Genomic DNA, 72,089 nt, shown 5'->3' on the forward strand with positions numbered 1-72,089 from the left:
GCCAGACTGAGCACTTCAGAGCCTCGGCCAGACCGAGCACTCAAAGCCTCAGCCAGACTGAGCACTTCAAAGCCTCAGCCAGATTAAGCACTTCAAAGCCTCAGCCAGTCTGAACACTTCAAAGCCTCAGCCAATCCGAGCACTCAGAGCCTCGGCTAGACCAAGCACTCAAAGCCTCAACCAGACTGAGCACTTCAAAGCCCCAGCCAGACTGAGCACTTCGAAGCCTCAGCCAGTCTGAGCACTTCAAAGCCTCGGCCAGACCGAGCACTTCAAAGCCTCAGCCAGACCGAGCACTTCAAAGCCTCAGCCAGACCGAGCACTTCAAAGCCTCAGCCAGTCCGAGCACTTCAAAGCCTCAGCCAGACCGAGCACTTCAAAGCCTCAGCCAGTCTGAGCACTTCGAAGCCTCAGCCAGACCGAGCACTCAAAGCCTCTGCCAGACCGAGCACTTCAAAGCCTCAGCCAGTCTGAGCACTTCAAAGCCTCAGCCAGACCGAGCACTCAAAGCCTCCGCCAGACCGAGCACTTCAAAACCTCAGCCAGACCGAGCACTTCAAAACCTCAGCCCGACTGAGCATTTCAAAGCCTCGGCCGGACCGAGCACTCAAAGCCTCAGCCAGACTGAGCACTTCAAAGCCTCAGCCAGACCGAGCACTTCAAAGCCTCAGCCAGTCTGAGCACTTCAAAGCCTCAGCCAGACTGAGCACTTCAAAGCCTCAGCCAGACCGAGCACTTCAAAGCCTCAGCCAGACTGAGCACTTCAAAGCCTCAGCCAGTCTGAGCACTTCAAAGCCTCGGCCAGACCGAGCACTTCAAAGCCTTAGCCAGACTGAGCACTTCAAAGCCTCGGCCAGACCGAGCACTTCAAAGCCTCAGCCAGACTGAGCACTTCAAAGCCTCAGCCAGTCTGAGCAAGACCGAGCACTCAAAGCCTCAGCCAGACTGAGCACTTCAAAGTCTCAGCCAGACTGAGCACTTCAAAGCCAAGCAGAACCACATTTTTAACACTTAGTCACATTTTGAAACTTATTCACAATTCCAGGACCACGTTTTCACTTAGTTAGATTCCAAAGATGCTCTCATGTATTTCATTTACTAATCAGATTATCCCCCACCCCACCCAGTTTGTTTCTCCAATCTCTTCTCTACAAGTTTACCATTAACTGTTTAAACTGGAAGTACTAACCCCATTCAAATATCATGATCTACAATTTCATAATCCAATTCTTCAATAAACCATTATCATCCTTTCAATTTTCATACAAACCCAACCTCACTCTGCAGGAAGGAACTTTTAACTTAAACTTTGCATGAAATCTTTATTATACAATTTTTACAACCAATTTTTATGACAAGACTTCATTCATTTTAGACAATATAGGCCAACACAGTCAATTGACAACATAAACGAAATTTTATTCATTTACAATGTGTACACAAGTTCATTACAATGAAACAAAAAAAAAAAAAACAAAAAAAAAAAAACGAACAAACAAACAAAAACAAACACAGAGAGGGAGCTCTTCATCTATCTTGGTTATTCCTCCTCGCTGGATACAAGCTCTTCTTCTTCAATGCCCTCGTTCAGGGGGGTCTGGGCCACATCATCTTCACTAATCATTACACTACTTAGGTCCAAGTCTAGGAACAGCTCTTCAGCTCTGCGTTTGAACATCTTCCAACCGCTGTCCCAGAACTCAGCCATTTCATGCTTGTAGAAGTCTGACTGCTGGAAGCTCTCAATAACTTCTGCCTCCGTCCTACCTCCAGCAGTCGTCCTTGATGGGCCCACCCCCCCAGATTCTTGACCAGCCAGATTCCTAACGACTGCGGCATCTACTGCCATCTGAAACTCGGACGACCCTTTGTATTGCTCCACTGCTACGACATACAGATCGGGGTAGGCCGCCCTCTCAGAAGCCGCCTTCGCCCTCTTCTCGTCCAGCTCTCTCTGCAGGGCCCCCCTTTCAGCAACCGCCGTCGCCCTTTCCTCTTCCATCTCCTTCCTCAGACCCTTCATCTCCGCCATCGCCTTCGCCTTCTCTGCTTCCAACTCCCTCACGAGCCTGCCCTTCTCCTCCCCTGCTTTAGAGCGCTCGTCCTCCAACTCATTCAACAGATCCCCAAATCTGGCATCTGCCTCATCTTTTTGCCTGACCAGCTCTTCATTGCTGCTCATGGCCTCTTCGTGCCGCTTGACCGCAACGGCGCAGGCTCTTTCAGACTCCTCCAATTTTTTCTGTTCGCCAGCCAATTAGAACTCGAGCGACATGACCTTACGACGTGTGTCCTCAAGCTCCAACTTGACTGCTTGCAGCTCAGCATGGACAGTCTTCCAGTCGGCACTCTCCTTCTTCAACTTGGCCAACTGGGCCTTGGCCTCTTCAGCTCTCAGCTTGGCAGCCCCTGCATTCCTTAGAAGGGCCCCTGCCAAGGTGGTTACCTCCATTTGGGCGGAGCATAACCCCCTCAGCAGGTCAGCCTCATTAAATCCGGAAGCCGAGCGCAGGGCTGTCTCCTCCACAATCTTCACCAAGCGGTCTGCCCCAGCCCTGGCTGGGCCTTCTTCTCCCTCCAACCTCCCAGCTACCGCGCGAGCGTGATAGATGGCCGTGGCCAGACGGACCCCTCCTTCCTAGGGTGCAGGGCCCCTTTGGGTCCGCTCCCTCCCGCTCGGCTCAGCCTCAGCCAACCCAACTCCTACTTGCACTGTCGCAGCAGTCTCCACAACCTCCAGTGTCGGGGTGACCCCCACCACCTCTGGGGTATCCTTGGCCACGGGGGCCTCCACCTCAATTGGGGCCACCTTTACCCTCTTGGCCCCAGACTCATCTGCAGCCCCCTCTGGGGCACTCATCTTCTTTTTCTTCTTCTTCTTTAGAGTCTCCCCCTCCTTTCTGGCCTGTTCTTTTACAGGATCTACTGGGGGCGGTCGTGGTTCAAAACTACTTAAGTCCTTCTCCCCTAGCGGCCTTGGGCGCGGTTGGATCCTCTCCCGCGCGATCGGCTGAGGCTGTCAGTCTCCTCGCGCTTCCTTCAACTTCGTGGCTTTGGCCAGTATGGCCTGATCCTGCACTTCCTGAACTTCTCTTCTCGCCTCCAACTCTGCCCGGTCAAGGTCCCCACCCCTCGACTGCGGTCCTAATCCTGCCTCAAACAATGCGGACGGCTGAACAAGCTCGTCCCATCTGGCCTTCTCTCTCTCCCTCCACTCCTTCACCCTCTTCACCCCCTCTTCCGCCACTGCCCCCAGTCTTCGCTCCATCGACCTAACGGGCACCTTCCAGATGGTGCGCACTCCCAGTCCCCCACTGACAAACACGTAGAACCATCGTGGCCGCCACCCCTTGATCGATGTCGGCAACCTCGCCACCAATCCCCTCCCCATCACTGCCTGTAGGGTGACCCACGTCTCCTGCTGCCTCGAAGCCTTATAACAAGAAAAAAACTCATCCACCGCCATGGCTTCCCCTCCATTCGCCTTGGGCCACGTGCTAGGCAGGCCAGCAGAATCTTTCATGCATTGGGATCAATTGCCCCGGCGCTACCTCTAGACGGTTCAGCACGTCAACCACCACTTGGGGCAGTGGCAACCTCAGCCCACCTTTTAGCGCCTCCTCGTAAAGGAAAACTCCCCTGGCCTAGCATCAGACGGCCTTTCCCTTGACGTTGGCAGCAATAACTCCACCTCAGTCGGAATCTGGTATTTTTCCCTGATAGCCTCCAAATCCACCGCAGTAATTGTGGATTTGTCAGCCTTAGTGTGCAAATGATCCGGCTCTACCTGGCTTATTGGCCTTGGGGCCACTATCAGGGTCGACGCCTGCGATTGTCCCACCGGTTCCCCCACCCCCACCATCCGTGTCTCCGTCCTATATCGCGCTGCTAGTTCCTCTGCATCATCGTCTCCCAGAGGGTCCACCCTCATATTCACCACTTCTTCTTGTGCCATTTCTAGGGTTTGCTTACGAATCACTTCTGACGCAGGAGCAAGGAAGTTGAGAAAGTGTTGCACAGGTGTGTCGTGCGCAATGAAGGGATTAACACTTGGGTATCTTGAGTTTTTGTCAAAAGGTAGGTGCAATGAATTATACCAAAAACCCACGGTTTACCCGTATTCCATGGATCCACATTAATTTTTGCCCGTTTAAAAACCTTTCAAATCAACCGCCAAAACTGCCTTTTCAAAACCCCCCCTCGTGACCTATCGCTTCATTTCTGCTCCAACGCTTCACTTCCCCCACGATATTGCCACGTGTATGGCCACGATGCACTGTCCCCTCTCCTTACCCTGTCCTTTCCATTTCACATCATCACATGGCACGCCCCCCCTTTTTGAGCCCCGCGCCGTCCTGGTTGGCACTCCTCACGGTCGACCCCCCCCGCTCGGCCACCCTGGCGGTTGACACGCCTAACGATCGACCCCTTCCGCTCGGCCACCCTTGCGGTCGGCACGCCTAACGGTTGACCCCTCCCGCTCGGCCACCCCTGACATGGATAGGCCCATAAGGCTTACAGTCCACAGCAAACAACCCCAAACCCATCACTTGGGACCCATAGCATAACCCGGTTGGCAAAGCCCAGGACAGTTGGAGGCCATCTGGGCATGGAGGGCCAATGATATTCGAGCACATGGCAAGTGAAACACAGGCCACATCAGCAGATAAAGATCTGCAAAGTTATTGCCACAGTACATCACCATTAATGCAGCCCATCACAACATTTATTACGACAACACCTCCCCGTCGGAACAGAGCCCCCTCACCCTGAACAAGGTAAGCTACGGCACAGGCTTTCGGCAGAAGGGGGCACGTCACAAAGGACAGTGAAATGATTACCAAAGGATATAAGTAAGAATCGAAGACAAGAGGAAGGTTAACCTTTTTTATCTCTCTCTCTCTCTCTATACTTTTCTCTCTTCCACTACTGATTTACTCGCCGGAGGGTTCACTGGGGGACTGCCCCGTTCCCCTTTGGACTTGCTTGCAGGCCATCTGGTGGAACCATCCGCCTGGATCGGAACTTGAGGAGCTTGGACCAGCCTGACCCATTCACCTAGGACGAACTGCATCATCAACTCATAACAAAAAGTGTAATGACATAAGATTCTATACAGACAGGATCATCCATTCTAAGTCAACCCATGAAAACTATATACAGACGTATTCAAAACTTCGCCAACCTGACAAAATGTAAATACACAACAAAAGGGCGAAGACGGGTCTCGTGCGTGAGACACAAGGGCTGACTCTCTCAAAACCTTAGTTGTTCCATACAGACTTCACTGAGGCTGGGTCTGGACTTCTCTTGGCTCACCTACAAACACATGAATGAGCGTGAGCGAAAGCCCAGTGAATAATATCAAATCAAATACAGAAGTTACATAACAATGTAGAACAACATGTTCCAAACGGCCTTGGGCCCAATTCATATTTCTATTTAACAGATATATAACTATACGAAATACAAATCAAGTGACTGTAGTTCCAAACATTCTGGCCTTTGGCCCATTTAGATTTTCATTCATGTCAAAACGGCTTTCGGTCCATTCATTTATGTCAAAACGGCCTTAGGCCCATTCATTTCTGTCAGAATGGCCTTCGGCCCATTCATTTATGTCAAAACGGCCTTCGGCCCATACATTCGTGTCAAAACGGCCTTCGGCCCACTCATTCATGTCAAAACGACCTTAGGTCCATTCATACATGTCCAAACGACCTTCGGTCCACTCATTTCTATCAAAACGACCTTCGGTCCATTCATTTCTGTCAAAACGACCTTCGGTCCATTCATTTCTGTCAAAACGACCTTCGGTCCATTCGTTCACGTCAAAACGGACTTCGGCCCATACATTCGTGTCAAAACGGCCTTCGGCCCACTCATTTATGTCAAAACGGCCTTCGGCCCATTCATTTACGTCAAAACGGCTTTCAGTCCATTCATTCATGTCAAAACGACCTTCGGTCCATTCATTTCTATCAAAACGACCTTCGGTCCATTCATTTCTATCAAAACGACCTTCGGTCCATTCATTTCTATCATGTCAAACTTTTGTCCACAATCCCAATTAACAACTCATAAAGCTTATAAGGGAAATAAACAATTGGACTTTGGCAAGCTTTCAAATATCGATATTACTCACAGTGATTGGCTTGTGGATTTGCCCTGGAGCTTGACTCTACACATTTCATAAACACACAATGGGTCACTAACAGTTCAATCCGTTCTTTGATTCACATATTCCTCTTTAGGCTTTATTCTTATCTCATTAACTCATTTACAATGCTTAACATATGCCTAAGAGTGCTTACAAGTGAAAGAGAACGGAAAACGAAACACAGAACGAGCATACAAAATTTTAGAGAATAGGGTCCCCGTTCGAGCGTCCATTACCCCGCTCGAGCGAACCCAAGAGGCCCGCAAAAGTACTGGTTACTTCAAAATTACGCTCGAGCGTGAGTTAGCGAGCTCGAGCGGAAGGCCTGTCTATGTAACTCTCTCGCTCGAGCATGAACTAACCCGCTCGAGCGGACACCAAGTCTGTAAAAAGTACTGGGAGCACGTTTTTCCCACTCGAGCGTCCATTACCCCGCTCGAGCGAACATCAAAATTTTGGGTTTCCCAAATTGTGTTCTTGAGTTCAATTCGACCTTCAAGCTAACATTTCTTGCATGCAATGGCTCAAATCTCAAATATAATTATACTAACATGGCGCCAATGCAAGATTATAACATTATGAAGCTCAATTTCTTGATTTATCTACATGCATGTCCCAAAATATGTCAAACTCAACACAAACATAACAAACTCATGCATTCAAGCTCATATCTTCTCAAATTGTACATGCATGTGATGAATTAGCCACATTCCCAACTTAGATAACACAAATGGTGATCAAAACATGGGTTTCCTTTAACATTTCACATGGATTATACACATTTGTGTTCAAACATGTAATTTCAAAGTAAGTTCTTACATGCATGCACATATTAAGCTCCAATTCAACAAATCCAACACAAATTCGTTTCAATCTTACACTTGATCACCAAATTAGCTTGAACACATAAAATTACAAACTATAATCTAAGAATTACTCACTTAGAAGCTTTGATCTTCTAAGCTCTAGTAAACTCTTGAGCTAAATCTCCAAAATTTCCAAGCTTTAAGTCAAATTATGCAATTCTCTTCCTCTCTCTTCCTAAGGCCGACCCTCTCTTTTCACTCTTGAGTCAGCATCAACCAAAATGATATAAGGAAGGAGAATTGACTATAATAAGGTCCCTATTTAACCCCACTCAACATATTATTTCAATATAAAATAATTGGGCATTTAATTTATCAATTTAATCGATTTAATCTGACCCGAATCAATTTTCAATTAAATTTCACCGTAGGTTCTAAAAATTATGCCAATCACAATGGTGTAATCAATTTTGGATTTTGTGGCCGATAAGGCCTCCAATTTAATTTCCAAAGCATATTATTCAAACATATATTCCTACGGTGAACAGATAGAACTTCGAAATCACATATATTCACAAAATGATACATAAAATCATATTAAACACATTATCATACTCGTATTAAGGACCAATTAGCATACTACAGAACAGGGGTATTACACTAGATCCACTGGACCCAAAACAAAAACCATACGCGCGCGCGCCGTCTGTCCGTCCAGGCGGGTTGGGCTAGATTTGGGCGCAGGTGCATGGTGTGAGGTTAGGTTGGGCTTGTCCGGCCCAATACTAATTTTTTTGGGCCAAAAACATTTATAATTTATTTATTTATTTTGAATTTTGGTTTCAAAATTCAAAATAAATTGGTCCAAAATTTTTTCCTTCAACCAAACAGATCCTAACCCACTCGAATAGGTTTGAACCTATTGAATCCTTTCCTGGACACATCTGTAACAGTCCAAACAGATTTTCTATTTGTTGAAATCTGTTCGAACAGTTGCCTATCTGTTGGCACCTATTCGGAACAACCATATTTCCTCCTATATAAAGCCTGTCATTCCAGCATTTCTTGAAGCGAAAAATTTCTTGACTTCTTCCCTTTCTTCTTTTGTTCGTCCTCCTTTGCTCCTGCATCTGTTTCTGCATTTATTTTTAGGAAAAGAAAGAGAAAGAGTTACAGCATCGTTTGGTTTGTCAGACTTGATTTTATAGTACTGTAAAATCAAGTGTTAGTCATTGCATTCTGAGAAGTAGACGCCGGTTAAAACTCGAAGCACTAGAACGAGAGCGAAATTTATTTTAAGGAGATTGTGTTCAACACAAGTCTCGATATTAATTTCTGTGAACGTTTAATTCGAAAAATAATTTATATAATTATTTTCTAAATTATTTTATTTTATTACTTATTTAATTTATATATTTAATTTATACACACCATTCTGAGTATAACACAAAAATCACCCCCTTTCTTGACAAAGTGAAGAAAGAAAGAAAAAAATTGAAAAATATCTCTACTTCGTGACTAAAAAGTCTGCACTCCTAAATTTCTGTGACATTTCCAAGGCATTGCACAAAAATCAAATAACGTAAATAACGCTCTCAAACCAAAGAGAAGTTACATGGTCTTGCGACATCCGGTATCCGATGAGGTTGTGATGGGTAGATGGAGGAGGTTTACAATTTTATATTAGGACTTAAAGTGATAATAAAAAAGATATGAGAATTGGTGATTGGTTAGTGACGCACAGTACCTAACAGTTTTTTTACACCAAGGGTTTTTGCTAGTGATTGTATAGGACCATTTTGTAGTGTAAAATTATATATTTAATTTTTATGAAGGGAAATTTTATATTTTTTTGTGGTGTTTACTTCTTTCCTCTTATAAGAGTTGTATGTAAATTTATTTATTTATTTATTTATTTATTAGTGATTATTAAGCTTGGGAAATATTGACTTTTTAGACATCAGACATTAATTATTTAATTTGATGTAATATTTTTTGTATTTGCAGTTAATCTCTTGTCAACTAAAAAGAAAAAAATAATATGGTAGTGATAGAGAGTTTTAAGTATAGAGTTCTAAATGGAGCTTTATACAGTTGGCAGTAAAAAAAAAAAAAAAAAAGGCAAAAAGACAAATCATAGTAGGAAAAAAAATAAATTGGAGCTCTTCTTTTAGAGCTCTAAGACAATTTTCAATAACAACAATATGACATTGTTGATTTGATTTATTTAAATAGTTCACAAATGTGACATGCTATGATATGTGCATATAATACTTTTGGACTACACAAAAATAGAAAAAAAAAAATGAATAGATTAACTTTAGCTTCATTTAGCCAATTAAGGATAGATTTAGAGGGGCGCGAATGAGAGCCATCGCACCGGTTAAAAATTTATACCCTAAACATATTTTTGCATTTCCATAATGATGTTTCTAAATGTACCTCTACAACCAATCATAATAGGTTACGTTGGCTTCACTCATATGTAAATGCTGACTCTGAAAAACACCATATTAAGGGTTCGTTTGGAATGTGAATTGACTTTTTAACTTTTTAGTTATTTTAGCTTGAGAGTAAAAAGTCTTGTTTGAAATAGGTTTTTTTTAATTTTTTGAGTTTTGTGAGAGAAAAAATAAAAAGATTATGATTTAGATGTGACATTTTGTCTTATTAGGATAAAAAGTTTATTTTATCTTTTTATAACTATTTTAGCCAAAAAAAATCATTTTAATTTATGCCAAACGAACGCTAAAGCGATGAGTAGTGATGAAATCATTTCAACCCTTTTATATTATTTTATTTAAGTGAGTATGTAGGAAAGAAGGATGACCCTATTTATTTTTTATTTTTTATTTTTTTGAGCACGTAGAAACACAAACAAATAATGGTGACTCCAAATTTTTTAATTATGGTTGAAATTTATATTAAAAAAAAAAAGTTAACACTTATTTATATGTATCCTCCATTTCTCATAAATCTGCTTAAACTTTTCAAACCACAAACAAAATGAATTTTACTATATTGATACTATTGTATCAGTACAAACAAATAATTTAAATATACGTAGTTTTACAATACGTATCGCCAAGTCAACCACTCAATGAAGTCTGAAGCAGGAGAGGGTTGAAAGTTATTTCTTAATTTTTTACTTATTTTTTGGTCATATATTGTCTTCTACATTTTTTATATACTTTTTCAAAAAAATTAAAAAGTAAATTTTTAATCATATTTCCAAAACACTCCTTAGTCTCGATGAAGTCTGAAGGCATTTTTTTTTATTGAATTTAATTACATAATTCAATATAAATTACATTTATTGAGAGAGTTACGTTTTGGGTCTTGCATTTTTTTATTCAATAATAAGATTGGGAGCTTTTCTGATTTGCTTGAATATTTACCAACTGTAAACATGACGGCCCACCTCAAAGTGGAGGCATTTAAAAATAAAAAAAAAATAGCATTTCAATTAATTTAATTATCAATGCAGTTGGTAAATTTCTTGGTAAATTAGAGAGGTTCCCTAAACTTATTATTCTTTATTCGATAGAAACTTTTGTTCTTTGCATTAGTGTCATATTTGTATCAAGAAAAGTACTAAAAAATTAAAACATATGTATTAGATACATTTTAGTCATGTTTATTTAGACAGATATGGCCTTAAAATTAAATTCATAATCTCACAAAATATATAATCTGATGTTTGGCAAAGAAAATAGCGATCCTGACTAATAGTCCATTTGCACATAGTACTAATTAATTAATAAAATCGCGAAGGCTTTTATAAATCCCCCTTATATTTCGAAACTAATTCAAATATGAAATATGATACACAATCTAAATAATTAGTAATCATAGGACTAACTATCCTAGGCATATATGTCTCATTCTAACAAGTATAGCTTCTGAGTGTAACTCACGTTATTTCAATTTTAAATCTATACAATAAAAAAAAATGATAGGAAGAACCGGCCAGACTATACAACTCTTAAACAAACATAGTCAAGCGTTGAAAAACGGAACTTACAAGGTTTGAATTCAAGGTCTCAAGTATGAGATTGTTTCTTCTTTTCACTAAACCAACAATCACCTTGTTAAATAATTGTAGAAATATTTTATTATTGTATTCCATTCATTTTCTTTGATATATTACTATAATTAACATTTTTATAGGCAATATCAATATAAAAAAAAGTTTAAACTTATATATTTGGTAAACATATTAATATAAATATATAATTTATATTTATTTAATTATAATTTGTAATATATTTATTAAGTAATTATGACATTACGGTTTGATCTGATTCAACCCAATGGTTAAACTAGTGATCATTTCACTTTATCATTTTTTCGATTCGCTTACCAGTTCAATTTTTAAAATATTGCCATAAATATCGGCCTGTTTTGGCAAAGAGGTTAAAAGCCACTTTTTGACTTTTAATATTTTTTGGGTCATATCATTTCTCTACTTTTTTATCCTTTTTTTTTATAGAAAAAACCTAAAAAATTCAAAAAATTAGCTTTTAACCTGTTTCTCAAAACAATTCATAACTTGCGTATGGGCCTTGTTTGGCAAAGACTTTTTTTTTTTTGGTTAAAATTTATAAAAAGATAAAATAGACTAAAATAACTAATATGATAAAATATCATATCTAAATCATAATCATTTCATTTTTTCTTTTACAAACATTACATCTAATTACAAAAAAATCTAACATTCTTTCCAAATATAAATATTTCAACCTATTAAAATAACCAAAAACTAAAATATTCTATTAAAAAAGCCGACTCCCTAAACGAGGCCATGATACACATTATTTTGCATTACCCAAAGTTAGATGTTGAGGTTTTAAAAAATGAATTGATTAACATATATATTGAAAAAAAAAAAAAAACAAACAAACAAACAAAATCACTGTTGAATTGAACACCTACGCTAGAACAATAGTGTCGCCGCCCCTCCAAACAAAAGTCTTCTTGAAATAGTAAGGTGTAAATCGCGTAAAAGGCACCTAACTTTTAAAAATATACCAAAAACAGCACCATCGCAAGAATCATCTAAACCCTCTCTCTCTCTCCTCCAATTTGTGATGACACATTGGCCACTCTTAGTGCCAACCCACTTCAGAGAATGCCACTTAGACTTGTTGATGCAACACCACAAATGGGACATTCTTTATACATATGTATGGAATTAATGGAATGGAACGGAAGATTAAAAAAAAAAAAAAAAAAAAGGGTTTAAAATACATATTATTTTTTGTAATTTTAAAAATTATAAATATTCTATTATCAAAATTTATTATTTAAGAGAATTGACAGAAAAAATAAAAATATTAACTATCCTCTTATAAATGATGAAATTATTAGAACAATTAATTAAAATACATTATTGATATCATGAAAAATTATTAATTGACTTAATAATTGATTAAAGAAATGAATTTTTATTATGCGATTAGAAATTTTAAGAGATGAGATGAAATACCCATAACTATAGGGAGTAATCAAATGAATGTGTTAATAATTTATTCAAAAAAATAAAATATAAAAAATGCTAAAAAAATGGATTGTTGTTAGTTTTTAATAAATGTATTACAATGTGTAAAAATATATTAAAATTATAAATATCTTGATATTGTTTTATTAACAATATTTAAAATTGTCATTAACAAAATTTATAAAATATTTGAGGGTTTGTTTGGGAAGTGGGTTGATTTTTTGACTTTTTGACTATTTTAACCTGGGACTAAAGAGCCTCGTTTGGGAAGGATTTTTTGACTTTTTAAACTTTTTGAAGGGAAATAATGTAATGATTATAATTAGATGTGATATTTTGTCTTCTTGAGCTAAAACGCTTATTTTATTTTTTTAAACTATTTTAATAAAAAAAAAAAAAAACCCCAAATCTCAACTTTCCAAACGGAGCTGAGTGACGTATCTTTCTCAATATTCAATAACATAAACAGAGAATATGAAAAGGAAAATCACTAAGGAATCGACCAACACTTGGCTCAAGTTGGCTCCACCACCCCACGATTATATTTGTCACTTTACACACACACACACACACATCATTTGCACCTATTGCCAAATTAAACAATTCTATTTTAACTTATCATATCTTATTAATATTATTATTATTTTTCTCTCTCTCTAAGTGGATAAGCCCAATTAATAATACTCAGAATGGGATGCCACTTGTGACCTCTTGTCTATGTTTAATGTTTTGTTAACGTCCTCTCAGACGTCATGTATTATATATATACATGGTATTGTCACAAGTTGAATTTTAAAGGTTTTTATTTTTTATTTATTTATTTTTTTTATAAACATCTTCACATGACAAATATTAGTTTTGAATCGATGTGGAAGGCCAAAACTTAAAACAATGGGCAAAATTCATTAATTAATTGATATATCATATTATATTTATTTGGGAGATTAGGCAATGACAATCCAAATGTGGGATAGAATATATAATTTTAAGGAAGTGAAAATACAATAGTCTTAATAGTCCAATGTAAATTAATTTAAGGAAACAAACATGATGCCTATACAGACATTTATTTTATATGTATATATATATATATATATATATTTATGTATTAACCGTGTGTATTGTACATTCAAGAAGTTATAAATTTGATATGAGTAGTAACATGAGGTAAAAAGTTACACGAAATTATGTGAGGGTATATTGAAAAACTCAAAAAAAAAAAAAAAAAAAAATAGTCTGCTCTAATTCAATTTTAGACTTTATATAATAGTATAAATTTACATAATTCTGCATGTCTTTATATTTAAATATAATAATTTTGTTTTAGCCAAAAAAGTAAGTGATAAAATTACACTCATAAATGTGAAAGGGGAAGATATTCTCAATGTGGGAGGCAAAATATCAGATACAACAAAACATCACTCTAGAATGTATAAATATATAGTGGTGATTCTTTCCCTAAAAACATGAAATGAAAAGACTAAGATTGCAACAGTAATGGGAGTGTTTGAGGCAAAAGTATACGATGCTATCCTCAGTCACTACCAACATGTATGGATAAAAAGCAAAAGATTTGTTCTTCTCAAGATTCTCTTCTTTGGGAGTATGAATCTACACCAGAGAGAGAGAGAGAGATATCACGATGTGTGCATATAATCAAAGGGCTGAGTTTCCTTCAGTCCGACTGGAAAGTACTGTTGGGCTTGTGAGGGTGTACTATGGATTCCGTTTCGATAATTCGAACTGTTCAATGTCTATAACTCGTCGAGTACTATATGCCTATAAACAATCACGATAATCAGAAAACGATAGCTATCTTATCAGATCAGATTTCTGTCAATCTTTATTTTTTTACCGTCCGTTTTTTTATATACAAAACTGATTTGATCATGTAATTATCAATACCGATCAACGTAATTTTTTATAACCATATAGTACTCGATGAGTTCTATGTATTAAACGGTTTAAATTATCAAGACGAAACCTATAGTGAATTTTCATAAATGTAACAGTATCATTTAATTTGTGATCAGACTGAAGGAAAGCAAACGCGAAACGAAAAGTGTTACGCAAAGGCAACTTGCTCAAATTGTTCATCATCACGACTTTGTTTACTAAATTCAATTGAAAAATCATTATGCCTGTGTTTGGCAAGGGCTTTTTCAGGGTTTTTTGGCTATTTTAGCCACAAAAAACAAAATAGGCTATTTTAGCCATAACAAACAAAACATCACATCCAACCTATAATCATTACATTCTTCTCTCACAAAAAAAGTCAAAAAAGCCAAAAAGCCAAAAAGTCCTTCCCAAACCAAGCTTTTTAGCCCAGGCTAAAATAGTCAAAAAAGCCAAAAAGCCAAAAAGCCAACCCACTTCCCAAACGGAGGCTATGTGGGCCATATTTGTCTAAAATATAAATAACACAATTATACAATGTCACAAGTGTTTAAATAAATCGGTGATTAGTAATTCTATTATATATACAATAAATTTTAAATTAGAATCTCATTACATGATAATTAACATGCATATATTTGGGTGACTTATGACATAGAGTTCTGCCATACATAAACCAAGAATATAAATAATAAAATTATTTAATTTTCTAATAATTTAAACTTTTAAATAAATTAATTGTTTACAATTCAACAATCCTACAAAATTTGTGTCACATGATTAATCCGGGGACCATATCAAGATTATTTGGTATAATTTATCTAAGTTATTTATAATTTTTATTTATTCATTTATTATGAGAAGTTTGTGTCAAATTATTTAATGTAACTTTTATTTACAATTTATTAGGCATAAATTTTTTAAATAAATTAAAAAAATTAGTTATCTAAAAATTAAAAATAATAATACCTTTAATTTCTACTTTTAAATTATCCACTTTTAACATAAAATTGCATCAAATAGAACAAATATGTACACAAAAAGCTACGTGCGGTCAAATCAATTTAAGAAGGTGCCTTGGTCATCATGAAATTATGAAATTATCATTGAGTAAAATATAAATATATCTCTAAAATTTAATTAAAATACGAATTATCTTATATAATTTTAAAAATTATATTTCACATCTTGAAATTGTTAATTTCATAATAAATTATTCATTTTATTAATAAATCATCAAATTAATTAATAATTTTTAATGACGTTATAAATATATTTCAATTAATAATTTAAGTAATTTAATTATTGTATAAGAGAACAATTATGAATTTCATTTTTTTAGTTAATTCTATTAAATAAATTTTTTTAATAAGGAGATATTTGTAATTTTTCAGATCACAGAGAACAATTTGTACTTTAAGCAAATTTCAACGAATATATTTGTAATTTACTCATTATCTTTTAATTTGATTATGTGCTTCAAATACACCCACTGCTTTATTATTATATATATATATATATTCTTTGAATTTTGTTTTTACCTTTTGCATCCTTTATCAAACTCCTCATTGTAGATTGGAAACTATGTTAATAAGGGTAGCAAGGAAACATACTAACCAACATAACCAACTAACTGGTCAAGAGTTTCTGCACTTTATTAGGAAGTTATGATTTCGACTTTCTCATTTATGTGGAAGTGTTTTGCCTTTGTTTTTGTTTAAGATTTTTCTTCTTTTTTTTTTTTGGTTGGGTTTGTTATATGTAAGTTTACTATACAGTTGTCAACTTGAGACTGTGTGTTTAATTTATTGCATAGTTAAATATTTAATTTAATGTAATTCTTGTGATTTTATGTCCAATTGATCTCTCAACCTATTGATAAAAAAGAATATATATTGAGCATGATGATTCACATCTAAGACTCAATGGCTAAACTATTCTTAAAAAAAAAGCTACTTTTAGCCATGTGGTAATCATGGGAACCTAATGCTATTTTGTATGTTCTTTCCCCCAAAATATGAAGAGAGAGAAAGAACTCCTTGTGGCAATTTGACACCTAGGGCTGAGGTTATCCATGTCCCTAGAGGATTCCAAAGGTCAATTTTTTTTTGAAGTAGTTTGGTAGGAAAAGATCATCACCAAACTTCTAACAAAATGACAAAAGACGTGCATTAAGAAATCTCTGATCTCAGCTCTTGCTCGCAGCTTTAGGAGTGGTAACCTAAAAAGAAAATCGAAAAACAATAATATGGGGGGTCTAGTGTTTATTATATGGACTTAAAAACCTTGTTCCTTTGAACAACTTGCATGAGCACTACTCATGAAAGGACTGAAAATAGTAATATCATATTTGGTGATGCTATCATAGTCACCCCTTTTTGGGCTCATTTCATGTATAAATTGTGGTTTTAAATTGATAATAGTTACCAACTGTTGTGATATTTTAATATAAATTGGTAGGGTTAGGAAATTATCAAATCAACTTTGAAAAATTTAAAACTTTTGAGATATTGATTTGTGATTATTTATCAATTTTAACCAGCAAATAGCAATTTCAATTAAACAATCAAAGACAAATTGATACAACAATTTTACGTGAAAAAACCACAATTAGAGCATCTCTAATTGTGATAAAAAAATCACGGGCAAAAGCCACAAAACAATCCACTAACAAGATACAAAGGAATTATACAAGTGTACTCTCAATTACCTAGCAAATTTACGCCCGAATCGAACCGACCCCTATATTGTCTTGCCCAACGTTGAATCCACCACGTCGATGTCGAATCAACGACAATGATCCACTCTAAAATCCACCAAAGCTTCAAGCCCAAAATCCACAGAATTCACAGAAGAACAACTCTCTCTTTTGTGAATAAAACAAACTAAACAAACCCTTTGATGTAATCCACTCAATTCATGATTAAACTCTCACAAATATCAAAGGAAACAAGCAAAGAAGTTTCAGAAGAAAACCCTAATACCAAAAAAGAAGATCTAGAAGTCGTACTCTAAAACTTGACTGAACCGGAGCTTTTATAGCAAATAGATCCGCAATCTCCACTCGAGTGCAGGAATGGGTACTCGAGCGGAAAAAAATAACTCCCAGTACTTTTGCAGGCGAGTGAAACTTTTGAAAGGTCGTGATCTCTGCTCGAGCGCACAATCGACCGCTCGAGCGGACAAACAATTTCTACTGCAATTTTGCTTTTGCTCTAGGGGCGCTACCTCTCGACCCCGCCTGGGCGCTGCCCCGAACCCACCAAGGGGCGTTGCCTCCTCGACCCCCGCAAGCTGACCGGACAGCTCGATCCCCGACATAGTCAGCAAAGTAGCAAACATAATAGAATTAAGATCACAAACTCCTCTGCATAGGCACAATTCAGGTTGGATTTGCATCTAAATACTCACAACCTTACTTAAATAAAAAATTGAATAAAGTTACAACTGAAAGGAGTTTTTTCAAACGGAATTGCCAATAACAAAAACCTAACAAACTTGTATGAGCTAAATTTCATATTTGATCATCAAGGGAAAACAAAACTATCAAGACATCTTTTAGTACACATAGTCTTAATTAAGTTGAGAAGTTATCGTGATTATTGCACATTGAAGTCCTATAACTAGGATGGCAATGAATCAAGTCATTCATCAACAGGTTGAACTTGACTTCTTTAAAACTCATTTGAGCTTTGTTTGTTAAAATGAATATACATGAATCTTTTTTTTTGTTTTAAGTAATCGATTGAAACTCAACCAAACCTTGACTCAACTCGAGTAGGCTTACAAATGCAAAACATATACATTAATTTTTATTTTTGTTAACATATAAATTGTATTTTAAATAACTTATGTTATTTATGTTTAGTATTTGTGCAAATTTATACTTTTTATTGATAAAATTTATTACCAATGTCATCATTTCTTTATATTTTTTCATAATTGTTTCTTATCTTTTTCGATGCCTATGTTAATATAAGTTAGGCTTCATTTTTCCTTTCGAGCTTGAGTTCAAGTGCAACTTCTTTATATCAGTTAACTTGACTTCTTCAAACACTAGATGTGCTCAAACTCAACTATTTAAGTTGAATTCAAGCTTGAATATTTTATTAGTCGGCTCTGTTGGTTTGTAACTATGGAGGTGTTAGGGAAGTTAATTTAGGTTTTTTTTGGCTAAAATTTAGAAAAATATAAAATAGGTTAAAATAGTTAATAAGACAAAATATCACATCAAATCCATAATTATTTCATTTTTTTCTCTTATAAATATCACATCAAACTATAAAAAAATCTGACCATCTTCCGAAATATAAAAATTTTATCCTACTAAAATACGCAAAAACTAAAATAGCCAACTTCCCAATCGAGGCTTATATTATCTATGATCAATAGTTAGAAACGTTATTTACATGGAGACCTCATAAACTATTAAAAAGTATCACCTTAACCCCTAAACTATAAACGCGTACAAATAGATCTCTTAAATTATTGAGAAGTATCCCTTTACACCATAAACTATAAAAAAAAAACATACAAATAGGCCCCCTGCTAACATGTTTCACTTTGAGTTCTTTCATCAGGGGTCCAATTGGTACGTTTTATAGTTTAAGAGGTCTATTTGTACGTTTTTATAATTTAGAGAGTAAAGTGATACTTTTCGATAATTTAAGAGATTTATTTATAAATTTTTATAATTTAGAAGTCAAAATGATATTTTTAAATAATTTAAGGAGTTTTCGTGTAAATAACCCTAATTAGAAATGAGATGAAAAGACTAGGGTTGCGTTTGGTAGAGCTTTGTGACTATGATTTGAGAGTATGAGTTGTATTTTGAGTTTGTGTGGTTTGGAATTATGATTTGAGTGTAGAAAATTTATTTGATAAAAGAGTTTTGAATTGAATGAGAAATTTTTGATGTGATACAAAAATTTACAACTCATAACCAAATATACAACTCAAAATTATTTTAAAACACATAATTTTTTAAAAAAAATTCAGAAAATATTTTTTTCGAATATATAAAAATTAACATATCAAAAAAAAAAAATTCACTGTTCCGGTCAACCGGCCGGACAACCGGTTAGGCCAAATTTCGAAAAAAAAAATTGAAAATCGCGCTCAATTTAACTGAGTTTTTTTACAGAATTGTAGAAAATTGATTCCACAACTCTATCAAGTGAAAAACTACCAACTGGAAAACTAGTTGGAAAACGGTTCCAAACAGAACCCTTTTTTAAAAAAAATTTGATTTGGCTAGAAATGTTATAAATGTACTTTCCTTTTTGTTGAGAAAAGTATAAACGTACTCTTGGGTACATCTGTTTCCATCTCCTTCTGTCCCTTCACGAATTCAGAGCAGGCAACATTCTTCTTTTTTTTTCCGTTAGTTTTTTTCCATTCATAGACAAGCAGCAATCAGTAGTATATTTTGAAGAGGAAAAGTATGGACCCAAAAAAAAGAAGAGGAAAAGTTAAAAAGTCTGTAACGGGGAGAAATTATACTTTGGTCCTGCGGCAGCACAGCACCATGTGGTGCATCTCCTCCATTTCTATTGGTTTGACTCTTTATTGGTGGGTCTGTGTTAGGATATTACTATTCATTCGTTACATCATCCATTAATCAAATACGGGTAAAAAATCAACTGACTTTGCACCTGGACCACTCAATAGCTTCTCTAGCTCATGAAATTATCCTAGCGTACGTAGTCGACATGTAGGCAATTTAGTTGGAACATGTGGGGTGACTGTGCTAATAGATCAAGTAGTTAAAATTTGATATCAGAGTTGTGCCAAAATAGCATGGGTTCTATTGGAGTGAAGTTAAAAGTTGATATTTTTATATTTTAGTAAGTTAAAAAAAATGATTTTGACAAAGTGAATTTGATTTTTTTCACTAGGGGAGTTACTCCGAAAGTTTTATGCTATGTTTTGATATAAGACTTGAATAGTAAAAATAAAAAAATAACGCCCACGTTAATGTGTTTAGAAGAAAAAGAATTAGGTATACATCTAACTTTTGACATAATGTACAAAATAATGGTTGTCCCAAGACTTGAACCCAGAACTATAAAGTTATTAGGCCAAAATTTTATTATTGAACCAATGGTGCGTAGATTAAAAATGAAAAGAAAGAGATATATATATATATATATATGAAGAAAAAAAAAAGGAAGTAAAATAAGTTTGTTTTGTCTCCCTTTTTGGTTAGATTAAGAAAATGAGGAGGAATTGAATTGAATAGAGTGAAAAAAATTACTAATTTTTTGTTTGGATTTAAAAAATTTTATTGGTAAAAACTAATATGGAAGAGTTACCAATAAATCATATATATGTTGGAATTATATTTTAGTTAGTCTCATAATTTTTTTTTTGTGATTCATTTAGTCATTTTAGATATTTAATGACTCATTTGCCATTATAATTTCCTTAATTGTTACTGTTTTATGCGGGAAAAAAAATAAATTAAGGAGTTTTTTAGCATGTTATATTGGAGTGTTACGTTTTTGGAGCATTAAATTGAAGTGTCATGTTTGAGAGAAGTATATTAAGGAATTTTTTTTAAGTGTTACATTGGAGTATTATATTTGGGAAAAATAAACTAAGAAATTTTTTTGGAGTGTTACATTGTTAAGTTTGGGAAAAGTATACTAAAGAGTTTTTTAGGCCAAGTTTGGCATACCCAAAATAGTCTATCTTTTTATCTTTTTTCTATCACATCACCTCTCTATTTTTCTGCACATCTTTTCGTAAAAAGACAAAAAATACACTTATGTAGGTCATCCCAAACAACTCATTAATGTGTTAAATTGAAGTGTTAAGTTTTTGAAGTGTTGCATTTGTAAAAAGTATACTGAGGAGTTTTTTAGAGTGTTACATTTGGGTGACAGAAACGTGATCGAATAATTGGATCCAACTTCCATAAGATAGCATCCCCCAATGAGAAATGATAGAAACGTCCACCAAATCATATAATTCAAAATAGGATCTCACGGTAAGATTATCAAAACAAACCAATCCTATCAGTGTATTAGAAAATTCATGGAACTAATTGGAGTAATTGATTCTCATATGGAACTTTATGATAATTTTCCTTTGAAATATTTTAATTTGTGTACAACAATTGATATATATATATATATATATATATATATTAGGTCCATTCTTTGTAAAATAATTTATTGAGAAATAATTTTGTTGGTTTCGGAGGACATTTTGTTTTCAATTTTACCTCTTAATTCATCTGTTGACTTTTTTTTATCTGTTGAATTTTCATTGAATATCTGTTTAAATTTATATCTATCTGTTTAAATTTTTCCTTATCTATTCAATTTTTTGATCTTTTGAGTTCAAATTTTGTATCTATTTGTTAAACCTACTCTATCTATCAAAAAGTGAATCAGTTTGTTCTTATCTATTTAATTTTTTTCCTATATATTGAAATTATCTATTCAATTTTTTATCTATTCATTTTTTTTTTATCTATTGAAAAAAGAGGTGATGATCTGCTGAAATGGGTGAGGAGAGCTTGAGGAGAGAGTTATCTATTCAAATTCTCTGTCTCCTCATCTCTTTCCCTCTTTCTCCCTCTTTTTTTATCTGTTGCAATGAACAACAACAATAACAAGAAAAAAAGAAGAAAAATTTGTTCATCAACAACAACATCAGATCATCATCATCAAAAAATAAACAAATTTTGTTGAACTCTTGTTGGTGTGAAACCTTCAGATCTTTGATGGTTCAAGTACATATATATATATATATATATATAGAAATGTATGTATGTATGTATATTTATGAGCTACATATATATATATATATATATATATATATATATACAGAGAGAGAGAGAGAGAGAGAGGGATGGTGTATATATCAGCCATTGACCCGATTACAGCCTAGCCCTCCACCATCTGCAACGACATTGACAAGCCGATGCAAGTCGACGACGATGATGAAGAAATTGAAAACTCCAAGACCAGATCTTCAAAATCTATTTAGAGAGTGAAAAAAATAGAAAGCAAAAACACTTCTAGAGAGAAAAAATAGAGACGAAACGCATTGTTGAGAGAGAGATGAGATATTAATGAATGAAGGCAAGAATCGAAGCATCGAAGGAGATAACTCAGTCCTTGCAATGGTTACGGAGTTTGGAAATGGAGTGGTGGCGGCGGTGGAGAAACTTAGAGGACACTGTCGTAGTGGGAGGATGGTTGTTTGATGGTGGTTGTGTTGGTGGTGTTGTTCGCCGCCATGAATAAGGCATCTCTTCGAGATTTGACGATGACTGAGCATTCGAGTGATTTGATGGCTTTCGGAAACCTTAGTTCCGTTTCCCTCTCTTTTCCGGCGACCTAGAGTATGCGGGATCGACGTTTTCGATGTCGCCATCCCCAAGATCTTTTTCTCTTCTGTTGTTCTTCAGCAATAAGCAAGTCTTGAAGGTCGTTGTCGTCGACAACGAGTCCACCACCAGAGACCTCCAGTGATTTCTCTAGAGACGTGCGTAATCATGATCTGGTAAATAAGAGAAAGAAAAGAAGATGCAAAGAGAGAAGATGAGGAAAGAGAGGGTTTTGGGGAAATAGATTTCAACAGATAGTGATTTTGTATGACAGAAAGAGGATGAAGAGAGAGAAAGTGACAGATAAGGAGAGACGTGAGGGTTTTAGAGAGAGAGGGGGGAAGTGGCACCAAGGATCCTCTAGAGTGTTTTTTTCCTAAAGTGGCGTATTGTGTGGTTGAGATTTAATGCTAAAAAATAGATGTGACTTGTCATTAAATCTCAACCATACAATGCACCACTCTAGGAAACTTTAGGAAAAAAAAACTCTAGAGGATCCTTGCTCGGGGAAGTGGTGGTTGTTTAGGGTTTGGTTTGAGAAAGATATGAGGGAATAAAAGCCAGAGGCGGAAATAGAGGGATATTTTGATCATTGTATGGGCTCATTTGGGAAGGGAGGGTTTGAGTTTTTTTTTTTTGTTAAAATAGTCATAAAAAAATAAAATAAGTTTTTTAATTGAATAAGATAAAATATTACGTCTAACTTATAATCATTACATTCTTTTTTTCACAAAAAAGTCAAAATTCATTTTCAAACGAAACTTTTTAGCTCAAAATTAAAATAGCCAAAAAGTTAAAACGGTTTTGCTACGTAGATCGAAATTGGCCCGAATCCAAAACGACGTCATTTTGGATTTTTTTCCCTCCCTCTCTTTCTTTCTCGTTTTTTTGAAGATGAAGATGAAGAAGAAGAAGAAGAAGAAAAGAGAAGAGGGAACAGCATCATCAACATCATTATCAGCAGCCATTCATCTTCAAATCCAAAAAAAAACATCTTCATCGACACATCATCATCATCAACAACAACATCTTCATTAACATCATCATCAAAACATCATCATCAACAACATCTTCATTAACATCATCATCAACACATCATCATTAGCTAACAAAAAATTTTTCCCTTCATTTTCAGATCCAGATCCACTAGAAAAAAAGAAAGAGAAATAGAGTCTGAAAGTGGCGATCGGCGATCACCACCATCACCTGTCTTCTTCTCTTCCTCCTCCTTCTCTTCATATTTTCTTCCTCTTCGCTTCTCTCCTCTCTTTCTCTCGCTTTTGTCTGTATTCAAAAGCAAGAAAAGGAAAAGAAAAAAAAAAGAAACCCAAAATGACGTTATTTTGGGTTTTGAGCCAATTCGAGCTTGAGATATTCGAGTTACGGATCATTTTCCAAGTTAAAAAGTCAATCCACTTCCCAAATAAATCCTATGATAGTTTGTCTTTATAAACATAATAAATTAACGTCTGAATTTTTAGACAACAAATATTTAAGATTGAATTTTTCACCCGAACATCCTAATTTAAAACGCAGAAAAATAATTAAATCAAAATAGAATAGTACTAATAATTATTAATTTAAAATAAAATGTTATAATTTTTTAAAATAAAATCTGTTGGAGTAATATTAAAAATCTCAAATATTTTATCAAAAGTTTTACATGAATATGAAACTCATATAATGTAAATCTCACACTTATATAAAATGAAAAATGTTATAAATTTCAAATAAATTATTAAATTTTTGATCAAATCTCTCTCACATATAAGACTCACACAAATCACATGTACATGAATTGTATACCTATATACAAAATCTAATAATTTATTTAAAATCTCTACCTTAACTCATATAAAATATTTAGAGGTTGTCTGAGATGACCTAAATAAATGTATTTTTTATCTTTTTACAAAAAAATATAAAAAAAAAAAAAAAATAAATTATTTTGCGTACGTCAAACTTGGCCTTAATAAAGTATCCGTCATTTGTCAATCTGATCACTTCCCTCACTCGACTTCCCGTGAACAGTTGAAATCCCCCTCCCACGCTCCACTCTCGCGCGTTTCTTTCTCCTCCACTCCCAAAACCTAAAATCTCCGCCGCTATCTGCCGCCTCAGCCACCGCAACAACCCGCTGGCCACCGCATTTCCCGCCAGATCCCACCGGAAAATGACGTCACGGGAAATCGCCAACACACAGGTGGGGGCGCAGGTTAGTGGTGCCGGGGGGGGGGGCGCGCAGGTTAAGAGTAGAAGGAGAAGTGACCTGGTGCGCATTTCCGAAGTGTGGTTGTTTGATAGTGGAAGAATGACGATACTTTAACCTTTGACTGTAGCACACGATAAAACCAAGCACAATAATGAGAAATAATTTAATATTTTCAGAATTTCATATATTTATATTACTTAATTAATTGTCATTTAATAATTATATTTAATTAACATTATCATTTAATAAATATTTTTAGTTACTCAATACAACATTTTATTTATCAATTTTATTTATAAATCATAATAACATAAAATATTAGCTGTCAATATTATAAAATTATTCAATAATTACCGCCCACAATAATGCACAAAAACTATACATACACACACATATATATATATATATATATATATCTATTCTCCATATATATTAGTGTATATACAATTGTATTTGTGTTGTGCGTATATGTATATAATATTTGGATTTTGTTTTGTATATATAATTTTTTCAAAAGGCGTCGTGTTCGCGTTTGATTCTCCTCTGGCATCGACGAAAGGGTGCTAGGGTTGCGCAGAAGGTAGAGTTCTCTGTTTCGTTGTTTGGAGCTGGAAATTGAGCGGGAAAGTTGCTCCACGTGAATTCGAAGGTTCGACTTCTGTTTCTTTGTCTTGACCTCTATTTGGTTGCTGGGAAACACGGAGGAAAAGACGGGGAAAAAATACAGGAAAAAAACAAGAAGAGAGAAAAGAATGAAAATTTCGAACTTACGCTAAAATGAATTTTTGTACGGAATTTAAGTCAATAATCATGTTTTGTTTGTTTTTATTTTATTTTGAATTTTTGTACGGAATTTAACTTCTGTTTGCTGGATTGCACTTGTTAAGAGTATTTATTTATTGTTAAACTGCTAATTATTCATTGAGTATGTATGTGAGTTATTATTATGTGAGCTGAGAACCATAAATTTGATGAAGGGTTAAAAACAAGGGATATTGAATTTGAAGGAAGTTATTTGGTAAGATCACTTCCTTGGATCAGTAGGCCATATATGGAAGCCTGCCGTCTGTGGGGATCAAACCCACAACAAAATGGTTAAAATCCATCTGCTCTACCGGCTGAGCTAAGACGAGACGGCCGATTGATCTTCCAATATGCTAGTTTCAACAACTCTCAGTTCTTTACATTTCTTCCTATCTGCTTGGCTTTGTTTAAGCTAATTCACTTTATAGACACTTAAACTGATTGGTTTTCTGTTGGTATGATTGTTTCTGCTACTTTTTGCAAATGGGAAGAAGCTCAAATTTAATTGGTTTGAGTTGCTGGGTTTATTTTTATGTGAAAGTTCATGAAAGTATGTGCCATGTGTTTTGGAATTTCTCTGTGTCTATCTAATGGTTCAAAATTTAATTTTTTTTTTTTTTTTTTTTTTTTTTGGGGGGGGGGGGGGGGTGTGTGGCTTTGGTTCAAAGAGGGTTCAAAAGAAATGTTTGAGGCTATTAAAATTTAAAATTGATGTTTACACTCAGCAGCAAGGCTAGAACTTGTTTATGGATGCTTTTCCAGAGAAAAAACATACTTATAATGAACTGCTTTATAGTCTTTAATGTACTGGATTTTGATGTGCAGACTATAAGAAAATGACGAAAATATGAACTTAATACTGTGAATATTCTAATTTCAAGTTCTTTTGTCATACCTAGGATTTCTCTGTTTGTTGATCCTCTCCAATTGTAAAAAACCAGTAGTTTAATACAACTTCATATCGGAACATGTAAAAAACAAGTGAATCTTAATATATATTGGATGGATTCACCACTTACATGCTAGAACTTTTAGGTGATTATGAGTTCCCAAACGATGTGTGTTACTCCCCGGTGTTGTGCATGTGGACTCCGCAGTTATCCCTCCATCCACAGATTGGGCCATGTTGCACATACGTGGGCTCTTGGATTCCCCAACACTAAAATAATGGTTAAACATCTACACTCATCATAGCAATACCTAAATAACATCACACTAATTTAATGGGCTACTTAGTGATCATCCCAATATAATGAATGTCTTTCATTGTCAGTTCTAGAAAATCTTATTCTGCATCAGAAATTGGTACCCTATCCATTGTTGTTCACTAGAAGGCCTCCCTCAAATTACGCTGTTCAGACACTGTTTCCTTGTTGTAATTCTTTTTATTCTTTGTATAGCACTTCACAAACATAGAACTCAATTAGTCTTCAATTTATTAGAATGGTGTGAAGCGTCTCCATTTGGTCTAGAGATCGGAGTTGAATCACTCAGGCTGGTAAAGTTGAGTTGTGCACATTCTTATCAGTTGAACCAGTTCAGTGATCTCTTTTTTACGTCTTTATATTTTTATTAAGGAGAATATTTTCATACTCCTCTTGAAAATTAGTATATCTCTTTGATCTTTTGACAAGTATTCAATATCATTGGGGTTGTTGACAGTAGGGCTTTGGTATGGAATGGATTTTCAGTTGGTCTTAGTCTTTTGCCATCAACTATAAATTATAAATTAAGTGTATGAAATCCTCTATGTTTTTTAGATGATTTGCTTTTTATAAGGCTGAAGAGAAAGTGAAATTGTTTTGGAGTTCAACTATTTTGCTCCCAGATGTGTTTTTTTTTTTTTTTTTTTTTTTACCTAATAGTTACAATTTACAAATTACAATTGACAGGTCACGGAAAGGCTGCCTACCTGCCTTGTACTCTAGGTATAACCTTTTTAGTTACAACTGACTGGTAATTGGTTTAATAAATAGCTTTGGGAATTTTCCTTTCAATCCTTCTCTCTCTTTCTCTCTCTCTAAATTATTGTGATGGCCACCTAAATTTTGTAATCTTTCGACTCTGGATTGGTGTTGTTGGCGTGTAATATGTACATGGTTCACCTTCTGCATCTGGCATCCATATATGATATAACAACTGTTGACTTCAGTAAAATTTAATTTTCCAATGAGAAGTATCTTGTGGTGTTCATGCTTCTTTCCCATCAAAAACAAATAAATGCCTGCTTTTCTTTGGTTAAAGTCATCTTAAGAGGCCTTTATAGAACTCTGATTATGTTTCCATTCAGCTTGCAAAATTTTATGAGAAGTCATCTGTTTTACTCTGCAGCTTGAATTAAAAAAAAATTCCCTTATTCTGCATCTTGTTCCATGTCTCTCATTTCATCTCCATTCTTCAACTTAGCCATGCATGTTCAGAATATTTTTCTTGTTTGATTCTCTCTTTTGCTTTCAGCTTCCTAGCTTGGATGTTAATACCTTTGATTATGTAAAGATATTGATAGCTCATTGAGTTGCTTCCATTAACAGTTCAAAGAGCATGAACTCTCCAACCGCCCAGTTCGTCTCCTCAAGAAGGATGGGTTTATATGAACCAATCCACCAGATTAGCATGTGGGCAGATTTCAAAGTTAATGGTTGTCCAAATACATCTCCATCTATGATTGTGGAGATGAACACAACACTAAACAACCAGGTGCAACATTTGAAGTTTTGTCCATTTGGTCTTTTATAATTGTGCTTTTTTACTTCTGGGTTTCTAAGCGAAACCTTTTATATGGGCTGATTGCCTCTAGTCTGAGGATAGTTCACAAGGAACACTAGGACCTTCAAACAAGTTTGACCAAGAGGAAACCAAATCTACTGAGAAGGTAAAAGATATTGCATCATTGTGCATTGACTTATCCTTTCTTTTATATGTATATTTTTCCCATTATGCTTCTCATTCCCTAGGCCTCGTTTGGCAACACGCTGGTTTAGCCAAAAAGCCAAAAGTTACTAAAAAAGTCAAAAAACCAACAACCTATACCAAAAAGTCAAAGATTCTTTTTTCTCTCTACTTTTTGCACATCTTTTCATAAAAAGCCAAAATGTCATCCCAAACATACTAGTTTTTTTTAGCTCATATTTTAGCCAAATAGCAAAAAAGTTACTAAATTAGCCTGTTCCCAAACGAGGCCCTAATATGCCTTTTAGATTTTTTTTTTTCCCAGCCTCAATTTAAATCAATGATTAACTGTCGTAGGATTTATATCTCTCTAGATTGGTTGTTAACATTTTTCTGAACTTAATGGATCTTCATACACTACTTTGCAGCTTGCAGTTTTTGCTCCAAGATTGCTTTCTCAAGTGTGATTTCTTAGGAATTGTAGATGACTGCCTATGTTCTTTCTTATACTTGGTGTCCGTCTTACTCTTTGTTATCATTGTATTTGTCTTCTTCATATTTTTCTTCTGTTAAATAGTATTCTACTGTTTTGAACCAAAACATATTTAAATTCTCTTAATCCTATTCCCCAGATCCTCTTCCACCAATTGTGGTGGTGTAGAATTTTAAAAGATCTTGCGTCAAGCAAATTTAGAGTGCATAATGATATTATTTTATATATGGAGATCTATTTTTTAGCTATAAGTTATGATATAAGGTCAATGATCAATTCCATTTTCTGTCTTCTGCCTTCTGATTATGCCAGCCAACTTCTATTTGTCCAAACAGAGGGTTAAGACTGTTTTGCGTATCTTGAAATGGAAAGTTGAATTTTGAAAGAAAAAAAAGACTCTGGTTCCCCTGCTTGATGGCCAAACTTCACTTACGTTGAAAGTACATTAGTGATTCCCCCCCCCCCCCCCCACAGCCCCTGGATAGTAGCGAATGCACTTGGACTTAATGTTTTAAGATCATATAATCATGCAGTTTTTCCTTGTAAAAAGTCTAGTTGGATTTGTTTTAGTCCTGATGTATTATACCGGGCAGTTTCCCTCCGTTGATGACTGGCATGTTGGAACTATTATTACTCCAATAGTTTATTTTCAATTTTGCTTGCTGACAATTTTCAAAGTATGGTGGTTGTTGGTGGATTCTATATTTTATCCCTGTTATTAGAAACACAATATACTAGAAGTTTCGTACTTTAAAAGATTTAAAGGCCATGTTCCCTTTAACCTTTTATTTATTTGATTTATCCTCATCCTTGAAGATCCTGATAAACTAAGACGTCTTTATTCTTCTCTTCACTACAAAGACATCTTTATTTTTCTCTTCATTGGTAATCTTTTTTTGGGTAAGCATCTTCATTGGTATTCATATATCTGTCTTCTTACATTCAAATTGACCAAAGCTCTTCTTAGCAGCATAGGCATAATCGATTTCCATCTCTACTATTGTAAATTTGTAAATACAACTCCATTAGTTCATTTTATTGTAGTTTGGCTTTACACATCTATAATTTTTAAGACCTGGTGTTAGATTGGGAGGAATCTATTTGCAAGTTGTCAGAGATTAGTTTTGAGGACCACAATAATTGTGTCAGAGAGAAACATGAGAACAAGTTATTGTGCCTGCCTAATGCAAATTCTTTTCTTATATTACTGCAATTGGAATGACAACTAATTCAATTTGGAACTTTTTGTGGTTGTAGCATCATTATCGCAAAAATTAAATTTTCAGTGTTTATGATTAGTATATGGGTCATGAATCTTTACAATATTTCATATGAAATTTGTCCGATACTTGTATTCTAGCTTTCGCAGATCAAGCATTAAAGCCTGTTGATAGGGAGGGGGGGGGGGGGGGAGAAGGCAATGAATAAAATACGAGGCCATAGGCTTATCATAGTGCTTAGTTTTTGTGAAATAGGAGGATTTATTATGTTGATTCACTTTTGTGAAGCTTCTCTGAATATTTTTGTTCCATTTTTTTACAAATTTCTGATACTCTTTCAACGTTGAAGATTATTTCTTAAAGTCTTGGAATTTTGTTCAACAATTGTTAGTAAAACCTGAGTTTACATAATAATTTACAGGTACTTAGGCGTCTTGCACAAAACCGTGAGGCTGCTCGCAAAAGCCGTTTGCGGAAAAAGGTAGGTTGAGTTTCACAGTGAAGTAGATGCCTATGTGTGGAACATTTGTTTTCATTGTTGCAGTTTTCATTCATTTTTCATTGCTAAGATCTTAACACATGAACCTTGGCTGATTTTTTTCTTTCTTCACAGGCTTATGTTCAGCAGTTAGAAACAAGTCGTTTGAAATTGATTCAATTGGAACAAGAGCTTGAAGAAGCCAGACAACAGGTAAGGAAAATCTTGTTTATCCGTCGCTGTTCTGATCAAAGTAAATACTTCCTCTCTCTAAATTTGTATAGTCAACCTATGAATGCTTTACTGCAGGGTTTGTATATGGGTGGTGGACCAGATACTAGTCATCTAGGGTACTCTGGAACTATAAACTCAGGTTTGTTGGTTAATCTGCCTCCACCATTGTCATTACTCTGAACCTTTTCACTACCAAATGTTCCTGTGACTGTTCAACATTGCATGTCATTAACAATCTATGTTGGTTTGGTAGTTGGCAGTGGATTAAGAAAACAGTAGCTAATGGATTTGTTATTTCTGTTTCCTTGTCTTTTGCTAGATAGCAAGCATCAAAATTTCATTTTAGTATGTGGTGTTGGTTAGCTTGGAAACAGAAACATTTTGGAAATGACAAAAAAAATCGGAAACATATGAAAAATGATTGGAAACAAAAACCAAAGCATGAATAAATGTTAATATAGTATCAATAATTAAATGATTGAGCATGTTGATATTTATGAATGTTAGAAGCTCATAAACAAAATATTTAAAGGCTTGGTTGAGGAAGGAGGTTTTCTATTGTAAGAAAAAAAAAATTAAAAAAAAAAATACAAAATTCTAGTAATCGTAGGGATTGAAAAAGGGGGGGGGGGGGGAAGTATTGATGACAATATTTAAAAAAAAAAAAGGTACTTTGCGTGTTAGCCAAGAAAGAGAATAAGGGCCTTAAATCTTATTTAGTTGTTTGATCTTTTCCTCTCTCTATTTCTCCTCTTCTTTTTTGATTTTTCGATTCTCTAATAAATTTAAGATATTTCTTTGTTCTCTCAAAATTTTCTTTTGTTAGAAATATTGATAGAGAGAGAAAGAGAATAAATTGTATTATTGATGGATATCTTGATATATTACAAGATTGATTAATTACAATTCCTATACAATCTATATATAGAAGAAAATGTGGTAGTAGGTGTAGTGGAGGTGATAGTGGGTTAGGTGAAGTGGAGTGTGTGGTGAAGTGGAGTGTGTAGTGGAGTAGGTGTAGTGGAGGTGATAGTGGGTTAGGTGAAGTGGAGTGTGTGGTGAAGTGGAGGTAGGTAAAGGTAAAGATGAGAAATTCTAACAGAAATATTGATAGAGAGAGAAAGAGAATAAATTGTATTATTGATGGATATCTTGATATATTACAAGATTGATTAATTACAATTCCTATACAATCTATATATAGAAGAAAATGTGGTAGTAGGTGTAGTGGAGGTGATAGTGGGTTAGGTGAAGTGGAGTGTGTGGTGAAGTGGAGTGTGTAGTGGAGTAGGTGTAGTGGAGGTGATAGTGGGTTAGGTGAAGTGGAGTGTGTGGTGAAGTGGAGGTAGGTAAAGGTAAAGATGGGAAATTCTAACAGCCCCCCGCAAACTCAAGGAGGAGAGAAACTAACCAACTTGAGTTTGGAGAGAGTAACAAAACAAGAAAATACATAAAAATAAAAAAGGATAGGAGACACTGTATGGTCGTGTCAGACCGTTGGTGAAGACACTGTATGGGGGTGTCATAACGTTGTAGAGGACACTGTATGGGGGTGTCATAACGTTGTAGAGGACACTGTATGGTGGTGTCATAACGGTGTAGAGGACACTGGATGGCAGTGTCAGACCGATGTAGAAGACAGTTTATGGGGTCATGTCGGACCGTTGTAGAAGACAGTTTATGGGGTCATGTCGGACCGTTGTAGAAGACAGTTTATGGGGTCATGTTGGACCGTTGTAGAAGACAGTTTATGGAGTCTTGTCGGACCCTTGTAGAAACTAACCGGAATCTATGTCGGGACAGTTTACAGAGTCTTGTCGGACCCATAAAGGAGCTAACCGGAATCAATGTCGGGACAGTTTACAGAGTCTTGTCGGACCCTTGTAAAAGCTAACCGGAATCAACGTCGGGACAGTTTACAGAGTCTTGTCGGACCCAGAAAGGAGCTAACCGGAATCAATGTCGGGACAGTTTACAGAGTCTTGTCGGACCCCTTAAAAAATCGCATCCTCAAAAGGTGCGCCCAATTTTCAAAAGGCGTGCCATCAAAAAGCGTGCCCAATCCATAAAAAGGCGTGCCATCAAAAGGCGTGCCCAATTCATCAAAAGGTGTGCCATACATGATGGCGAGGCACGTGGACGCCTTGGCTTGCGTGCCCGTTTGTCGGCTGGCAAGAGGCGCGCGATGCGCGTGGCTGGCCCTGGCTATTTAAAAACAAGGTTGAGGCGAAGGCTGTGCATACGAGTCTGAAACCTCTGAACGCTCGGAGAGCTTGTCTCTGCAAAGCTTGAAACACCCGGAAACCAACCCTTCTCTGAAACACTTAGCAACTCAAAAACATGGCCTCTTCTTCCCGTCCAGTTACCCAGAACCTGCTCACGCTCTTTCCAGAACTGAACGAGCCCACAAGAGAAATAACTGGTGCGGTGGCCAGTGAACCGCAACCAAACACCTCTGGTTTTGCTCCATTGAACTTTCCGATGCGGTCGGTGGAGCAAAAAATGGCGATGCAAACTGATATTGAGGCTAATCAATATACTCTGAAGTCATGCGTGGAAACCATGACGGCGGTCACAAATTTGTCAAACCGGCTGCAGAGTAGGACAAATGAGGTGCAGCATTTAAACGCCCAACTGGCTCTGCTCCAACGCATGTATAAGGATGCGCGAGCAGAGATAAGTGTGCTGAAAGCAGAAAATAAGGAGCTGAAGCGGAAGGCCACCGTGATGTTCCGATTTGGAGGTCCACCATATGCTGCAGTGGAGGAGCAGGGAGTAGTGATCATGCCCAGTGGAGTGGGAAACACGGAGGCAGCACCGTCAAGGGCCGCCCAGGACGGAGGCAAGAAGAAGAGACCGGCTGCTGAGTAGAGAAGAAAAATCCCACTGTGGGTGTGGTAGTTTTGTTTTTGTTTGTGTGGGTGTTTGTTTTTTTTTTTTTTTTTTTTTTTTTTTTTTGTGTGTAACAATGTGATCGGGGTTGATCCCTGAGATGAATAAAATATGGGTGTTGTGCAAACTCGAATGGTAGGTGTGGTAATGCAGAAAAATCAACAGAAAAATTGTTGCTCCTTAAGTTGCTTGGCCACATCTTTAGCAGAAGATCCAGAAACCTCAATCCAAGTTTTTTGAGAACAGTGCACAGGCTGACAGCATGAACTCTAAATAGAAGAGAGCATGAAAGGGATTGGCTGCCATGTCTGCCAAGTTTGATGGTGCAGTGACATAGTAAGCAAGACCACCAACTGGGATAGACTGGCCTGAGGAACAAACATCAATGACTGGAATATGAACAATAGGGTCACACATTAGAGGTGTGAATGGTAGGATCTGGGGTGAACTTGATCTAGATAGTGGCAACCTGACCAGTGGCTCAGGCAGCAAAGTAGGAAAATCCAGAGGGGGGAGATCAGACACATTAAGAGGTGATATTGGTGTCAACACACTAGAAGACCTTGTAGCTGGTAGTAAAGAAGAAAGTGGAGGTAAAGATAGTGATTCAGTGAATGACATAGGCAGTTGTGGAGGTTTTACTGTGTATTGAAAAATTGATGCCATAGGAGGGCACCAACAATAATAGGGAGAAAAAAAGGGATGAGCCCATTGAAGGTTCTTGAGATCCTGGGCATAAAAAGGGTGGTGTACCAGACTTGCCAAGTGATTCCAACAAATTTGGAGAGAATAAGCCCATTCCAGTAGCTTCTGGATGTTTATCCTTTCCAGAAAGATTTGAACCAGATGCATCCATGGGGCTTACTGGTGAAGAAGCAACAGACAGGTTATCAACAACTGAAAATTGGATGTCCCCACGTCTCCTCAGCTTTTCTCGGGTAACACTTTTCAAGGAAGTTGAGTTTCTGAGAAGGTAGCAGATTATGTTGCTGAAAATCTGGGAAAGAACATTGTGAAAGTACTTGAATTTGTCAGAGACGAAGAAGATCAGTTAGAAGCAGCCATACATAGCGGCTATTTGGACACTGATAAGGAATTTCTTAGTCAGGGAGTAAATGGAGGAGCATGTGCAGCAAGTGTACTGTTTAGAGATGGAAATCTATATGTAGCGAAAATACTGTTTAGAGATGGAATAGGTAGAGGTCCGGCGGGCGGCCAAGGCGAGGCTGCCGCCCGCCGGTGAAGCAAAATGAGTAGGTTGTTAACCTTGCTCTGATACCATGTTAGAAATATTGATAGAGAGAGAAAGAGAATAAATTGTATTATTGATGGATATCTTGATATATTACAAGATTGATTAATTACAATTCCTATACAATCTATATATAGAAGAAAATGTGGTAGTAGGTGTAGTGGAGGTGATAGTGGGTTAGGTGAAGTGGAGTGTGTGGTGAAGTGGAGTGTGTAGTGGAGTAGGTGTAGTGGAGGTGATAGTGGGTTAGGTGAAGTGGAGTGTGTGGTGAAGTGGAGGTAGGTAAAGGTAAAGATGGGAAATTCTAACATCTTTTGACAAAAAGAGGAAAATAGAAATGATCATTGTTGGATATTCCTAATAGGCGTTGAAACAACTATTGTTTCAGTATGTTTGACGGTGTTTTGGTGCATTTTGGTGCAAGCCTCAAAATTTTGATATTCCACTTAATGTTTTGTTTTGGTTTTCCATTTTGATGGAAACAAAACAAAATTTTGTTCCTTAAATTAAAGAGGTTGTGTAAATATTGTGTAGTTGGAATTTTATGTTCAAGTGTTTTGTGACAAGTTGAAATTCATGTGACAGTGAAAGCTGTATCTTTCAGATTCTCTATATTTGTTATTTTGAGCTGCATGATTTTCTACTGCATGTTATGGTGATCTTTGATGCCTGACCAATAACAATTTAGAAACCAGACAGTACACAAATACCAGTAAAGTTTTGTCATCGAGAAGAATGTGCACGGTTTTCCTTGTGGCAGCAATGACATTCTTCAGTTGTACTCATCCTTTTTGGCCCCCAGAAGTAGGAGGCTTTGCTGCTTTACTTCCTTTACTAGATATTATTCTTACTTGCTAAAAATGTAAAAGCCTTTAGAAAAAGACAATTAACTATTCAAAGGAACCTTAAATTTTCGTGGAGAAGTTTGGCTCCAGTTAGAAATCAATTTGCACATGGGACTCTCCCAAAATTATTGTCTTGCTTGTTTAGAATATCTGGGTAATATTTTTTACCCTTCCTGTGGAAGTACTGCAAAAGTGTGATTACCTGCTTCAATGCTGCAGACGCTAAAATTCTGGCCTTTTTTATTTTTTTTAATTTATGGAAAGGGCAAGCTTACATTATCAGAATGTCGTTTGATGCTTTGGGAAAATCGGAATAACTCAACACTTTCAGTTTTCTTCTTAGCACTAATTGTATGCATTGACTAGTTTCCATTTATGTCTTAATCCTTTCTGAGCCTTTGTAAACCCATTTGCTGCCATAGCAAATACGGTAGTTGTTCAAATCAATGTTTTGAAAACTGGACCGGTGAGCAAACCCGAAAAGTGACTGAGTGGACGGGTCACTGGTTCAACCGCTGATGAACCGAAATTGGACCGTGATGTCATAAATATATTAAAATTTATAATTATAAAAATATAGATATCAAAATTACAAAAATAATAAATAATAAACAATTACAAAAAAAATATTTCTTAGAATTTATTTTACGTTTTTTATTCATTGACTTTTAGTAAAAATAATTAAAATAATATTGAATATATAGTATATATACTTATTAAATTGTCAACAAATGTGTTGATGGCTTAGTGGTTAGAGTGCTTGTTTCTTATGTACTTGGTTCCATGTTCAAGTCCTCGAAAACATATTTTTTGGAAGAATCTTCAATTCTTCAAACCTGGCTGGTTATGATGACCTGCTACCGGTTCGGCGGTTCTACCGATTCAACAGGCTGGTTTTCCGGTTCTCAGAAATAAGGCCGGTTTTGGGTTTCAAACTATTCTAGAGGTTCATCCGGACCGGAACTAGGTCCAGTCACCGGTTGAACCGTCCGGTCCGCTCCGGTTTCCTAAACATTGGTTCAAATGTAAATAAACCAAAGACTTAAAATATGTCCCCGTAAGAGTCATGTTATTCTATTTGATTCTTTGTAATTAAATTCACTTCGTATTGAGTAATGGACCATTCAAAGGGGAAAATAAATAATTAGAAAGACCAACTGCTGCACAAAAGTACCTTGGTACGTGAATCTTATCTGTTGCTTTAAGATTCGCATATAATTTCTGACATGTTTTATATGACCTTTGTGCACTTATTTCCTGCAATACTTTTCACTTTAATACAGTTTTCTTTCTTTTTTCTTTTAAATTGTCTCCTGCAATTAGCCCCTTTAAAGTACCTTTGCAGGTATTGCCGCGTTTAAGATGGCATATGAACGATGGGTGGAAGTTCAAAATAGACAAATTTGTGAATTGAGGACTGCTTTGAATTCTCAAACAGTTGTTGATATGGAGCTTCGCATCCTTGTTGATGGTGGCATGAACCACTATTTTGATCTCTTTCGCATGAAAGCAACTGCTGCAAAGGCTGATGTCTTCTATCTTATGTCCGGCATGTGGAAGACATCTGCTGAACATTTTTTCTCGTGGATTGGAGGATTTCGCCCTTCAGAGATTGTAAAGGTGATGCACTGTTATTATTTGAGAATACTGCTGAATGGATCTAAGCATGATTGTGTTGTGTCTATCTCCAGCGACTTCCTTGTGATTTTCTTAATATATAAATATTTGGAATTCTGGTGTACAAACTTTTCTTTAAATACGAGGCCATGCTTCTTCATTAATGTATCTTCATCACAGGTTCTTATGCCACAGCTTGACCTGTTGACAGACCAACAACGTTTGAATATCTATAACCTCAGACAATCATGTCAGCAAGCAGAAGATGCTCTTACACAAGGAATGGATAAACTCCAGCAAACTGTGTCTGAGACTGTAGCAGCTGGTCAATTGGGTGAAGGAAGTTACATCCCACACGTGAATAATGCAATGGAGAAGTTGAAAGCACTGGTGCTCTTTGTGAGTCAGGTAACAATATCACACTTTCTCGTCAGTGGGTTTTAATAGTTTTTTTCCTCTCATATTAATTGATGCTGTGTCTAGATTGTTTTCTTCATCTATTTTGATACTTCATGCTTTCCCACCAAGAGGTATATTGTCAGTGTATTTTCCTGCATGTGTGTTTGTGTGTGTGTTTTGGGGGTGGGGGGAGACACCCGACACTCACACAAGGGTATGAGATATGTGTCGGATACTTTTCAACGGACATTTCTTATATAATTATATATAATACTATTATTATATGCACATATGATATTGTTGTATAATTGCTATAAATATCTTTTTGATTCTGTAAGTTATATTTTTCACCATTTTATCTCACATATTTGATTAAGAATATAAAAAAATGACATTTTTTTGCCGTGCCCGTATATCCTTAAATTTATGGTTTGATGAGTCCAACCTCTAGATACATGCACACACTCGACACCCGTACCTGAGTTTATTTAACGTATAGAGAGAGAGAGAGAGAGAGAGAGAGAGAGAGAGAGAGAGAGAGAGAGATTATTATTACCGTAGTCATGCCCTGGTTTTACAAGGTTCAACCCCTAGATGAGGACTACAGGTGCAACCCATGACAAAGGAGAATGGATAGATAAAAGATCATCAGAGTATGATTGACATAATCATGAGACAATAAGATTACAAGATGACAAGTAAAACCCGCTCTCCGGTTTATATTCCTCTCAAAACATGATAATTCAAGAAACACATGCATCCTACATTCAATTAGTACATGGCATGAATGCAAAGCATGTGAAACATTACAATTCTTCTATTCAATTACAAGAAAGTGCCTCATGGCTTACACAAATGAAGAGGGTGTAGCCCTTACACAAAAAAGGCTCTTGGCCATACAAAAACAAGGCCCAAGGCTGTACAAAATAGCAAAATGGAGCCCTCATGCTCCTCCATTCCCATGGTTATCACTAAGGCGGTGGCACGCCATCCACTTGAAAAGTTTTAACAACAAAGAGATGAACAAATATGTCCAGTGTGGAAGTTCTTAACTCAAGAAATATGTGTCGAGAAATGGATATGATCATAAATGCATGCACCACGTGATATAATTTTGGAATATTAACTCATTTTTAATGCTCAAATCATGACACATGAATGCTTTATCAAATGCTCCAGTTGTTCTTAACAAATCCCATTCCAATTATGAATGTGGTGAATCCTAGGTAAGTATCTACCAATGGTCTTCTAAAAGAACCACCAAAACCAACCCCCACTTTATTGGTTGCTAGGCGGAAGGAAATTGGTACCTATTCACTTAGGTTTCCAGTCTTTCACCGAGGACCTCAAGTCAACTTCATCGCATTTTCAAAATATACACTACCCGGATTCACCAACTATAATCGTTTCAAAAATAAACTTAAATTCTAACAAGTCAACAACAATTTAATAATTTAAAACCAATTCATTTCCATTTCCGCATGATATGCCAAAATGTTCCAATGAACAATTCAAAATTTATTTTCAATTTTCTTTAGTAGCAAAAATTTCTACAACAATGAAATTCTCCACCAAGTGTCAACAATTTCAAATCTCTACATTTGCCAGTGCCATAAATATTGACATATAATCGTCAATTTCAAGACCCAAGGTCGTTACATCAACAAATTTCATAATTTCTCTCATTTCAAAATTCTAGGGTTTTGAAAATTAGGGTTTTCTCACTTTTCATGCATAAACTTGAGAATCATCCATGGAAATATACATTTAGCAAGAAAATATTGATAACAAGTCAACATTTAACCAAGCCCTAGATTTGTATGACTTGTATCAAAATCTCTATATGTTTCCTCAAAATTTATATGTTGAAAGAATGAATGCCACATATACACTACACAATTCATATTTACAAAAGCAAGACAATCTCTATCTCAAAGAGAAGAGGAGAAGGGCCCTAGGATCCAAAAGTGATCAAACTGAAAATTGACTCCTACAAAAATGAAGCTCTTGAAGTGTTCTACAACCTTTTTCCTTGGAAAGTTAGGAAATACTCACTCTAGGTTGCCCAAATCAGAGCTTGAATGTAGTTACAAACTAATTTCTAGAGAGAGAAAGTAGAGAGAGGGAGGAGGGAAATCAGAGGGAGGAGGAAAAGTGAGGAAGAAAAGAAAGAAAAACGCACTTCTTGACAAAGCAATCGATCACACTCACCAAAGCGATTGATTGCTTTAAAGGGAATCTATCGCTTACCAATCGCTAGGTACTGCTTGAAATCTCAAATTAAATTCAATCGAAGTGATCGCTTTGCGATCGCTTGATACTGCATAAAACTCCCAACTTAATTGAAGTGGATCAATCGATTGCTCCAAGAAAATTTACAACCCAAATCTCAAACTTGGAATAATAATACTATTTATTTATTTTTGTGTAACAATAGCACCAACAACAACGATAAGGAGAAGTAATTCAACCTCTAAGATGGTTAGGTGACAACTACAATTGATCCAAATGAAACCAAGTGGGTCAGGTTTAGACCCGGACCGTTACAACCTTTAATGCTCATCCTTGTAATGCCATTTTTTAATGTTAAAGCGATATTAACTTTTAGAGCTCCTCAAAGAATGAGTTGAGATTTGACGACCAGAGATATACACATATTCTTTCATAGTTTTGGAATTATTTGCTAACATTATTATAGTTTATCAGCTTGCTTTATGTATATGGTGATTACTTGAAGCAATTTTAATTATGATATGTTGGTCATGAAAGCTATTAAGCTTTAGGTTGTTTAAAAATGCTAGATTGCATTTTTTTTTTGGGTGTTTCGTGGCCTTGTGTTATGGGAAGAACAATCAATGTCAAGGTGTATTGTTGGACTATTTCTAAAGGCCTCATCAGAGAGAAAATAGCTTGGGGTAATGGTTGTAACAAGGCTGGTAAAGAAGTTAAGAAAGGCTAGCTTGGTAAAGGGAGATCTTTTCCCTCTTTCCTGTTGGAAGCTGTTGAATGCACACATGTTTGTATTTCAGAGTTGAGATATCATAGATTCCTTCAGGAGTATCCAAATATCACGGAACTGTGGTTTGAAAGATAATTTTGGGTGACATTTTGTAGCTCAATGATAAATGAGTAAATAATAAGCTGGGCTGTATAAACTCTCCATTGTGGTTGTTTATTTTATTCATCAAAAGGAGGTGTATTCACTTCAATGAAACCTGCAAAGGACCTGAAATATGTTTTTAAGTTACTCATTTCTATCTTTTAAGGGTCATTGTATGGTGTACTCGGAAAAGATTGGACTTTAGAGGACCAAAACATAGTTTAGACTGTGGGGGTGGTTATGCTCATTCCTTTTCTAACAGAGATCAACATTAAGTTTTAGTCTCTCTCTCTCTCTCTCTCTCTCTCTCTCTCTCTCTCTCCCTTCTTGGAAACTTGGATATTGAGAACTTCTCTGTAAATTCAGTGTCTTTATCGGAAACTACAAGGCTCCACGGATATATTTCAACTTGGGTACAAACTAACATATTGACCATTCTACATCAGAAAATGAAATATTGGGTTTAATAACTATGTTTTGGTTTTATTTTCTCAAGTGATAGATATACATTTGCATACACATGCTTAATATTAAAGATTAGACTTCATATGTATGCACATTATATATATATATATATATTTAAAATCAGCTTATAGATGTACTTTATAATTTAACGGTATGTCTTGAAGGGTCTTGATGTGCCTTTTGCGTAAACAGGCAGATCACCTTCGCCAGGAAACACTGCAACAAATGTCTCGCATCCTAACCACCCGCCAAGCAGCTCGGGGTCTACTTGCGTTGGGAGAGTACTGTCAGCGCCTTCGGGATCTGAGTTCACTTTGGGACAGTCATCATCGTGACCCTGCCTAGTCAATGCAAGAAGCAAGAATCAACAAGCCACGAGCAAATTTTAGTGGGGGTAACTACCAGAAGAAATCATTGTTCAGCAGCCATATATGTACACCCCTTGTTAATCTTCAGTTATATGTATTGACATAATCTGAGCTGCTGACATTTTTCGTGCAGCCTCCCACAATTGAGAATCTGTACATATGAATCACTATTTTATCAGAGGAAGTTTGTGACTACTACATTTTCAATGCTTGTACATTACCTGCATAAGACTCTAGATGGAACTTATCGTGTAAATTGCCAGTTATAATTGATTTATTTGTATTTTGAGTTTTTGTAAAAATGTATATAGATGAAACAGTAGAAAAGCGGCACTCGCTTCGGAAATAAATGGATGCTGAAGAACACATGTACTGCAATAGAAGAAAGAATGGATTTTTATGATGGAACAAGCAATGTAAATTAATAAAATTTCCACATAAGCATGTGGAAGACATGTATTGATGCTTGAAATTCTTACAGGCAATTTATATATGTTGGTTTCATAGTTTCCATTCAGATTTACTGTACAGAGATTGCCCCCTTTTTACTCTTCATGTTTGACTTGCATTGATTGGTCATTATTAGAGTGGGCTCACAACACTAACCAATCATTACAAGACACCTGTTTCAAGCTTGAACAAAAGCTGTGAATCTTCTATGTTACAATATTTTGGTCTTTATAGCATTGTGATAAAATAGTATTGCTAGATTAAGATTAGAGCATTGCTTTGTATAGGCTCGCTTTAAAAAATGAATCAAACAAGAATTCTTTTTTTTCACTTATTTTTATTATATTTATTTTACAATTCTTTTTACAAATTTAAAATTTAAACACTATTATGTCATGTTTGTTTGGACAGACTGGATGAAGGGATTGTTATCCACTGGACTATTAGGCCTGGGATACATTGTCTCCGGACTATTTGGTCGGACTGGATTTGTATTCTATGTTTGTTAGTCATGGGATTAAATGTCTGGATTGGATTATTCTATTGAATCCTAGGTTTGTTTAGTATATTATGGAGAAGGACAAATGCTTAAAAGACTATTTTGCCCTTTTGAATTATTTACTAAATAATAGGAATATTAAATCTGAATTATAAATTTTACTTTATTTTTTTACTAGAACTTTAAAAAAAAAAATAGAATATTAATAAAAATTACATAAATTTAATTTAATTTGTAGTTGAGATTTTTAAATTTTATTTTACTTTACTAAGTATAATTAATGCCATATTATTAAAATAAATAATTTAATAAAGTATAAATAATTTATTAAGTATAATAGTATAAATAATTTAATAAATTAAGTATAAATAATTTAATAAATAAATTTTATTTTTAAAAAGATATTAAATAGTAGAGAGTCAAAAATATAATTTTACTATCTAATCCCATGAGATGAATTATTCTATGAATTGTGTTTCACTCCCACCCCATGGGATAGAATAATATCATAGATTTGAGATACATAGTCCGACCTAATCCCATGAGATGAATTATTCTATGAATTGTGTTTCACTCCCACCCCATGGGATAGAATAATATCATAGATTTGAGATACATAGTCCGACCTAATCCCATGAGATGAATTATTCTATGAATTGTGTTCCCCCTCCCCCCCCCACCCAATGGGATTGAATAATCTCATAGATTTGGGATTCATAATTCGGTGTAAAAAATTTCAATCAAACAACAGACTATTAGTCCGGATGGACTATTACAGACTATTAGTCCGGATGGACTATTAGTCCTATCTTATGCTTGAATCATTCCAAACAAACACCACCTAACATTTTAGTATTTTTTATTCCTTTCTTTTCTTTTACTTTTATTTCTCTTTGAAAGTGTTTTGTTGGTATTACAAAGGTTGACATCATAGTTGTGATTTACTCCTAACTTTGCTTTGGCTCCAATTTTTTTATTTACGAAACTTCTAATCCTAGTAACATATCATAGAAATTTCAGCGTGTTAAGATCCCGACGTTATCCTACATAATAGTAATGATAATAGTAAAAGTGAGTGTAACTATGTGAATATAAATCTATTGAACACCCTTCTCTTGTAAGCTCAATTTCAAGAGTGAATTATATTTAGATATTTATATTATTTGGTATCAAAACTAACACCCACGACAAGTATGAGATAACATGAGGTTTGATTTTATGATTCAAGCCACAAAGGGAGCAATCTGTAGATGAGATCATATGAGTTGCAATTTGAGCTGCGAACGGAGCGACCTAAGGTTGAATTAAAATTCAAAATACCAGTAGGTGAGTAAAACCGGCAAAAGGAGGACCATCCTTGGGTCAATGTTGATAGAGTTAGTTGCCAAGATAGTGATCTGTTAACCATTCTAACATTATATGAAATCAGATTATTGAGAGCTTGATCATGTGAATATAAATTTTGTCGAGTAGCCATTGTAGGTAAACTAAATTCATTGGCATGCCTTAACCTAATGGGATGTGGTCCAAATACATTTTTTTCAACTTTGCATTAGGTCCGCACAAATGAACATCTTCAATTCCAGAAAAGTTGATATTCTTATTCAGAGCTAAAATTTTATTTTCCACCCATTTAGAACTCAAGGAAACATAGAACAAGCAATAGTTTTTCATCTCCTTGACTTCTAGTTTTCCCAAGATTCACTTTGAAACAAGTGCAAGAAGATTGTCAGACTGGCCGGTAGAGCATATCTTCTCACAACTTAGATATGGCATAGTCCAAAGCATCAACCAGGAAATCTGAGCAAAGAACAAAAACAAAAAACAAAAAAAAATCAAACATTAAGAAGATCAAAATTCCCTTGCTTGTGTTTTCATATTCTGGTTCATGTTTTGACTTTCCAGAAAACATTGTGAGACAGATGGAGTACCTGCATCATATTTGTTGAAACACATAGGTGGCTTTATTCTGAAGACATTTCCATGTAGTCCCCCTTTTCCAACTAGAACACCGAGCTCTTCATTCAAGAATAAGTAAATGATCAGGATTTGGAGAAGAAATTCAATGAAAATTATAGTAAATTACAGTTTCAGAAGGGTGCAGAAAGGTGCACGCATACCTCTAAGTTTCTCAAATAGAACTGCAGTTTCTGCCTTGGCAGGAGTCTTCTCTTTTCTATCGGTCACAAGTTCTATACCTACCATCAAGCCCCGGCCTCTCACATCTCCAATAACTAAGTATGAGATCAAAACAAATAAATATGTGAAGGAACATCTTTAATACTAATCATTCTGAATTCAAAATAACACGCATTTTGGGTGAGTAAATCATATTATTCATGTAAAACTATTATCACAATCATAATTTTTTGAACTGTCAGGGAAGCAATCTGTGACCTAACCCACTACCTCTTATTCATCAAACACTGATCTTTTCAGTGATGTCAGAGACAATGTTCTGCTTCCTCCGTTTAGGCAGACATAAGTGTCAAGTTCTTTGGATGAGTTAAAGAGATAAGATAGTTAGGAGAGCTGAGTCCAATTAAACAGATTGGTGAATTCATAGCTGAGTTCAACTAAACAGAGGGTTCTATATTGAGGTGAATTCATGGAACATGTTAAAATTGATGTATTATTGATTGATATATTGATATATTTTTTACAATGATTCATGATTCCTATATATAGAAGAGGGTGAGTGTGTAGTAGGTAAGGAGTAGGTGAAGTGGAGGTGGTAGTGGTGTAGTGGGTTAGGTTTAGTGGAGTAGGTTTAAGTGGGTGAAGTAGGTGATAGGTTTTAACAGCCGTCCGCAAACTCAAGGCGGATAGGAACTAGCCAACTTGAGTTTGGAGAGAGTAACAAAACAAGAAAATAGACGAATACATAAAAGAAAAGAGGATAGGAGACACTGTATGGTCGTGTCAGACCGATGGTGAAGACACTGTATGGTGGTGTCATAACGTTGTAGAGGACACTGGATGGTTGTGTCAGACCGATGTAGAAGACAGTTTATGGGGACATGTCGGACCGTTGTAGCAGACAATGTTGTGATAGTTGTTGTGACAGTTTACGAGTCTTGCTGAACCCTTGTAGAAACTAACCGAAATCAATGTCGGGACAGTTTACAGAGTCTTGTCGGACCCATGAAGGAGCTAACCGGAATCAATGTCGGGACAGTTTACAGAGTCTTGTCGGACCCATGAAGGAGCTAACCGGAATCAATGTCGGGACAATTTACAGAGTCTTGTCGGACCCTTAAAAAGTCGCACCCTCAAAAGGTGTGCCCAATCTTTCAAAAGGTGTGCCATCAAAAGGCGTGCCCAATCCATAAAAAGGCGTGCCAGATATGATGGCGAGGCACGTGAGTGCCTTGGCTGGCGCGCCCGTTTGTCGTCTGGCGTCAAGTGGCGCGCGATACGCGTGGCTGCCTCGGCTATTTAACAAAGACGGAGGCTGAGGCTGAGGCAGAAGCTGAGACAGAAAAACTGAGAGAAACCTCTGAAAAATTCTTCGTTTTGCTGAGAAAGATACTCTGTAATACTCTGTTGCCCAGAAAAATGGCTTCGTCTTCCCGCGGTCTGCTCACTCTCTTTCCCGACCTCAACGAGTCAACAAGAGAGATAACTGGTGCGGTAGCACTGGAACCTCAACCAAGCGCCCCGGAGTTTGCTCCGTTGAACTTTCCTATGCGGTCTGTGGAGCAAAGAATGGCAGTGCAGTCGGATGTGGAGGCCAATCAGTATACATTGAAGTCATGTGTGGAAACCATGACTACGGTCACAAACTTGTCGCACCGGCTGCAGAGTAGGACAAATGAGGTGCAGCAGTTAAACGCCCAACTGGCTCTGCTCCAACGCATGTATAAGGATGCGCGAGCAGAGATAAGTGTGCTAAAGGCGGAAAACAAGGAACTGAAGCGGAAGGCCACCGTTATGTTCCGATTTGGAGGTCCGCCATATGCTGCAGTGGAGGAGCAGGGGGGAGTGAATGTGCTTGGTGGTCTAGGAAACACGGAGGCAACACCGTCAAGGGCCGTCCAGGACGGAGGCAAGAAGAAGAGACCGGCGGCAGAGTAGAGAAGAAAATCCTGCCTGTGGATGTTTTTTTTTTTTTTTTATATTTTTAATTTTTAATTTTTTTTTTTTTTTGTGTAAAATTGTGAACGGGGTTGATCCCTAAGATGAATAAAAGATGGTTTGGTGTGCAAAGCTATATGGTATGAATGGAATTTAAAAATAAGGTGTAAGAAAAATAAAGAAAGAAATAATAAGAATAAATGTGAAATCAAAATGAAAGATGGGTTCTATACGGATTTGTGAAAAAAACAGCAATGGTGTTTGGAAATATATATATATATTTTTTTTTTTTGTGTTTTTTGTTTTTTTTTTTTGTTTGTTTTTGGTGTAAAAATGCGATCGGGGTTGGACCCTGTCATGAATAAAACGAGTGTTTTTTTTTTGTTTTAAGTTTTGTTAAGTTTATTTGTTTGTTTTGTATTTTGGGCAAATCGTACATCAAGAATGACACAATAGGGAGCATAAAGAATAATAGAAAAACAAAAAAAATTAAAACTAAGGTGAAAGAAAAAGACATGGGGTTGTGCAAAAGTGGATATAGGCTGGGCAAGATATTAGAATAAACATATATATAGATAGTGGATAGAGGCTGGGCAAGATATTAGAATAAACATATATATAGATAGATATATATATATTAAAAGAAAAGAAAGGTGAGTGGGGTGGGTGGGTGAAAAAAAAAAGAAAAGCTGGGTGAGACCACGTGGGAGACCACGGGAAGTGAAAGAGAGATGAAGAGATCAGGCAACTCTTTTTGCTTTTTCTTTTGGGTTATTCTCTCTCTCTCTCTCTCTGGTTCTCTCTCTTTTTTTTTTTTTTTTTGAGTGGGTGGGGTTGCTGCGGAAAGATTCCAAAGCTTGAATGGCAGCAGCTCTTTTTTTTGTTTTTTGTTTTACTTATGGTATGCGGCAGCTGCCATGGCTCCCACAAATGGTCCAACCCAGAAGATCCAATGTTGAACCCAGACTTGTGGATTGTTGTAGATAACAGCAGCACCAAAGCTCATGCCATTGAAGGACCATGCGATGCTAGCGGTGCAGTAGACGAGGACGAAGATCATGCCGCCGAAGGACCATGCGATGCCGAGGATTCCGACGCCGTCGCATGGTCCGGTTTGCTTCTTGTGACCGATGACTGTGGCGACAGTGACGTAGAGGAAGAGGAGTGTGGCTAGGAACTCAGCGAACACTGCGCTGAGAACTGGTCCTTCGGTCACGTCCGAAGAAGCCCCTCCGGCCGCAGCCATTGTAAGAGATTCTTAGTTGGTTAGATTGGAAGGAGATGAGTGCTGGTTGCGCTGCCGTCAACGGCGGTGGTGGGCGGCGAAGGGTAGGGCTTTTGGAGGTTTTGCTCTGGCGAGGTATGTGTAAAAAAAATCTTAGCGGACTAGGTTGAGGTCCGGCGGGCGGCTAAGGTGAGGTTGCCGCCCGCCGGGGAAGCAAAAATATTAGGTTCTAAACCCGCTCTGATACCATGTTAAAATTGATGTATTATTGATTGATATATTGATATATTTTTTACAATGATTCATGATTCCTATATATAGAAGAGGGTAAGTGTGTAGTAGGTAAGGAGTAGGTGAAATGGAGGTGGTAGTGGTGTAGTGGGTTAGGTTTAGTGGAGTAGGTGAGGTGGTAGTGGTGTAGTGGGTTAGGTTTAGTGGAGTAGGTTTAAGTGGGTGAAGTAGGTGATAGGTTTTAACAGAACATAAACTATCCGTTTAGGCAGACATAAGAGTTAAGTTCTTTGGATGAGTTAAAGAGATAGGATAGTCAGGAGAGCTGAGTCCAATTAAACAGATAGGCGAATTCATAGCTGAGTTCAACTAAACAGAGGGTTCTATATTGAGGTGTATTCATAGAACATAAACTATAAAGTAACTAATAAAGGATGGAAAAAAAGAAGAAAAGGAACTAGCTCAGAAACACATCAAGACTAATATGCCACAGACTCCTATTAAGGGTGCCATTGAATCAACTTAGAACAAGCCAAATTCTAATTGAGTAAATGCTTGATGCGTACAAGAAGCGCAATAACACTTAAGGGACAATATTGAAGGACATTATGTGATGATAACCAAATGTTATGCAATTCCCTTTAGCTTGATGTAGGAAATAAATATCAATATGCTTGCCATGACCTATCAAATTATTGGATAGCTTGATATATTTTGTTGGGTCCATTCCTAACAATTTAAGCTTTTGGAACTAGTGGTGATCTAACATGGTATTAGAATTCAAGTTAGGGAGGTGTTCGATTCAAGTCACTCCATTTGCATTTGGTCCTTGTTTACATTCTTTCTTCTCTCTATGAATGGATGTCTGCATCTCCACATACAAGACATGGTTACTTGAGGGAGGATGATAGATAGCTTGATATACATTGTTGGACCTATGAACTAAATGAGGCTAGACCAGTTGGCTAGAACCCTTGTACCTCACCAGCACAAGACATCCTCCTCACTAGGAGGTCAAGGGTTTAAGCCTTGCTACAGATAAGACTCCCAACTCCCCAGGCTACAGCCTCCTATGTAACCAGCCCCCAAGGGAAAAAGAAAAACCCATGTCATTGATTTGCATTCTGAATTCTTTTCTTTGTTAGGGTCAAGAATATTGCAAATAAGCATCTAAAGAAAAATTAGAGAAGAAACTCCAAGATGGCAACTTGAATGGAAATTACTTTCATGTTTTTGCTGAAGATTGCTCAAACGCCCAATCAAATGGGAACCAACATCAGAACAATGCTGTTGACGCTTCTCCTTATCAAGCACTCTGAGCACTGCAAGTCCACCAGCAGAACATACAGGGTTCCCACCAAAGGTGTTAAATTGTATCTTCTGAGCCATCACACTAGCTATTTCTGGCGTTGTCACAACTGCTCCTAAAGGCAATCCATTGCCAATACCCTGGTAATCACAATTTGTGAAATTCAAAAGTCAAGGCAGAAGATTTATACTAATAAAAAATAAAATAAAATAAAATAACACTGAGATGAAAGCTAAATGCACACTGGAACAAGCTATGCTTTCAGAATTAAGATAGAGATTTAAAACCACTTGTGATAATAAAAGACCTTTGCCATGGTGACTATATCAGGAATGGCACCCTGTGTTTCAAAACCCCAGTAATGGCTTCCCGTACGACCAAATCCAGTTTGCACTTCATCAGCGATACAGACCCCACCAGCCTTGCGCACCATGTCATAAACTAATTTCAGATATCCAGGTGCTAGTTCAACAGCTCCGCCAACTCCCTAGCATTTTCCGGAATAAATCGATGTGAAATTAGAGGTGCCCCAGTTGATGTGGTCAAGAAACTCAATTTTGTGTACCTCCTTAGAGAAGTAATTATCACTAACCTGAATGGTTTCAGCAATAAAACCTGCAACTTTTCCTGAAGTACCATAATCAATGTGATCTTGTACTTCTTTAGCATAGTGACTGGCGTCAGAACCAAATGTTCCACGATATGGGTCTGGATTCATAACATGATGAATTTCACCCTGGAAAGTTCCACAGTAATCAAAGAGAAATCACAGAATGATTGGCATGTCTAACTGTACTTTGCAAATTACCAAAGAGTGCTTCATGATGATTCTATGGTAAGATACTATATGATGGAGACTCAGTACATGATTTCAGCTTTGAATATTCTGCATGTCCCTTCAGATATATAATTCTTTATACAAAAGGTAAATATCTGAATGGATTAAAAAATCCACAACATTTTAAAAAAAAGAGAAGGCACTACAAATTCATGATCTCTCTCTCTCTCTCTCTCTCTCTCTCTGGCATAAATTCCATGTTGCTTTTCTAGGATAATTGTAACAAGTTGCAGTTGAATATCAGGACTAGCAATTATATCCTACTATATATGTATATGCATACATATATATTTGTGACTTCGTTTATTATTAGGAAATTTCTGAAAGAATAAAAAGAATATTTCATAAGTCAATCAAATCTTATTGGAAATGTTCTATAAATAACCATATGTGTCATCAGTGATCACCATTGTTCTCAAAATAGCATTTGTTACTATTGTTATAATGGCACCAACAAGTTACAAAGGAGCGCAGGTAGTGAAACTCATTGAGAGGAATCAACAAAGTAAAGAAAAACGAGTCAACATCTTAATGTGTATTTGAGAGATTGCCCTTGGGCTGAGGAGTGTCCACATGAGTTTGTTGAGATGTCTATACAGGCATAGAGTATTAAAAAAAAAAAAAAAAATGGTAGCCAGGTAGAAGACAAAAGCATTGTTATCCAGTGGAGGGCAGCTTATTTTGCTTAAAAACATGATCTCTCCTTGATGCCTATATACACCTTTTGGTGGGGGTGGTGATGAAGATGAAAGAAAACGTCACTGGATATCTTTTTATACTACGCGCCTACCTATTCAGAGGGTTTTTGGGTCCCCCTACTACAAGGCATTTTCAAGATCATTCCAAGGCTTTTCGTATGAAGTTGACCTAGTCAATAAGAGGAAGTCAGACTTTGGACTGCATTTTTCAAAAGAAAGTATCTGAAAGGCCCTATGGTTTGACGCTTCCAAACCTGGAAGTACTGTATTTGTTAAAATCCACCTACTCTCCACCTACTTCACCCACTTAAACCTACTCCACTAAACCTAACCCACTACACCACTACCACCTCACCTACTCCACTAAACCTAACCCACTACACCACTACCACCTCCACTTCACCTACTCCTTACCTACTACACACTCACCCTCTTCTATATATAGGAATCATGAATCATTGTAATACATATCAATATATATCAATCAATAAATACATCAATTTTAACATGGTATCAGAGCCAGGTTGAGAAGCTAGTAATTCTGCTTCACCGGCGGGCGGCAGCCTCGCCTTGGCCGCCCGCCGGACCTCTACCCATACCTTCACTTCGCTGCTCTCTCTCAACATTTTCTCTCTCTCTCCATGGCGGATGTTCATCATGGAGGAGCACAAGGCATCAAGCTATTTAGCACAACACTCGCAGTACAAATCAGACAACACCAACAACAACAAACAACAAAAAATGATCATCCAAACAAAGCTGATGATCATCATCATCATGATCAAACAATAACAGACAAGAGACCAGACAAGATCATACCATGTCCTAGGTGCAAATCCATGGAGAACAGAGGGAGTGCTAGGTTGGCAAATGTGTTGCGATAGTCCTCTACTTTGTGTCCTCCATCTTGAACCTTGTACAGCTCCAGACAGACGAGACCAGTGGCCATTGCTGTGGAGGTTGCAATTGCGGGGATAATCCTTCCAGCTATGAATTTGGCTTTCAGTTTATCAACTTCAGGAATACTGGACCATCACTTTCTCAACAGCTTCAGCCAACTTCCTAGGGTTCTTGGCCCAATCAGGAATCGGGATGCCAAATGTCTCCGCCCGTAGTCTCGACCCTGCCAGAATAAATTGCAGGTGGCTGAGATCCGTAACGGAGAATTGCAGTGGCTGGGGAAGCGATTAGGGGCCGACCAAAATGGAGCCCCTGTACTGGTTGCGGCATCTTCAGGGAAAGTAAAAATCAACTGTTTCACACGGCTAGCAAAATAATCTTCAAACTTTAGACGGGCCCAGGTGCAATCTTGGAATGTTTCGCATCTTTCACTGTCAAGGCACTCCTCAGACACCTCTCTCTCTCTCTCTCTCTCTTTTGTTTTACTTTCCAACCCATGTGCATTTTTTTTTTATTCTACTTTTTTGACAACCCATAGGGTCCCAAGTCTCTCTCTTCTTTTTTTCCAACATAATCATCTCTCCCAGAGCATCACACACACAAACCCATAAAAAAAATAAAAAAATAAAATCTTTTCCTCCAACCCATCATTCATCCCACTAGAGTATATAGAATATATATATATATATATTTTTGTTAAAAAAAAAAAAAAAAAAAAAAAAAAAACAAACCTCCTCCGATTTTTCTCAACTCACCCTTCCAAAAATATTGTCTTTTATCTATTTTTTTTTATTTTATTTTTCTTATTCTACAAACCAACAACACCAATTGCACACCAAACCATATTTTATTCATCTCAGGGATCAACCCCGATCATAATTTTACACAAAAAAAAAAAAAAAAAACCACAACAGCAGCTTTGTTTTTTTTTCTGCAGCCGGCCACCAACCGACCTCACTTCTTCGCCTATTCCGCCGGTCTTTTCTTCTTGCCTCCGTCCTGGGCGGCCCTTGAAGGTGTTGCCTCCGTGTTTCCCACTCCACTGGGCATGATCACTACTCCCTGCTCCTCCACTGCAGAATATGGCGGACCTCCAAAACGGAACATCACGGTGGCCTTCCGCTTCAGCTCCTTATTTTCCGCCTTTAGCACACTTATCTCTGCTCGCGCATCCTTATACATGCGTTGGAGCAGAGCCAGCTGGGAGTTTAATTGCTGCACCTCATTTGCCCTACTCTGCAGCCGGTTCGACAAGTTTGTAACCGCAGTAATGGTTTCCACACATGACTTCAATGTATACTGATTGGCTTCCACATCCGACTGCACTGCCATTCTTTGCTCCACCGACCGCATCGGAAAGTTCAACGGAGCAAAACCAGAGGTGTTTGGTTGAGGTTCACAGGCCACCACACCAGTTATCTCTCTTGTTGACTCGTTGAGGTCGGGAAAGAGAGTGAGCAGACCACGGGAAGAAGAGGCTATGTTCTGGGTAGCTGAACGGGAAGAAGAAGCCATGTTTTTGGGTTGCTGAGTGTTTCAGAGAAGGGTTGGTTACAGAATGTTACAGAGAACGAAGAGGTTTCAACTGGTTTGTTATGCTTCCAAGCCTCAGACTTCGCTTTGGTTTATAAAGACAGAGACGACGAGGCCGACACGCGCTCTGTCAATCACGTGCATCGTCGCGTGTCAGGCGCCCCTTTTGATGGCTCGACGCTTTCTGTCAGGCACGTCTTTTGATGAAGTGGCGCGCCTTTTGATGGCACGCCTTTTTATGGATTGGGCACGCCTTTTGATGGCACGCCTTTTGAAAGATTGGGCACACCTTTTGAGGGTGCGACTTTTTAAGGGTCCGACAAGACTCTGTAAACTGTCCCGACATTGATTCCGGTTAGCTCCTTCATGGGTCCGACAAGACTCTGTAAACTGTCCCGACATTGATTCCGGTTAGTTTCTACAAGGGTCCAGCAAGACTCCGTAAACTGTCACCACAACTGTCACAATATTGTCTGCTACAACGGTCCGACATGAACCCATAAACTGTCTTCTACATTGGTCTGACACCGCCATCCAGTGTCCTCTACACCGTTATGACACCACCATACAGTGTCCTCTACATGGTTATGACACCCCCATACAGTGTCCTCTACAACGTTATGACACCACCATCCAGTGTCTTCACCAATGGTCTGACACGACCATACAGTGTCTCTTATCCTCTTTTTATTTTTATGTATTTTCTTGTTTTGTTACTCTCTCCAAACTCAAGTTGGTTAGTTCCTATCCCCCTTGAGTTTGCGGGGGGCTGTTAAAATCCACCTACTCTCCACCTACTTCACCCACTTAAACCTACTCCACTAAACCTAACCCACTACACCACTACCACCTCACCTACTCCACTAAACCTAACCCACTACACCACTACCACCTCCACTTCACCTACTCCTTACCTACTACACACTCACCCTCTTCTATATATAGGAATCATGAATCATTGTAATACATATCAATATATATCAATCAATAAATACATCAATTTTAACAGTATTATAATATACCATAGCTGGCGTATAATGTAATCTGTTGTAATAAACAGTCTTAAAGAACCTTTTTCTGTTTTATAACTAAATTAATGTAAATTTCAAACAAGCAAGTATAAACAAATCAACAGGTCTACAGATTTAAATTTAACGTGTGAGATTTTAAATTATTCTTCAACTTTCACAACACTATTTGGACAATTTTACTGTCAAATTCGTTTATCTATGTTAAGTAGAAAAATAAAAGGTAAGCTGGTGTACCAAATAGAAAATGCAATATCTAGAGGGATAGGGGGGGAATGGGTCGTATTTGTTGAGCTGGATCTAGGGCAAGTGCTTCCTTTCTTACAGAAAGATGTAAGCAATTCAATTTTATGAAAAGAATGAAAAACTAAACCACAAGCTAAATCAACAAACTGAAGAAAAATGATTCATTAAAGCCATAGGTTCAAATGTCTCATGATTGAATAAAAAGCATCTCATTGGCAATATATATGCCAACCCAAGTTGCCGTGTCAACCATTTTTCAAGCAAAAACACTATGAACAAATTAGAAAAAAGAAAAAAAATGTTTTGAGGTTCAGCTGACCAAGTCAATGAATATATCATAAAATTTATGTATTAAAATTTAAATTATGGCTGGCAACCAAACACTGCAAATAATTATGAATCTTTATAAGCTCTAATGGATAACTGACCTGTGGTATTGGGTACTTCCATGTGTTAAGAGCCGTTAATCCAATTGTACCAGCACTTCCACCATGATAGGCATTCCTCAAGGCGATCATACCAAGATTACCACTGTATAGTCGCGCCATTAGCATTGCTAATTCATTTGCTTCGGTTCCAGAATTTACAAAATACACAACCTGCATTTCAAATTGAGTTTAAAAGGTAACCAACCATCTTAGATTCATTCTTTGTAGTCTAACTTCACAAAACAGAACCTTTCAGGATGCATCCCATTGCTTGACAAATTGACAATATTGCACCATGAAATTGAAATGCAACAAAAATAATGCAAGGGAGAGTAATCAATTACCCTCGTATCGTCCATAAACTTTACCCAGATGAATCTTAAAAACATCAGATAAGAATAATATCAATTCTCAACATTTGATGATATAACCCTCAAATTAGAAATCTAACTTGCGTAGAAAATGCAAGCTATACTTACCACAAATATAAAAAAAAACAGTGGTAGTAATATATCAAGATTTAGATTCTAAAGGATGAACCTTTAGGTTTCCGGGCATCTTAGATGCCAATGCCTCTCCAAAATCAGCTATGGCGTGGTGTAGGTAAATGGTTGTAGCATGCTGAAGAAGCTTGCTTTGTTCCACTATTGCATCCAAAATTTGAGGATGGCAATGACCACAAGACACGGTAACTATTCCAGCAAATGCATCAAGATAGCGCTTGCCACTCTCATCAAACAAATATTGCATCTTTCCTTCAACAATATTCAGCTGTGCATACAATGTAGAGTTAGAAGCAGAAATTGTCAGTAACAAAAAAATTGTAAACAAACGGTGCAGATTGAAGAATGAAACTCTATGAAATACAAAAGGAAATTTAATATCTCACAGGCATAGCAAAAAATATGGCATGTACTCTATGACTAAAAGGTATACCAAACCAGCTTCGTTTGGCATTGACTAATATAGCCAACTTTTTTGTATTGGGATTTTTTTTGCCTGATTTTTTTAGTCTCGTTTGGTTTGGATTTTTTTACTTTTTTGACTTTTGTGAGAAAAAATTGTAATAATTATCGGTTGAATGTGATATTTTGTCCTTAGTTGCACGAAGCGGGAGCGGGAGCGGGAGCGGGGGCGGGGAAGCGTGGCCATGTAAAGGAGTCGTAATTTGGGAGCGTTTATATATTATTTTTATTGAAATATTTTTAATTTATCTATATAAACATTTTTTTAAAAAAAAATTAATTAACATATATATGTTAGAAATTTTTTATTTTTATGTAATATTTAATTAATTAAATACAACATAAAAAATATTTTTTTTAAATGAATAACAAATAAAAGTAGTGGAGTGATATTTTTTAGAACTCTTGTCATTATTTTTGAATAAAATTTATTATATTTTATTTAATAAACAACATTTATGTTTTATTTAAATATACTTTTTATTTTTTTATCTTATATATTATTTTTATTGATAATACTTTTAATTTATATATAATTTTTAAATAATATATATAAAAATATTGTGAGATATAATTTTTTTTCTCCAATTAATATTTGAAATATATTATAACTATCATAAACTGTTATAAATTATATTTTATTTTGTGTTTTTACTTAGAATTAAAATCTATTTATTTTGTGGATATAAAAATTAATATTAACTTAATATATATATATATAACCCATTACATTTATTTATATTTATAAATGTAAAATAAATAAATAGAAAATATATTAGAATAATTATAAATACATTTAATATTTGAATAAAATATAAAATATAAAATAAAATAAAATAAACAAAAACAAGAGAGAAGAGAGAAGAGAGAAGAGAGGCTCAGACAGAGGCGAGACAGAGAGTGAAGAGGAGGAGGCGATCGATCGATCGATCGATCGATCGAGAGGAGGACGAGACGAGATCGAGGGAGAGAGGAGACGAGATCAAGGGAGAGAGGAGACGAGTCATGAGATCGAGATCGAGAGAAGAGGGAGGGGCAGACCGATCGAGAGGAAGAGAAGACGACAGATCCGCGATCAGATTCGCGTTTCTCTATCATCAAACTCGCGATTCTTCTGCGAATCTGAGTCAGAAGCGCAGAATCACGCTTTTGAGGAAGAATCGTGAGCAAGTTGAACGATTCCTGCTACTAAGATTTTGTCTTATTAGCTTATTTAGTGTACTTTGTCATTTTGTGCTTTTTTAGCCCCAAAATGATAGCCAAACCCGGGCTAAATTAAAATATATCTTTGAAATAGGTTTAGACTCAATATAATGAACATCAATATTTTACGTCAACTTTAGCAACTCTACTTGTTAGTGGGTATTTGAAGTTGAAACTTATTTTACCTTACTACTCTTTATCTTTTTAAGCATCAAAGACCAAACATTAAGGATTTATACCCTTACTAAGAGACACCTAATATGTAACTAAAATTCAAAATTCCATTTCCTGAACCATGTAATTAGAGAACCTAAATCAACCTCCCTAAAACATTCAGGTTAGAAACAAGCTTCATATCTCAAATTGAAACAAATAGAATAAAATTTGTGCTTCTGGAAAAGCCCTTTTAACTCAATCACACAAGGAGATACACAAGATTTTAGGACAATTTGATCAAATGATCAAAAATGTAAAAATAAATAAATAAATAAATAACAAATAAATGTGAATGCTTTTGCTATCATGACCAATTCGAAAGTCGAAATCTTAGATTTAACATAACAAAAACTGGATCAGATTTCAGCAAGTATTAATCCAACAAAACATTTCAAATACATATCATACATATATATACAAGTTTGTTTCCTTCCAATTGAGTATAAGTTGATCTACAAATCATCAAATAATCATATATATATATATATATATATGTATGTATATTGCAATCTTACAGGCTTCTGGTAATAGTAGAAGAGAGAGGGGCCGAGAAACTTCTTGCGCTTGGCCAGTACTTCATCGGCAGAGGGTCCATTGTAGGGTTTGGGGACGTAATCGAACGGAGGCAGCTCCGGCGGCGCCGCCAGAGAGGTTCGGACGGCGAGACCGTGCAAATGCTTGGCCTGAAGGCTTCGAGAGATGAGATTCCTCCTTAACGCCATGGATGATCGGTATTCCAACTACACTTTCTCTGCAAAATCGATTTATGTAAACGAATAGTTCGAGAGATTGAGCGGAGAATGATATGTGTACAAGTTTGGCGCCTAATTAAGGGAATTTATGGTGGAAATGGTGACATGAGTTTTGAAAGTTCTTTACCAAATTTTAAAGCTCATCGGAGACGGTGACAACAAAGCGACTGAGCGGAGTGTAGTGTAGTGGACTGCTGACCAAACAAGATTCGATACGGAACGGAACCTTGGAGTTTTTTTTTTTTTTTAATATTTTAAAAAAAAATAATAATTTAGAGAATTGATCAATTTTTTAAATAATAATAGTTTGAAAAGTGAATTAATTTTTTAAAATATTTAAAAAAAACTCACAGAACCTTGAAATTATTATTATTATTTTATTTTTATTTATTTTTAAGAAAAATTAGTGAGACATCACTCTCCAATTTTATATAATAGGAGAAGTTCAAAATATTTTTTTATTAGGTAAGATTTCTCAACATTTTCATAGAAAAAATTTGACTCAGAATTTTAATTTTATAAAAAAAAAAATTTGAAATTTCTGAGTCGCAACTAAATTTCTCTGAGTGGGATAAAAAAAAATTTGAGTCAAAATTTTTCTGTAAAAATATTAAAGGATCTTAATTATTATAAAAATATTATATATTTTTTATCTTAAAAAACTCAATATAATGGACCTTAAAAAAAATTTCTATTATTTTTACTCGTTTCAACTCACGTTAGCCTAGTACGAGAGAAAGCACTTACACTAGCCTAATAAGAGAGAGAGGGGAAAAAAAAAAAATGAATCATCTCCAAAGGCTTCACATGAAACTCTAACTTTCAACCTTCATTTGCTTCTTTTGGCTGGCTTTTTGGTTTTTTTAATTTTTGATTATTTTAATTTATGATTAAAAAGTCTCGTTTTGAAAGATTTTTTAATTTTTTATGAGAGAAAAAATGTAATAATTTTAAATTAAATATGACGTTTTATCTTATTAAACTAAAAAACTTATTTTATTTTTTTAACTAATTTAATCAAAAAAATCTCAAACTCATACTTTCCGAACAAACTCATTATAAGGTTGGAGAGCATATCACTGTACTACAAGATTATTATGAAGGGCTCTGCTAGAGAGCTTCAATGAGCTGTTACCCTAAAAAAAAAATAAAAAAAAATAGGGGAGGTAAAAGACAAAATAGGAGGGGGAAAAAGATAAATTAATGTCTTTTTAGAACTCTAATTTTAGAGGTCTCACTCATTTCTGTTATTATGAATTATCAACGGGTTAGATTTAGGTAGATCTATAATAATTCATTTTGTCCCATTTCATATGGGGTGTGAAATAAATCGGGAGTGGCAATGGCAATAGTGGAAGGAAAATTAATTTTTCTTTTTTTTCATAGATTGAAAAATAAAAATTATAATATATTATGGATAATAATTCATACTAGTAAGTATTATAACAAATAAGATAAAAAATAAATAATTAAAAATTAATATTAAATATAATATTCTAATGTTTTAATTTTATTATAATGAAAAAAATTAGATTATATTATATATATATATATATATTTAATAAATCTAACCGGGACAGAAGATGTGTAGAACAGAGTAAGGGAAGCACAACTCGTCCCTATTCCACTTCTTCAACGGGGTAGGGAAAACTCGTGCGGGATGGGGCAATGGATACAGATACAGTGCGGGATGGGAGAAAATGCCTATTTTCTAACACTATAACATATAAGAGTTTTAGAGACCAATTGTTTTGGTCTCTACAAGTGAAAATTTTGTTACAAAAGACATTTACGGATTAATTTCCATCGTCATGAAAATAGTCACTAAAAAATCGTCCCGAAAAGTTAAAAATAAGGCATTTAACAACAAAATTTTGAAAACGTCACTAATAAATAGACTTTTAAGGACAAAATAATTTGATTTTAAAATGGTTTATTTTTTTAGACAAAAAATTTGGTCTCAAAAGAATAATAATTCATCACTAATGTCTAATTTTTGTTGCTAAAAATAAAATGACGACACTTTTCACAACTAAATTATTCGGTCTTTAAAAAATAATTTTAACTTTAAATTATGATCCTTAAAACTTTAATTTTTTTGTAATATAAGACTATGGATCGGAACATAACCTTGACGAGGAGAGGTTATTTGCTGATTTTGATGCGATTCTTCATTTATCCTATGGCATTCCTTATATTGTCTAAAAATACATAAAAATGATGAGTTTCACAATTTTAAGCAACAAAAATCAAGTTATGAGATCATAAAAAAAAAAGAAAAAAAAAAGAAGAAGAAATAGAACATTAACACAAAAAGATGTCATATATAGAACAAATATGTATAATAGAGTGTATATGATACATATTCTTTAAGAGGTGTGTATTGAAGGGATTTTCTCATATCATACAATGAAGGAGAAATCACAATTCGGTGTATATTTAAAAAATAAATAAATCAATAAATCAATACTAAATTTGTCAACTTTAATAATTAAAGTTATAATTTTTTTTTTATAAATTTATAAATATTTTGTGAAAAGACCACCAATTTGTAATTTTCCTCAAAATAACCCTTGTTTGCATCCTCAATCATAAGAGTAATGTTACATAAAATCTCATTTTTTCACTCCTTGACACAAGATAATGAAACTTACATTAAGAAATGCATATAAGGAATATTAATCTGTGTTTTTTCAAATATACATCGATTAGAAATTTAATGACTTAAAGATCAAAATTAAAATTTGATAATAATATATGATTAAGAAAAGATAAAATAATAAATTTTTTATATATGACTAAATAAGTAATGCAAATTGTAGGGAAAAAAATAATCTATTTATTTCAACTTTAAAAAAAATCAAATAATAAATGCATTATTTAAAATGATAAGTTTTATGTTATTTATGTAATGTGGAATTAGTGTTATATTAAATTATTAGAATGTTATCTAACATTAATTTTGGAGAGATTGTTTGTTTTTAAATATTTATCAATGAAAATTTTAAAAAAAAAATCATGAAATGATTTAATAATGTCTTATTTAATATAGCATGAAATTTAAGAATTTTATTAAATAATACTAGGTATGGATCTTTGATAATATATATACAAAATCTTAGGGAAGGTGAGCGAAATTTCTCATTTGAATAGATAAGGTAACTAATGGGTAATTTTGTTATTTTTGGTATTATAATCTATGATATCTGCATGACATCAACAATTAAATAGCCTAATGGTGGGAGAATCTTGATAATAGTTGCAAAAGTAAGGGAGGTTAGTATAATTATTAGGGTTAAGTACGGAATTCGTAAAATCTATAATCCGATCCAGTCCAATCCGGTAGGTTTGGATTGGTTTTTTGACTCTGTGGTTTGGTTCTAGATTGATAGATTAAAAATCCGTAGTTTACGAATTGGTTCCGGATTGAACCCCATGGTTCCTGATTAAAATCGATCCGGATTGTATACAAATAACCTATATTTATATTATACAATAGTATCTTCTCTTATTCCATATAAAACCTAAAATCAAACCTAAATCCGCATAGTATCTTCTTTTATTGTTTTTGTTTATTAGTTTTTAATTTTAATTTATAATGGTCTAAATACTTATGGTGGAAAGACATACTGCAATTGCGAAACTAATATGATGCTATATTTATATTTTTATGAAATTAAAATGCTGTATATTTTTTTATTATTTAATTATGTGAATCCATTGTCCTAAACCGATCTAATCCATGTTTAAATGGATTGGTTTGGATTGATTCTATTATTTAAACGAATTGAATTGGTTCTAATTTTTCAAGAACTGTAGATAATGGATTGGTTTTGGTTTTACTCCAATCTAAACCAATCCGGACTATGCTCACCCCTAATAATTATTGAAATTGTACGGGAAAGAAATAAACCTTCTTGTATAATCCTGTTGATCAAGTCTGCGCTCCTCTGTACGTCGTCGCTTTATCACCTGAAAACACAAACGTGAGCTAGCCGGCGGGTGTGTGCCAGAAACCTCTCCGATGCCTAAGTCCGTAAGCTTGACAAATAGACAAAAGCTCTGTGTATTCAGAAAACAAAGTTGTGTTACCCCTCCAAAGGTGATGTTTGTGAGCTTTTATAGGTTTCGTGTGGCACAATCCTAGTAGGACTTCTACTCCTCCATGCAGAGTCCTCCTAGAATTCATACTCCTGAAAGATAATGCTTATCCTTCAACACCCCCCTCACTGCTTAAACCAAGTGAGATGGTTTTTACCATGGCCGAACTCCAATATGACCGAAGTAATCATGGTTATGCTGAGCCGCTGAGTAGGCTGAACTATCCTTAGTTGGGTTCTTCCTTTCAATACACCTTATCTCGGTTCTCTCATGTACACAGATTGGCGTGGTTAGACCAAGCTACCGAATAGTAAGGTTCTGACCGTTCTAACCACAATACGTCATGACCAGGCTAACTCTGAGACTGGACTAACTTCAAAGTGTCTTTAGACTGGACTAACTTCAAGTCTCCTCCGGGCCAGACTAGCTTCTCGGCCTTAGGACCGGACTAACTTCAAAATATCCACATGACCGGAGTAACTTATATGGCCATTTTACTTGGCCCTTTGTACTGCGGCTCATAACGGCCCATTTACCCAGCTCGGCCCAATTTTCACATAAATTACCGTCTCAATTGCCCCTTAATTCCATCTGCCTAGCATGATTGGGATTATCTGTCAACCAGCCGAGCTATAAACTCTTAGTCTTTCCAACCGAGCTATAGATTTTTGGCTTATCCAGCCGAGCTACTTTCACACCGAGCTCTGGCTGTCCGGTAGTAACGTCCCTTCAATCACAGAAACTGAAACGCTTCCCATTCTAATGACACGTGGCATGCTCTGATTGACTGAGGACGGCTGTCACGCCGTCTTCGTACTTCGTAAATTTTGAACAGTCTCGCCTTTTTCTCTTTACCTAAAACGAGCCTCTTCATTTTGACACACTTTGCAACTTTTCCCTCTCTGAGCCTCCATTGCTTCTTCAACTTTCTGAGCTCGTGTTCTCCATAGCTGTTATTCTCTCTCCAACTCTTGCCTCTTCATCGGGTAAGCACTGTACATCTACTTTGTTTTCGTATTTTGTTTTCTGTGTTTTTGCAAAACATATTTTTCCGTTTCGCTTTGCTCTGTACTTTTCTGGAAAAAACTTAACAATAGAACACATGAGTACATGTAATATCCTGTAGAAAACTGGTTTTTGATCCAAAATCATGATGCAACCGAACTAGGACACTGTTTAAGCTAGGTAAAAGTCTAGTCAGTTTACAACCGGACTAACACTTCATGTATACACCACTTCTTGCGTTACCTCCGCCAAGGTAACCAACCGAACTAAGTTTGCACTTGGCATACTGAGATACCTGAACTCCAACCGATCTAGGCCTTTGGGGCTGAACCAACTTTCTTAGTTTTTTAGACGGAACTCAGAAAGCTGCCCCTAGACGATCAACCGGTCAAACAGAACCGTTTCCACAACCGAGATATCGAGGCGCTTGCCAAGGCCGAGCTAATAACAGCCCTGCTCAAACCAAGCTACCAATTACCTTGAAGAAACCGAGACATAACCTGTAGCATCCCACACAGTCGAAGTAGGACTTTTTTTTATCTTGCTTTTAATTTGTAGCACAGCCCAATGATCTGTGCTTAATACCTTTGTTCTTCACTTTGCAGACTTAGGTTGCCCAGGCACTCCTCTGCGCGCTCAACCGAGCTACTGAGCACAATTTTTGGACCGAACTAACTTATTCATAAATTATACAATAAATGGGAAAGTATAGGTTTATAGTAAATACTCCGGGCGGTCTAGCCGAATTCCGAAAAGATTACAATATACCAGACGACGTCCACCTAATCTTAGCCGAAAAAGATGTCATACCTTGGGGAAATGAAGGCTTTGTCCCATTCACCCTCTTATCCATAATTGAAACCGGACTACGATTTCCAGTCCAACCCTTAATTTGTGAGTTTCTTAGGCAAACTAGACTATGCCCAACCCAACTATCCACCAATTCATACCGTATAATAATGGGAATAGCCGAACTAAACCGCCAAGCCAGTCTCAACCTCGGTCTGGCCAAAATCTTTCACCAATACTCCATTGGTTCGAAGGAAGACGGCTGGGTGTACTATCTTAGAATACGTCGTCGTCGTGAGAAAATAATAAAAAACACACCGGATAAAGACTTGAATGACGACGATTTTTTCTGGGTGTCTGGGAACTTTGAGGACCACCAAGCCCAGATTCCTGGCCGAAGCATCAATTGGAAAAAATGAACACCTGGTATAATTACTTCGGTTTTCTTGTGTGCTTTACAATATTTCGGTTTTCAATTTTTCAGCCGTACTAATAGTTGTCTTCCTTTGTAGATTCTGCCCACCTCCGTTCTCTATATAGCTACCCAAATCTAGTGACCTTGCGCGCCGCACTACGATATCTAGAACGTAGTTGGGCCAAGCTACTAAAGTTCGAACCGACCTATAGATACAGCGGCCGCCGAAAAGCGAGAGTGACCGACTTTCTGCTAGAGGAGGCCCCAGAACCGGACCCAACCTTGCTAGAAATCAGACTAATCCCATTGACCGCTGAAGAAGAAATGGCCAAGAGAAATAGAGTTAGAGCGCTATTGACCGAGACCAACAAACCCGAAGTACCGCCACCAAGCCAAACGCAACCTGCCGTTGTGGCCCTTCCTTCTCAACAGCCTTCTTCATCACGCCCATCCAAGCTCGCCCGGTCTATCCCGACCGAGCAGCGTCTAGTGGACGAGCACGAAACTGCGCCTCCACCGATTTCACAACCGGAACCTTTTGACCGGGCTGGCTCTTCTAGGTGGGCACCGAAGCTGAAATTTCAGAACCGCCTTATTCAAGATACTGATTCGGTGGTTGCTGAGAAGGATCACTTGATGGCCTTCAATCTTGCCAAGAGTGTTTGCCTTCCAGCAGACATGGAACACCACCAGAATCTGACCGAGCTAAAGGCCATCCGATCGGCCACTAAATCTATGATCCTGGTAAGTTGCCCCTTTGTCTAAAATTTTTTTTCAACTTTTAGTTCGGTTTCGTCATTGATTTCTTTCCATTTATTTCAGTCTCTTCAGAAGAGCCAAATTGCCCATCAAAAGGTATTGGAGCTCAGGAAAACGGCTAGGCAGGCTATGGCAGAGGTTGAAGAAAAAACGACCCAACTGAAAAAGTTCCAACAAAAAACGGCCGAGCTAGAGGCTGAGGTAGCTCGTCTAACCGGACTAGTTACCTCGGCTGAGGCTGACAAACAGAAGGCGTTGGTCGTAATGAAAGATAAGTACCTTCGTGAGCTAGTCAAGCTTGTGTGGCTGGAGAAGTGCTGTGGAACAGCTCGACTGTGGGCCCGAAACCGAGGTCTACAATGCTCCGCAGTACTTCATTCCAGCCTCACTAGCGGAATATGCTGCTTTTGTCCAACAACAATTTTTGCAGGGCTCAGATGATGAAGATGAAGAAAACGAACCAACTGTTACTCCGGTAGTTAATGAGCAAGGCAACGATCAATCAGCTCGATTGGAGCCAACGGTTAAAGACCTGACTGTTGAGCCGCCGACTGACATAGTTGCTACTGAGCCTAATCTTCCATCTGCAACCGGTGCTCAAGTTGATATTGACGCCGACCTTGAAGACCTTTTTAGCTGATTTTGCACTTTTTCTTCTTTCTTTTGTAATCGGGCTGAGTCCCTTGCTCTGTAATGAAAATTGTTATGGACATGGTATTTGAAAACTTTCTCTTAAGTCCAGTGTTATGTCGGTTTGTTGGCTTGTTTGTACTTGTTCTCTTTGAATGATTGCTTCCTTTCCTTCATGTGTTATTTCGGTTTTTTAGTTGGTCAATCTATGCTTACTAGCCAACCACTCTTCAGCCGATATAATTACTTCGGCTGATGAGTACAAAGAGTTTAATCCAGCCAACCACTCTTCAGCCGTAAACTTACTTCGGCTGAAGAGTAACAAGAGTTGGTTTAATCCAACCAACCACTCTTCAGCCTTAAACTTGCTTCGGCTGAAGAGTAACAAGAGTTGGTTTAATCCAGCCAACCAATCTTCAGCCTTAGACTTACTTCGGCGGAAGAGTAACCAGAGTTGGTGTAATCCGGCCAACCACTTTTCAGCCTTAAACTTACTTCGGTTGAAGAGTAACCAGAGTTGGTGTAATCCAGCCAACCACTCTTTAACCTTAAACTTACTTCGGCTAAAGAGTACTAAGAGTTGGTTTAATCCAACCAACATCTAAGTTGGTTTTTCCAGCCAACTTAGAATAGAATGTTTGGTTATTTCGACCAAACGTCTTGCAGCCTGGATCCTTATCCTGGGCTTAGGAGGGGTGTTGGTTTTTCCAGCCAACCTTTAGATTGGTTTTTCTAGCCAACCTACAATAAAATGTTTGCAATGTACCTATTTTTGCTAAAACTAACTTTTACAGAGAACAACTATGCTGAAAAGAATCGATTTGTTTTATTGAAGAAAGAAAAAATTACACATGTTTGAAAGAGGAAAGCTAAAAATAAAATAACTTGAGATTGGCTGTGTTCCATGCCCTGGGGATTGCTTTGCCGTCCTTGTCTTCTAGGTGGTATGCCCCTTTGCCTGCTAACCCAACCACTTTGTAAGGACCTTCCCAATTAGGCCCTAGCTTGCCGTCTCCTAGCACCAGGGTGTTTCCCATTACTTTGCGTAGCACCCAATCTCCGATCTTGAATTGTCTTGGATGTACTGTTTTGTTGTATTTCCTGGATAACTCTTGTTGATACGAGGCAATGTGGACTAGTGCTCTTTCTCTTCTTTCTTCGGCGAGGTCGAGCTCCAATGTTATGGTTTCTCCATTCAAGTCGGGATCAAAATTTTCGCTTCGAATTGTGGGGAGGCCAACTTCGAGTGGGATTACTGCTTCAATTTCGTAGGCTAAGGAGAATGGTGTTTCTCCTGTTGATCGTCGAGGTGTGGTGCGGTAAGCCCATAAAACATGAGGAAGTTCTTCCGCCCACTTGCCTTTTGCCTTCTCAAACCTTTTCTTCAGTCCATCCAAGACAACTTTATTTGATGCTTCTGCTTGGCCATTTGCTTGAGGATACGCTGGTGTAGAATTGTAGAACTCTATCTTGTATTCTTCACAAAAGCTTCTGAAAATTTTGCCATCAAACTGGGTGCCGTTGTCTGATATGAGGGCTTTAGGTATGCCGAATCGAGTAATGATATTTTGCCAGACAAACTTCTTCACATCTTTTTCCTTGATTGATGCCAATGCTTCTGCTTCCACCCACTTTGTGAAGTAGTCTGTTGCTGCGAGAAAGAACTTCCTGTTGCCGGGTGCTGTTGGAAATGGTCCTACTATGTCCAAGCCCCACATTGCAAAAGGCCATGGGCTAGTCAATGGTAGGAGTTCTCTAGCTGGTTGATGTATTTGGTGTGCGAATTTTTGGCATTTCTCGCACTTCTTCACATATTTCTCTGAGTCTGCCTGCATGTATGGCCACCAGTATCCTTGTGAAATGGCCCTGTAAGCTAGCGATCTTCTTCCTTGATGGCTTCCGCACACCCCTTCGTATATCTCGTACAAGAATGCTTCCACTTTGCTGGGGTGGACACACTTTAGATAGGGTCTTGAGAACGACTTTTTGTATAATGCCAAAGATAGGGAGAGCCAAAATCGCTATGACTTTGCTCTAATTTTGTTGGCTTCTTTCTTTTCTTCCGGTAGGACGCCATATTTCAAGAATAGTATAATGGGATCCATCCATGAGGGGCCTAGATTGGCACAGCATACTTCTTCTGCTTCGGGGTCTTCGATGCTTGGTCTTGGTAAGTAGTCGATGAGCAAGGGATGAGAGATGGATGTATCTGCCATTAAAGCAAAGCCTGCTAGTTCGTTTGCTCTGCCGTTCTCTTCCCTGCCTATCTGTTCTATCCTTACTACAAATTTCTTGATCTCTGTTCTGACCAATTCCTGGTACTTGGCCATCCTATCATCCTTTGCTTCATAGTCGCCAGAAATTTGGTTTACCACCAGCTGTGAGTCGCTGTAGACCATTAATTCGGTGGCCTTCATGTAGTATGCTGATTTGAGTCCTGCAAGAAGTGCTTCATACTCCGCTTCGTTGTTTGATGCTGGGAAGCCAAGGTTGATTGCTTGCTCCACAACCAGGCCGTCTGGTGAGATGAGAACTATGCCAAGTCCTGCACCATGCCGGTTGAATGCTCCATCCACAAAGAGCTTCCACATTTCACCAACGAACAACTTCCAGCAAGTGGAGGGGTCGGATGATGTCGTGGGGTCAAGAATGTTGCTGGTGTTTTCTTCAAGGTCCATGCTTGTTGTCTGCCCCTCACTATCTGATTGAATCAAGTCTTTATTTGTTGGTGAGTCTTGGTTTGCTTCTTTCTTGCTGTCTTTAGTCTGGTCTGCCTTGGAGTCTGACTGAGTACCTTCTGCTAGGGGTTGCGCTATTCCGGCGTCAACTTCCATCCCTAGTTCGGTTGTGTCAGTTAGGTCGACTGGGAATATATGATGACTTCCAGGAGTAAATTCTGCGACGAAGTCTGCCAAAGATTGGGCCTTTACTGCGATTCTGGGTTGGAACTTGACGTTGAATTGTCCCAGCTTTACTGCCTACTTCAAAATTCGCCCAGAAAAGTTCGCCCTCTCAAACAAAGCTTTTAGTGGGAAATCTGTGCGGACGACTATGGTGTGGGCGTGAAAGTAGTGTGCCAATTTCCTAGAGGCCATCATCAAGGCTAATGCCAGTTTTTCCAGTGGCAAATACCTTGTTTCGGCTCCCAGCAATGTCTTGCCGACATAATAGATGGGCAGATGTTGAATTCCTTCCGAACGGACCAACACTGCACTATTGCGTGCTGAGAGACTGCCAGGTATAGGAAGAGTTCTTCTCCTGGTATTGGGGTGACCAGCAATGGTGGAGAGGACATGTATTCTTTCAAGCTTTCCAGAGCTTGGTCGCATTCTTCGTCCCATTCGAACTTGGCTTTTAAAGCTTGAAAGAATGGTCGTAGTCTGTCTGACGATCGGCTTATGAACCGATTGAGCGCGGCTGCCATGCCGGTGAGATGCTGCACTTCTTTTACTGAGTTTGGTCTCACCAAATCCTGAATTGCTTTGATCTGGGAGGGGTCCGCTTCTATACCCTGGTTGGTCACAAGGAAGCCCAGGAATTTGCTAGATCCTACTCCGAATGCACACTTGGATGCATTGAGGCGCAACTTGTGCTTCTTCAGGATTTCAAACATCTCTCCTAGGTCCTTGAGATGGTCATTCTCATCCTTACTTTTGACCACCATGTCGTCGATGTAAGCCTCCATCGTTCTTTCTAACAATGGTTCAAACATCTTGGTGACCATTCGTTGGAATGTTGCCCCTGCGTTCTTCAGGCCAAAGGGCATGACCTTGTAACAGTATAGTCCTCTTGGAGTTGTAAAGGATGTGACCTCTTGGTCTGGTTCATGCATGGTGATTTGGTGGTAGCCTCTGTATACATCCAGAAAGCTAAGTCGGTTGTGCCCTGCCGTTAGGTCTACCAGTTGATCTATTCATGGTAGAGGAAAGCTGTCTTTTGGGCACGCCTTGTTGACTGTTTTATAGTCGACGCAGACACGCCATTTGCCATTCTTTTTTGGCACTACGACTGTGTTGGAGATCCATCTTGGGTAGTGCACTTCTCTAATCGCTCCTGCCTCCAGCAAGTTACCTACTTCTTCCGCCACTATCTCGGCGTGGTGGAGTGCCGATTTGCGCGTGCGTTGGATGATTGGTCTGGCGGATGGGTGGACATTAAGTTGGTGACAGATGAAGTTTGGATCAATACCTGGCATGTCGTAGGGCGTCCAGGCAAACACTTCGATGTTAGAGGTTAAGAATTCCAAGACTTCTAATCTCTTAGTGCTGGACAACGACGAACCGAGCAAAAAGAACTTATCCGGGTTCTTTTCATCTATTTTTACCTCTACCAAGTCCTCTTCTGCTTTATGATCCGCCGCTTTGCCGACATCTGCGAATAGCTCATTGCTCTCAGGTTCTTCCACCGAATGAACGTATCCTTTGGCAGTACGGCTGCCATTGACGAAGCATTGCTTCGACATGATCTGATCTCCATAGACTTCTTCAATTACCTCGGTACCGTTGGGGAACCACATTACTTGGTGGTAGGATGATGCCACCGATCGCATGGTATGCAGCCATGTTCTGCCCAAGATGATGTTGTAGGTGGAGGGGACCTTCAATACCCAAAATTCCACTTGTTTCGTCACGCTTCCTGCTCTGACTGGAAGAATTATTTTGCCGACGAGCCATTCTGGCATGGAGTTGAATCCAATTAGGGGAGATACAGCTGGCGCCAGTTCCTTGTCTTGTAGCTTTAGTTGTTTAAATGTTTCGTAGTACATGATTTCACATGAACTACCCTGGTCAATCAGAATCCGCTTGACGTCAAAATCCTTGACTCGGAGAGTAACGACCAGGGCATCATTGTGAGGACAATATATCCATTCCAAGTCTTTATCCGAAAAAGACATGACGTTTGTTGCCTCTGTCTTCCCCTTCTTGATGGCAGGTTGGGCACTTAGCACCTCTCTAAAGTGCTCCGCTTTTTTGATTGATCCCCTGAGCTCGCATACACGCTCAGGTTCAAAGACTCCATGTATCACATTGATAATGCCTTGAGGTGGGGCATCGACTGGCATCCCGTTGGGGTTATTATGATCCTAGGGGGCTGGTTGCATCCCTCCTTCAATGTACTTATCCAAGTGTCCTATTGCCACCAACTTCTCCAGGTGTTGTCTCAATGACGTGCAATTCTCAGTGCGGTGCCCCTTTTCTTTATGGAAGGTGCACCGTGATCTTTCGTCATAGTCCTTCTGCGCTTCCCCTAGTTTGGCTGGCCATCTGACGAAAGGCTCATCTCTTATTTCACTTAGAATTCGATAGATCGGTTTCTTGAATACCGTGGTTATGGCCGTGCGGACCCTCAACCATCTTTTATCCGGGTCCTCTCCATTGTCACGCCTGCCACGTCCGTTTCTGTTCTGACGATCTACCGCATTGACCTTTGTTGAGGTCTTCTTTTCTGGTACTGTGGTCGTGCCAGATTTTATTTTGGCACGTGCGCCATCTTCTTCTACCCTGATGTGCTGATGCACTCTTTCCATCAAGGCTTCCATGGTGAGGGGTGGTGTCATGGTGATTGAGTCCCTTAGTCTATTCCCGACTAGTAGGCCTCTTTTATACTGTGCAATGGCGAGATTGGTAGGGCAGTCCCCAATTTGGTTGAATGTCTCCCAATAGCGGCTATTGTAGGACCTTAATGTCTCTTTTTCGCCCATGTCAATGGAGAGTAGCTGGTCAATCTCCACTGGGGTTTTGGTGTTTGTTCTGAACCTTGTGACAAACGTATCTGCCAATTGCGCCCAAGAGGCTATGCTGCCTTCTGGAAGTTTTTCAAA

At 37.1% G+C, this 72,089-nt stretch overlaps 2 protein-coding genes and 1 non-coding gene across 9 annotated transcripts; 1 reads left to right on the top strand and 2 right to left on the bottom strand.

Moving 5' to 3' along the window:
- The first annotated feature begins 24,742 nt into the window (after nucleotides 1-24,742).
- On the top strand, nucleotides 24,743-42,443 carry LOC114279660 (transcription factor TGA1). 6 transcript variants are annotated; one of them, XM_028221949.2, is made up of 10 exons: nucleotides 24,743-25,564; nucleotides 27,612-27,647; nucleotides 28,251-28,416; nucleotides 28,517-28,591; nucleotides 30,743-30,802; nucleotides 30,935-31,012; nucleotides 31,109-31,172; nucleotides 37,368-37,642; nucleotides 37,820-38,047; nucleotides 41,796-42,443. In XM_028221949.2, exons 3-10 carry the CDS (start codon nucleotides 28,261-28,263, stop codon nucleotides 41,946-41,948), a joined length of 1,089 nt encoding a protein of 362 aa, XP_028077750.1. In that variant the 5' UTR covers nucleotides 24,743-25,564; nucleotides 27,612-27,647; nucleotides 28,251-28,260; the 3' UTR covers nucleotides 41,949-42,443. The 6 variants fall into 6 exon arrangements, with proteins under 6 accessions (XP_028077750.1, XP_028077751.1, XP_082745647.1 ...); XM_082889521.1 differs by having other exon boundaries at nucleotides 25,444-25,702; XM_082889515.1 differs by lacking the exon at nucleotides 24,743-25,564 and adding an exon at nucleotides 25,825-26,174.
- On the bottom strand, nucleotides 25,976-26,053 carry TRNAK-UUU (transfer RNA lysine (anticodon UUU)). Its single transcript has one exon. It is a non-coding gene; the product is annotated as a tRNA-Lys (tRNA).
- Nucleotides 42,444-44,370: 1,927 nt separating the features above from the next.
- Nucleotides 44,371-58,817, bottom strand: AGT2 (alanine:glyoxylate aminotransferase 2). Of its 2 annotated transcripts, XM_028221947.2 has the most exons (10): nucleotides 58,697-58,817; nucleotides 58,333-58,568; nucleotides 55,974-56,204; nucleotides 55,434-55,604; nucleotides 50,355-50,498; nucleotides 50,070-50,249; nucleotides 49,677-49,902; nucleotides 45,041-45,154; nucleotides 44,852-44,938; nucleotides 44,371-44,720 (listed from the first exon to the last, which is right to left on the bottom strand). In XM_028221947.2, the coding sequence occupies exons 2-10, from the start codon at nucleotides 58,537-58,539 to the stop codon at nucleotides 44,677-44,679; spliced, it is 1,404 nt and encodes a 467-aa protein (XP_028077748.2). In that variant the 5' UTR covers nucleotides 58,540-58,568; nucleotides 58,697-58,817; the 3' UTR covers nucleotides 44,371-44,676. The 2 variants fall into 2 exon arrangements, with proteins under 2 accessions (XP_028077748.2, XP_028077747.2); XM_028221946.2 differs by having other exon boundaries at nucleotides 58,333-58,791.
- Nucleotides 58,818-72,089: the final 13,272 nt, after the last annotated feature.

Source organism: Camellia sinensis, chromosome 1 (genome assembly GCF_055761805.1).
Source record: "Camellia sinensis isolate YWXY chromosome 1, ASM5576180v1, whole genome shotgun sequence".
Classification (NCBI taxonomy): domain Eukaryota; kingdom Viridiplantae; phylum Streptophyta; class Magnoliopsida; order Ericales; family Theaceae; genus Camellia; species Camellia sinensis.

Bases quoted from the DNA above. Each gene is read 5' to 3' on its own strand.
- LOC114279660 (XM_028221949.2), top strand. From the start codon at position 28,261: ATGAACTCTCCAACCGCCCAGTTCGTCTCCTCAAGAAGGATGGGTTTA. The intron at 28,417-28,516 runs GTGCAACATTTG...GATTGCCTCTAG, and splicing joins ACACAACACTAAACAACCAG to TCTGAGGATAGTTCACAAGG. The intron at 30,803-30,934 runs GTAGGTTGAGTT...CTTTCTTCACAG, and splicing joins AAAGCCGTTTGCGGAAAAAG to GCTTATGTTCAGCAGTTAGA.
- AGT2 (XM_028221947.2), bottom strand. From the start codon at position 58,539: ATGGCGTTAAGGAGGAATCTCATCTCTCGAAGCCTTCAGGCCAAGCAT. The intron at 50,499-55,433 runs GTCAGTTATCCA...GGAACTTTCCAG, and splicing joins GGAAGTACCCAATACCACAG to GGTGAAATTCATCATGTTAT. The intron at 44,939-45,040 runs GTATGCGTGCAC...TCTTGAATGAAG, and splicing joins TCTATTTGAGAAACTTAGAG to AGCTCGGTGTTCTAGTTGGA.